The following is a 72089-nucleotide window of genomic DNA, read 5'->3' on the forward strand; positions in this document are numbered from 1 at the left end:
GGCTTCTCTCCGGTGTGAACACGTTGGTGAGTTTAAGACTACCGCTCTCAGAGAAAATGTCTCCCCACATATCCACAACAGTACGGCTTTCTCCAGTGTGAATGCGCTGGTGTGTTTAAACTAACTCTGAAGAGAACGTTCCCCACATTCACACGAGTACGGTTCTCTCTGGTGTGAGTGCGCTGGTGAGATTTAAGGTTACGGCTCTCAGAAATGTTTTCCCACAATGTTCACAGCTGTACAGCTCTCTCCGGTGTGAACGAGCTGGTGTCTTATAAAGTCATTATCAGTAAAGCGTTACCACATAGATCACAGCTGTACGGCTTCTCTCCAGCGTGACTGTGTTGATGTAATTTTAGGGTACTCTTCAGTGTGAAAGCTGCCCCGCATTGATCACAGCTGGTAGATTCTCTCCAGTGTGAACTCTCTGATGAATCTTAAAGTTCCAGATGTTGTGAAGGATTTGTCACAGTGTTGACAGTGGTGGACATTTTGGTCCCTTTCCTCTTCTCTGTTTCTATAGAAACAGACAAACGAGGAGAGAGAGTTAGTGAACAACCTTCTTAAACCCTGTTTTGCAGACGATATACAAATCTATTTGCCTGTAAAAATCAGTGATAAGGATACACTTCAGCCTTTGCTGAACTGCCTGAGGATCTGAAATATGGTTGGATCAGAATTATCTCCGTCTCAATGAAATAAGACTGACATTGTTGTTTGGTTGTAGTTGGTTGGTAATGCCTGTGTAGATGTTCTTTAGGCTCCAATATTCGTCCTTTTGCCAAGAATGTGCTTTTAAATTTGACAAACAGATTAGTTCTGTTGTTAAAACCACTTTCTTCCAGCTGAGACTTTGGGCTAAGGTCAAGCCTTACCTGTTGCACAATCACTTAGAAAGAGTCATATATGCATTATTACGTCTGGATTAGACTACTGTAACTCTTTGTTGTTGATTGATCAGTCATTCCTCCGTTGGTTGGTTAGTCCAGAACACAGCTGCTCAACTTTTAACCGGGACCAAAAAGCAGGACCACATCACACCTGTTTTGGCCACGCTCCATTAAAAGCGTATTTCTCAAGATTTTAAATGGGTTGTTGACTTCTTATTTATCGGAGCTCTACACATCACTCCTGCCAAGGCACCGAGGTCTTCCATCGAGGTCTTCCAATCAGATACTTAACGATGAGACCAGTCCAGGTTAGGCAATAATCTCTCTCTCTGGCTGGCTGTCTCTCTCTCTCTCTCTGGCTGGCTGTCTCTCTCTCTCTCTGGGGCTGGCTGTCTTCTCTCTCTCTGGCTGGCTGGTTGTCTCTCTCTCTGGCTGGCTGGTTGTCTCTCTATCTCTGGCTGGCTGGCTCTCTCTCTCTCTCTGGCTGGCTGGCGGTCTGTTTCTTTCTCTGGCTGGCTGGCTGGCGGCCCTCTCTCTCTGGCTGGCAGGCTGTCTCCTCTCTGGCTGGTGGCTGGCTGGCTGTCTCTCTCTCTGGCTGGCTGGCTGGCTGGCTGTCTCTCTCTCTCTGGCTGGCTGGCTGGCTCTCTCTCTGGCTGGCTGGCTTTCTTTCTCTTCTCTGCTGGCTGTCTTTTCTCTCTCTCGGTGGCTGCGCCTCTCTCTCTGGCTGGCTGGCTGTCTCTCTGGCTGGCTGGCTGGCTCTCTCTCTCTCTCTCTCTCTGGCTGGGCTGGCTGTCTCTCTCTCTCTGGCTGGCTGTCTTTCTCTCTCTCTGGCTGGCTGTCTTTCTCTCTCTCCTCTGGCTGGCTGTCTCTCTCTCTCTCTCTCTGTGTGTAACACGGGCTAACCCAGACCTGGGCATCTTACGGCCCGCGGGCCACATCCGGCCCTTTGTGCGTCCCTGTCCGGCCCGCGTGAGGCTAATCATAAATTACAAAATAAATGAAAAAAATGTCTATGTCGAGTGTGCAATACAACGGTGCTGCTTTTGTTTTGAAAAGCGTTATTTGTATTACTTCCGTGGGGACGTATGCGCGTTCGTGATTGTGAGTTAAGATAAACAGCGGCAATCACAAATTACAAAATAAATTTAAAAAAACATCTATGTCGTGCGTGCAATACAACTGTGCTGCTTTTATTTTGAAAAGTGTCATTTATGGACGTATGTCGTGCGTAACCTGTGAGTGAAGGTGCACAGCGACAAGTGATGCCCGGTTACCCCCCCCCCCCCCCCCGAGATGTCCGCTCACGCTAAAAAAAGAAATTAAAGGTAAAGCTGTGTGCATAATTTGTGGTGCACAGGTTGCTGTGTTTAAAGATTATAATTTGAATCGCCGCTACACGAAGCACGAGGATAAATAACGGAATCTGTCTGATGAAGAGCACGCAAGGGAGGAGAGTGAACAAGTTAAAATAAATTGCATTGATACAATGATTGTTTTTGTTTTCTTATTTAATTCACATAGCCTAATATAATTATTTAAGGATTAAGAGTTTAAATAAAACATCAAAAGCAATCTGCTTTTGTATAAAGTTAAGTTGGTTAAATTAAATTATTATTTTTATTAATATTTATCTTTGTTATATCAAAAATAATAGGGCCAAATTTAATGAAATATTGTCGATGTGGCCCTCCAGCAGTGCTCGGGTTGCTCATGCGGCCCCCTGTAAAATTAATTGCCCCCCCCCCTGGGCTAACCTTCCACATGGTAGCAGAACACATGTCTATTATGGCGTTTTTCCACTGCTGGTAACCGCTTGACTCATCTCGCCTCTACTCGACTCAACGCATTCTACGTCCGTTTTCCATCGCAGATTGAGTAAAGCCTCAGCGTGGCTAGTCACCATAGCTACGCATGATGATGTAATTTTCAACGCAACTCACAACAGCACGTCGGCTACTTGCCACAGCCAGAAGAAATTTTTAGTTTCAGGGTTAGCAGAAGGAAGCAACAAAAATCACCACTGAAAAAAAACAAACAGGAGTTTGGGAATTCTGACGGAGTTCAGACGTCGACATGACGACACAAAAGGGTAAGTTAAGTTTCCTGTAACGTTAGCTAACATTTGAATGTGTTCAGGGTTACAGTCAGTATTTACTATATGCTATATAAAGTATATGAACTTTAGCAACCATGATTACACACCATAATACTTATGCTGTGTACTGCTTGTGTTTCCGGGGGGACACTGTCACAGGGAGGGGGGCAGAGAAGAAGACCGGGAAATACGGGAGGGTTTGATGCTGTACTTGAAAAGCTAAATAAAAACTTTTCTTTGTTATATTGTCTTGTTTTTTTTTTTAAAGTAATGGTGTGCAACCTAACCCTAAGCCCCTAATAGACCTTAATATTATAAAGTTGAAAAGTGAGAATAGTGCAGAGAGTAGATAATCTGTCGGTGTCTGTTTTTTTTTTTGTTTTTTTTAAATGTCGTTTGTTTTTCTGACTCACACTCCACACTCTGGTCTGCTAACAACGCAGTGATCTGACCAACCAGCAGTCTGCAGGTTTCCACGTCACCTTTTGGTATCGCCTCAGCTCGCTTGGAACCTCGACTGAGGTAGTACTAAAAAAAGTACCTAGCAGGTCCCAGGGACCAAAAAACAAAAAAGGCGATTAGAGTAGATACCATGCAGTGGAAAAAAACGCCATTATTGAAGATAAACAGGCAGTAAGACCCATGACAGTTGACAGCGAGCTACAGAATAGTTTTGACTTTCGTTCTTCACTTCAAGAAGTCTGAAAACGGGAAAGGAATGATAAAGCAAAAAGTCTGTTGACATGACAACGTTTTGTGCTGGTCTGAAAAATGTATCTGATCTTTGACTCAAACCTGATCCAAACCGAGCCGTGAGGTTGGTGATCCATTGCAGCCCGACTACCAGACATGTGCATATCGCAATGTCCAGAGTCGTTTCTATAAAATCGTATAAGACATTTGTGAAGGCGTCTGTGCGTTCATTAATATTGAGATTAGATTCCTGGGTCTCTTAAGTCTGCAGTAACCTCTTCCTTTCACCTCCCCTCCTCCTCCTCCTCCTCCTACTCCTCCTCCTCCTCTCCTCCTCGTGTCTCTGCAGTATTCGGTGATCAGGTCCAGGTCCAGGTTGTCTTGCGGCTCCCATGTGTTCTCCTCACTGGAAAGGTGAGTGCAGACAGAAGAACATCTCCTCACACTTTGTTTTTTAGGAAATACATTCTCACTCTAGCTGCTAATTTGGATTATTCCTTTTATCTGTTGCCATGTTGTAAGGTTATTTGTGGGTCTGCACCTTAGTGTCAAAATACCAAACCTTCAACTTTGAGGATGCCGAAAATTATGTTGAAAGTATGTGTGAATGTGTGTGTATATGGAATAAGAACACCAAGCATTAATTACAGACTTACACTTACTCTGAGAACCCCTTCCATTTCAGCAGAAACTCTACTCTCCCTTCACCACTCTGCGGTCCAAAACCTTCTCCACCACATACTCCTCCTCTTCCTCCTTCACTGCTACTGCAGGCTCCTCCTCCTCTCCTCCTTCTTTCTGCTACGGTCGCCAGCTTGACGTCTGCCCCAAGGCGGTGGTTTCAAATTGAGTAACCGGGGGTAACAAATGAATTTCTTGATTGGGTCACTACTTAACTCATAGGAGAAACCCTGGAAAACAGAATCACGGAGTCAGTGAGTGAGAGAACGAACCGCCGTCCTCGTCTCCAAATCTCTGTTTATTACAAATTCTCCAAACACAAAAGCATAAAACAGTCCTCAACAACAAACATTCCCCTCGTGGAACACGTTCACTTCAATTTAAGAACCGGAACACCAATTTCTTTACTCGCCATTTTTCAGTGGGCAAATCTTCCACACTCAAATTCCCAGAAATAGTCTCGTCCTTACCAACATAAATATCACCCTTACTGTACAGTTTCAATAATAATATATATATCTCTTCTTTCTACCTCCAAAACTCCTCCATTATACTAATGTCATCATGGAAAACCTGAACCATCATACACCTGGGGATAATAATTCAACTGATAATACATTCCTTACTAATACTCTGTAGAACTTTTAGGAGGAACTCTCCTTTAAGTGTTAAACAACATTTAAACATTAACAATCCTGTCAGGATACGTTAAAAACCACGAAATAATTCATTACCAGGGACTGGAAGCACCAGCACCCAGAATCACACCACAAACCTATGTTAACTAGCATGTAGTTAGCAGTAAATAGCATGTGTCTATGTTAATGTTAACTAGACTGTTAGTTAGCAGTAATTAGCCTGTGTCTATGTTAATGTTAACTAGCATGTTAGTTAGCAGTATTTAGCCTGTGCCTATGTTAATGTTAACTAGCCTGTTGGTTAGCAGTAATTAGCCTGTGTCTATGTTATCTCCTAACATATACCTACCTCTCCGTCTCTGCTGATTGGGAATGATTGAGATTTCTCTGCACAGCTACCAGAAGACTTACAGCTTTCAGACAGGTTGCTCAAGTCACATCTACGTCTTCAAGCTCAGTTGGAGTCTGCGCAGTAACGCTCAGCATCACCGGGAAAGAGCTTCTAATAGACTTCACTGGTCTCCGTCCAGAGCAACGGGACCTGTTGGTCCATGTCTTTAACTGTCTATGATCCCACCCCGATACACACCTGTTAGCTAGCCGCTAGCTCTATTGTTTACGACACCCGTTTCCCGCGGTTACAAACGCGGCTCTGTAGCTCGCCTTTACACATCATAAACTCCATAACTAACCCACCACAGCTTCAGTACACCACACACACGTCAGAGGGAAACCGTCTTTTGTCATTTTACCGAGTACCAACCTGGAAAGCAGAATTACGGCATCAGAGAGTGAGAAAACAAACCGCCATCCTCGTCTCCAAAGAGGAGGAAAGTGTCCGTCACCTGGGCCCCGTGGTGTACCGAGACCCGCACATTGGTTCCGCTTTCTTTGTTTCCGCTACGTTATATTGCTTACCAATAAAATTTGAAATTCATACTAAACGCTACGCTGGTTATTATGTTATCCCTTAAGGTTGTATCTCACATCAAGCTGAAATAAATGTGGCAATATGCTGCTCTATACACGCTAAAAGTAGTGATTATTTACATAGAGTCTGGTGGAGATATGCTGCTCTATACACACTAAAAGTAGTGATTATTTACATAGAGTCTGGTGGAGATATGTTGCTCTATACACACTAAAAGTAGTGATTATTTACAGAGTCTGGTGGAGATATGCTGCTCTATACACACTAAAAGTAGTGATTATTTACATGGAGTCTGGTTGAGATTTGCTGCTCTATACATACTAAAAGTAGTGATTATTTACATGGAGTCTGGTGGAGATATGCTGCTCTATACACGCTAAAAGTAGTGATTATTTACATGGAGTCTGGTGGAGATATGCTGCTCTGTACACGCTAAAAGTAGTGATTATTTACATGGAGTCTGGTGGGGAGATATGCTGCTCTATACACGCTGAAAGTAGTGATTACTTACATGGAGTCTGGTGGCTTGGTGATGGTGATTTCGGGGCTGTTTCATGTTAACTAAAAGGATCTTACTCTTTAACTAAAGCTCTATCTCTGTAGGGATCCATCCCATAATATTATTAGAATAATAATCTGAGTCTGTCAGAGACAACAACTGAACCTTTAGTGGACGCAAACTTTACCTTTAATTAGGAGTTGAAAATATGACACAACCTGGGGTTCAACATGGGGGGGGGACACTTCATTTCTGCAACAATTTGTGTCTTTTCTGCATTATTTATGGTGCAAATGTCTTTATGTATGTAAATGAAATATAATAGTTATTTTGAGTAGGCTGCACTGAGGTACATAGGTTTTTATTATGGGGGGGTGTATCAATCCCAGTAAAGAAAGACAACTGATGAATGAAATCATGATATGATCAAATGAACAAATGGTGAAACATATAGATTTTATTAAAAGCATTTAGAAACATTGACTATATGATGATTGTTTATAGAAACATTTGTTTACCACATTTTAAATATTTTACAATATGATTGAAAGTATAAAGGACATAATAGTGACCAATACCAGTTGATTAATTTTTAGATGTGACATATCATGAAGTGTTTTAGTCAAACAGTTCAAATGTTGATAACCAGAGATAAAATCAGATGAATGTTGTTGTGTTTGAGTCTCAGATCTGCTTCACAGTGCAGAGTGTGTGTGATGGTGAACAGACTGAACTTTGATTTCAGCAGCTGGTCTTCAGTCAGTGTTTCTGTCCACAGGAGAGACTCTCAGTCCTGCAGAGGACACAGAGACACTGAGGAACCAGACCAGACCCCAAACCCAGGATAGAGAGGCTGAGTGAATGTGGTGATGAAGGTGTGGAGGTGGATCAGTGAGTCAGAGGAGACTGTGTAGAAGGACAGAGAGCCAGCAGGAACGTCCACATACACTGCTACTCTGTTAGAGACAGAGCAGGAAGTGAGGTCTGTTTTTCTGTTATTGTGACAGACAGAGTAACCACCATCAGACCAGTTCAGAGTCCAGGAATGATCATTAAATCCAAACACACAGTCTTCACTGTCCCCTTTCCTTCTGATTCCTCTGTAACTCACTGATATATCAACCTCTCCTCTCCTCTCGACCTCCCAGTAACAGCGACCAGTCAGACCATCTCTACACAGCAGCTGACACCAGTAGTCAAATCTGTCTGGATGATCAGGATAGGACTGATCCTCCTTCACATTTGTCACCTTCCTGTTGTTGTCAGACAGTTTGAGGTCTCTGTGTACTGAGTTTCATCAAATGATGGAGTTCTACTATCTGTCCACTAGATGGCGCTAACTGACCATCTAATGAGCTAAAGATCAGCAACTTGTACAGCAGCAGGTATCTCTCCAAGTGGCCTCCGTGTCACATATTACTTTTGTTACTTAAAGTACATTTAGCTGTTAATATTTACTACCTTAGTACTTTTTTTTTTCACTGCTTGACATTTACCTTTACATTCTCCGCTCCCTCCCTCTTGGGTGAGGAGAATATCTCCAAATTAAAACAATAAAAGCATCTTTCTCCTGACTGCAGCAGAAATAAATTTAATATCTACTCACATTTGTCGACGGGTCTCTGGAGCACAGATTGTGGATTGTGGGATACGCTTCATGCTGGAAGCTGCACTTTATATTCTAGCTGAAAGAAATAAAGGGATGCTTGGGATTACCCATAGACTGTATAGATATTGATTATATTATTAATATTAACGGTCTATGGGATTACCCCCTTACTGGTCTACATGTCCCTGACTCAGCTGAATTATTTTAGGCCCGGTGGGGACAAAACATACCCCCCCCTTAAAGTGATTAATGATGCTTTACCAGTAGACCATATATTACAATCCTCCAATAGAAGTGTTTTAACTCTGCAGGCCGGCTCCATTGCACGTGTAACGTAAGAGGAGCTGATGTTCAACACTACGGTTCACCAGAATCACCAAACTGGCGACAGCGGCCAGAGAGCAGCGTGGTGGTGCGTATTGGAGAGTTGTCGCTCCTATCCCATCCCGGGCTTCAGTGTTGCCGGGTAGACCTGACCGGACTCCAGACCAACCAAAGAGATCTAATATTGGGGTTTGCAGCTGAGTTAACCACACAGGCCTATTACAGCCAGAACTTAACTATCTGCTCTACAAGCGGACAAACACTATAGTCTGTATGTTTTTTACGAGGTGTGTGCGGCCCTTTCACACAGAAAAGGATCATGAAGTGTCTGTATTTCTTTTACATTAAACTACCGATATACAGGAAACGACTTCATGACTGTGAGTGAGCGGATCTGCAGTTTTGGTTTTGAGTGTTTGTGTTTTTATTTCTTGTTTCCCTCCCCTGCGTCCTCTGACAACAGCTGACAGTAGATCAACGTTTTCACGATGCTGTGCCAGCTCCAAAAAACTGAAGAAACAAAAACATTACAGGGAACAGATGCTAAGGGGCCCCATGAGAAACAGGGGAGGAAGTTATGGAGGACGTATCAAGGTAGTAAGTATTAAAAGCTAAAAGTACAACGTATACGTCGATGTATGTGTCACACAGCTAGCTTCTTCCCTCTATTGCATGAATTATTTTCTAAACATGGTAAAAATGTCTGATGTGTTTTTATTACTCCAGGATGCTTAAATTATGTAATTGTAGGAAAAAATAAAAATAAAAATTGAAGGGGGGTAGTTGGTAATTTGTTGCCATATGGCAACAACGCGCATTCGTGGAAAGTGCCAAAAACATGCTTTTATTGAAATAATTACTAAACAAATTCACCTATATGTATCAACATGTATAGCCCAATGTGTTTACAGTCAAATTAGTTTAGTTTTAATTGTAGTTTTGATAATTATTAATAATAACACTGTAATAAGTGTGTCATATACACCTGAAACAAGACACACGGATACCATGTACTTGATTAGGGGCAAAATAAGCACAACACCCTGACTAAACTTACAATTACTGAACTATATGGCCACTGAAAACATATTTCTGATCCATAATCTTCCTTTAGGAACTCCCTTTTTAAATCAGAAGGTATATTGACTATAAATGTCAGGGACCAACACATAATTTGAGTGTGCCAACATGATTTTCCTTTGGAATAACTCATTTTAATTGTTGAGCAATTCATTTACATTAGTGTGTAATTAATAACTTAGATAATATATTATTACAAAATGGCTGGAATAACATAATATAAATACATTTCATGTTTTTCTTTCAAAACATTATAAATATTTGCAAACATAGTGTTAGAGTAGCCTAAAGTTATAGTAATTCAATTGAGCCCATTAGGCAAAATGTACACAGTTCACGTTGCCATATGGCAACAAATTAATTTGAGCCTTTTACAGAAAAAATACAAAATTTTAACTGGTTTAAATGATGACAAATTAAAGGTTACTTATTCCAGATAACAGTTGAATTTTTATTTTTCAAAGAAATGCTTCTAAAATTGAGAAAAACAACGACATTTTGGCTGATCCTGGAGCGTGAGCCTTAGTGTGGCACATGTCTGGAAAAGGGGGGGGGGGGGGGGGGGACAGGACTCTGTGGGTATGTGAAGTCATCAAATGAGTACAACTTCAAAACAAAAGACCTATTTACACAATTAAACAAAAACAATGCATTTTACATGGTTTATGTGAAAAACACTAAGAAAAAGAATTTGTTGCCATATGGCAACAACATGCAATAGAGGGTTAAACAGCCTGTAGGAGCAGACGTATGTGAATAATTTAGCCAGTCTTCTACAACGTTGTCCTAGAAAAGGGGGGGCAATTCATTTTCCCAAGGGGCCACATGAGAAACAGGGGCTGTTGTGGAGGAAGTATCAAGGTAGTATTAAAAGCTAAATGTACAACGTATACGTCGATGTATATGTCACACGGAGGCCACTTGGAGAGAAACCTGCTGCTGTACAAGTTGCTGATCTTTAGCTCATTAGATGGTCAGTTAGCTCCATCTAGTGGACAGATAGTAGAACTCCATCATCTGATGGGGGACTTCTCTCACACTGAGTGGTCCAAGAGTGTATGGCTGCAGCCTGGAGCGTCCCATGTCATGCCGTCCCACCTGGTGCCGTCCCGGAGATCTAAATTTCAAAATAAAAGCTTGCATCTGGAATAAAATACTTTAAACATAGGCTCTCTCTCTTACTTTTCAAGTAAAAGCTCACGTCAAATAACATGCTAATGAATAAAATACTTGAATTTTTTTTTTATATTTAAAATATATGTCCATCTCTAAAATAATGATTAGAAATAAGAGATTAGAGAGATTATAGGCAAACTATAAGATTCCTTGGAACAGGTTGGACAGGTTCTGACGTCTCTCTGACTCTGAAGTTATGAAGACGTCACAGCGTCATCGGATCAAATGCACATCGACACCAAAATTCATACGTTGTAGAATTATTCTATTAATGTCAAGAAGTAACACAGATGTAGAAGAAAGACATCCCTTTATACGTATATCTGGTGAGGGGAAATTCACATTGTTCACTCATTTGGTTCATTTAATACACACTGGACAGTGAGGTATTGGCAGAGGTGGAAAATAATAAATACATTACTTACGTTACTGTATTGAGCAGTTTTGTTGTGTACTTTTCAAGTAGTTTTCAAATGTACTTGATTTTAAATGAAGGATTGTATTTTGCTACATTACAATCCTATCGTTACTGAGTAAAAAGAAATTAATGAAAACTGAAAAGAAGAAAAATAAAAATAAATCACACCGGCTATAACCACTACACCAGACCTGGGCTTTCTTTTTTGTGCCAACGTATTCAGCTTCTTCTTCTCTGGTGGCAAGGCGCTATTAAAAAGCAGTAGAAGAAGTGTAAGGTGTGGGAGCGGTCGGACCCATGGATGTATTAAGAGAACGGTCGGACCACTGTGGCGGCGAGCTAAGAACTGAATCAGCTGTTATCCTCAAAAACATCAGCTCATGGGAAAAAAAGAGAGGTCGATGCAGAGCGCCGAGGTTTTACCAACATGGACGCACAACATCGCCACAACACTACGCCATTTTCTGAAGGGGAGCTTCTAGTTACTTTTCAGGTTTTTCCCCTTCTTGTCCAATGAAACCACGTATCTCCAGATGTGTGTTGATGTTGAATGTTTGTGATAAACTGAAGTATTGTCAGGTTCATAACACTTTAACTTACTAAATAAACACGGTCAAGCAAGAAAAGAGACTCAGACGGCAAATTAGCAGTTTGATAGACAATTGCAAGAGGGAAGAACCCTGCGAAGAGAGCAACCTATCTCCAGCATCACTCTCGGGGAACTTCAGCGATTTCTCTGCAGCTCTGTTCCTTTATTCACAGTTGTTGATACATTCGTTATCTGGTTTATGCCTACGCTAAGAGAACGACTTGTACTTTAAATGACCTTGAATCTAAGACATTTGCTATCTCTGTGATATACAACAGTGAGACATTTATGACCTCTTGTAAGAAACAGCAGCAACACAGAAAAAGAGGGAGAGCAAAGAGAAACACAGTTTTGTTAAATGTGCATATAATAAGCATTAAAGATATATATAATAAGCATGTAAGAATATATGACAAGCAAGATATGAATATATATATAATAAGCATGAAAGTTATAATATTTTAAGACACTACTACAGAGAAATATGAGATAAAAGACTTATAAAAGTGAATTTCTCTGTCATTTCCCTCCTGTTGTACATTTAACAAACATCAGCAATTATCTCTCCAGTTTATGGTTTTCAATAATCACGTCATCACAATGTACTCACAGAAAGGTTGTATACTTATCAAGGAGAAGGCGAAAACCTTTTCTTCTGAAAGGGAAAATTCCTTCTCGACCCTCCCTTAGGAGCGGCCACCCTTTTGGCCAAGATAAGGTCAAAAGTATCATTTACAGGTGGTTTAATACATCATTGTTTTGCATTGGGCCACATTCATTATATTGGTCAGATTTAGCTCTATCATATCTGGTTAAAAAATGCACCCCCACAACCACAGACAGAAAACAGAAAACAAGAATACATTTGTGTCATACACCATGTCTTTCTCTTCCTGTGTTCTTCCATCGTCACAGCGAGTGCTGTGCCCTTCAGGAATGTGCTGTGTGTGTGTGTGTGTGGGTGGCTGGGCGGTGCAGTACCGCTGTGGTGCTGGTATTGTGGACTTCTTCTGGTGTCAGAGGTTCGTCCACCAGCACGTGACACACCGTCGGAGTCAGTCTTTACCACTGCCTCATTTCTGGTGTGTGTCGTGTTGCAACGTTGGTGACACAGAACGCCATCTATCAGGTCACGGATTTCCGTCCGGGCGTCTGGCGGGACTGGCTTGTCCTCCGGTATTGGAACCCTCTTGCAGTGTGATGCGTGGACCCGCGTTGTCCTCTTCAGCAACCTTCACTGCTGTGGGTGACCAGAAGAACCTGGGAGAGACCTTGCCAGTGTTTGGACTGCCAGTTCTTCCTCCTGAAGTTTCTCACGACCACGAAATCTCCTGGCTGCAGCATGTGGAGCGGTCCTCCAGCTGGGTAGGGCAAGGCAGCAGAAACCTGGATTCTTATGTCAGAGAGAGCAGAAGACAGTTGTACACCCTACTCTAACATCTCATGCTCACACAGAGCCCAGAAGCTCTAGAAGCTTCTAACCCTCACACAGGGTGTTCTGCCAAAAAGGATCTCAAACGGAGATTACTGCGCGTTCTTACCCTCATTCCTAGTACGTAGTTTTGTTCTTAACGTGTGGCTATCTCTTGACAACCGTCTTTTTCCCCTCTGTCGGTGTGAGATGAACAAATTTCATCATGATATGCTCAAATGCCCGCTTTACAAAATTTACCCTTTATGCAAATGTTGGGAAGACCATGTTGTCATTAACAATAATAGCCCTTGCCCCTTTGGCACATGGCCCTGCCCATGCTATTGCTATATGTGGATTATCATTATTATTATAAAAAAAATTTTTTAAGTAAGAATTGAAACCTTTGAAGGTGTGAAACACCTTCTGCTCCTCCCATTTGAGACATGGCCCCCGCCATGGCTCATCTTAGCTACCAATTCTTAGGTAAGCAGGGCCCGTCATCTCTCTGATATAGGCCACTAACACAAGTTGCAACCATCTAACAGCCATACATCCTTATCAGTCTGGGAAGTTTTCTTGCAACGTGTGAATGTGTATGCCTTACCATCCACAGAATGCAAACCAGAATTGGCTGTCTTTGTTCACTGGAACACTGAAAAAAAAAAAAAACGTTAGACAAACAAACTACAGAAAAATATTGTGCCCCCCTGGAATTCCTTGAAGAATAGCCTACTGTACGGTGTAGTACGTTAGGTGCACGTGCGTGGACCGCTGCATTTACTGCTTTGAGGTCCTGAACAAAACGCCATTTGAGCGGTTTCCCCTTATCACGAATTTTCTTGACGGGGAAAATAGGCGTGCGACATGGCACAATAACTCCTGCTTTCAATAGAGAGTTAAAGACCGGTCGGATTCCATCTTGTTTCAGAGGCTACTGATAATTTTTGGGCCTGAAGTCTGTGCGCGGTTTGATGACGTCAGGCTGACAATTTTTATGAGATTTTTCACATTTAAGTCAGTCAGCTGGTCACAGTCTAGGACAAAGTGTCCCAAGTTTCTCCACTGATCTGTGGAAGGTTAGACAAAAGAGAGATATGAGCGTATGAGTGCTGGATTCTGAAAAACATTCTCTTCTTATCAAGGTTACTTCTACTGCACATCTATATTCAAGCCAGTACATGTAAGCACACTCAAGCTCATCTGTATCTTCTTCGAAAAAAATCTTCAACAAACGTCCTCTGTTTCTGATGAGACAAAATAAGTGGAATGTAAGTTTAGTTCTGACATGAAGTCAGCAAGGGGTTAAATCACATCTCTGGCCTCAGGAAGCAGGCCTGCAGCCTGACCCAGAGAGAGATACACCACTGAAAAAATCAGCTAAGATGTGTGTGTGTGTGTGTATGTGAAAACATAGTCAGACTGGCTGTGACTTCTAATCTCACAACCTTGAGACCTGTAGGAGTTTGAGATAACTCCTCTTCCGAACAATAGATCCCTACCTAACAAATTCACTGGACACAGGAGAGAGCAAAAACCATTTTTCCCTTCTCTCCTGCTCTGAATCATTTAGATCCCTATGTACACACATCCATGGGAGATAAAAATTTCTGGGACAATCGCTCCACTTGCACCTCTTAAAGAACTACTCTACTAGGAAGCTTTTGATATGCAAAATAAAGATTTTTGGACATAATTTGCACATAATTTGTAACCGAAATAAACCAAACTCTACATCCCTTCCCTACACCTTTAAGATCGTAGTAGCCAATTCATACACCTCAGATAAAAACATTGCATAAGTAGGAATACCTTCTACAAGTTTTTTCTTTCCCTAGTTGACAATATGCGTCTAGAATTCTCCCTATCGTGTGTGGAAGAGTGTGATGTTTATGGGCTGTAGCGTGTGAAAGCATTTACTTCATTGCAAGCAGGTTAGTTAGTGTTTTTTTGCATTTTCACTTCCCTTATCCGGTGCAGACTGGCTCAGACTCTCCACCACTCCCGTTCCCCTCCTCCCTTTCGTCCGCCCGTTGCTGCTGTAGGTGTGATACCCAGCTGGGGGCCCCTCGGTTGTCGTTCCCCTTCTTGTTTTGGGATGGGCATTCGTCTGCCCAGTGACCTCTTCCTCCACAGTTGAGACATGTGTCTCGGTCCACTGCTGGCCTTTGCCCTCCACCTCGCCCTCTGCCTTTCCTCTCGCTTCGCCTTTGCTTTTGCCCCCCCCCCTCTCCAGCCAATGTTGACACTGTCAAAGTTAGTTTTCTTCTTTTCAGCTTGTCCAGCTGAGTTGTAGCATTTGGATGACCGTACCCGATGCTGCTGTTATTGTCAGATGTAGGTGGGGGAGAGGGCGTGGCTGCTTGTAGAGAGAGAGCTTGCAGCGAGGTGGGGGCTGTGTGGGATCTGGTCCGCTCCTGGTGCTTGCTTCTGGGGGAGACACGGACGGTGTTTCTCCCTTCGGCCTGGATGTTGGAAAATGAGGGAGGGTAGGGTGGTGGTGGGTTGAGCAGCTGATCGCCATCTTTAAGACTCGGATAGAGGGAAAATGCATTAGTGACAGTGTTTATATCTCCTTTCTGTGTTTCAACAGCATTACCTGTTCCCTCCTTAGTAACTAGTTTTTTTATCTGTTTCCTTTCCCTACGAGTGGCTTCTTTCATCCACTGACTAAAACCTTCTTTGTTTTTTTCTATTTGAATCAGATCTTGGGTGCTTATCGTCTTTCCCCCTCTCAATAATTTTTCTTTTTCTTCTAAATCCTGTTTTAGCAGGATTTAGAAGTTTACCTGTAACTTAAAGAACCATGTTCAGGAAACCTGTGTTTTGTTGTCCTAATAAACCAAGCATTCTAAAGCCTGCGGACCATGGTTCGTCATCATTCCATCCACTACCGGCCCTGAAGAAACGTGTGATTTTGTGCTCTTGTTATACATTTCCAAAAATAGTTAAACAAGCAGCCGAAGTACTTCTTTTACGTATAATCGTCACTATACGGCCTAGTTTAGTTCTCGGTAAACTTTGCGGGAAAACCTGCAAACAGCTGTAACTCCATTTAAAGCTACAATGACTGTTTATCTGTGATAGATTTCTTTTCGATGAAATTCCTGATAAGCAGCTATGATGACTGTTTATCTGTATGATTTTGAAATCTATTCGTCACCCCGTTCTAGTCCGTATTGGATGAAATGATGTCAATTGGCTCTTTTTCTCTGTCATACCAAACAATCTGGGTGACAACAAAAACCTTTTTCTCCTGTTTTGTACACAACCCAAAATTCCCCAAAACAAAGATATACTTTCACCGACTACCCTCAGTGGAACCACGGTCAATATCTGTCCCACAAAGTGTCTCAATATCCAATTCAAATTGTTTATAGCAAAACTTCAACTTAAATGAAACTTCAACTTACCCCCGCTGTTTGAAATTGCTTCCTTTTCGTTTGGACTTCAGAGTGGGATCAGCGAGCCCTCCGTGGTTCCTAACCCTTTTTTAATTATTTTTTTATATTATATAAAAATATTAATATAAAAATAATATTTTTATATTATTTTTTATTCTATACCTGGACCTTTGTCTTTTACAGTACATTCTGTACCTGGAATTTTGTCTTTTATAGCACATTTTGTAGCTGGTCCCTTTTTTAATTCTTTCTCTTTTTACTTTCTCTCAATCTCTGTCTCTGCCTGCTCTAGTAAACCATTCACAGACGCTAATCTGTGCTTTCCATCAAAACCATACTCATCTACCCATTCTTTCACAAATTCTATGCTTCCCGGGAAGATTTTTTCCATAAATTTCACATCTTTAGGGACTTTTACACTCTGTTTCTGACCCATATCTCCTCCCAAATTTACTTCACAACTCACAAATCCCACAATAAAAGCTGCGCTGCACCAACCTGTTGCCTTGGTCCAGGCAAAGTCCCACAACGAACCACAAGTTTATCACAATAAACCGCTGTGCAGCACCAACCTTATAATTATTTCTTTCAAACAACACAAACAACACAACAACTCGCTATGAATCAACACACATAGCGTAACAGTAAACACACAAAAACAGTAACCCGCTATGAATCAACACACATAGCGTATAACAGCAAAAAACACAAACAGTAACCCGCTATGAATCAACACACATAGCGTAACATAAACACACAAAACAGTAACCCGCTATGAATCAACACACATAGCGTATAACAGCAAAAAACACAAAACAGTAAAAACACAAACAAATTCACAAAACAACACTCACAAGATAGCGCTATCAATAAGCATGTGATCACCCTGCCGAACTTCTGAAATTAATCAGAAGGGCCTCTTGACATTCCCGTTTCCCCGCCCGGGGAAAATGTCTCATTGAAAATATCAACTGATATTTCCCTGTTATCGCCTCAGCTGTGTCCCAGACCGAAAATAACACCAACTTTACACTTACTTCAAGCTTTATATCTGGCCCCAAGCAACAGAATATATTACTCAATATAGTCCCAGACAGTAAGAATAAACATCAATGATACTTTCACTTAGCTTTGCAATAACGGGACCCCAGGCCCCCTGTGCACCTTTCCTGCAGTAGAACGTGTGTCCACTCAGAAGCATAAAAACTGCATCACTCACCCGTGTCTGTTCGCTCCTTGACCGTGGAAGTCGTCACCGAGAGGTGCCAGGGCAGCGCCGGATCAACCTATGGCCCCGTCCCACAAAGGGTGGACGGCTGTTAACAGATTCTCCGGCCTTGATCGAGCGCGGTCCTGGACTCCTCAGCTGTTGACTCCCGGGTTTCGGCACCAGAAAATGTCAGGTTCATAACACTTTAACTTACTAAATAAACACGGTCAAGCAAGAAAAGAGACTCAGACGGCAAATTAGCAGTTTGATAGACAATTGCAAGAGGGAAGAACCCTGCGAAGAGAGCAACCTATCTCCAGCATCACTCTCGGGGAACTTCAGCGATTTCTCTGCAGCTCTGTTCCTTTATTCACAGTTGTTGATACATCGTTATCTGGTTTATGCCTACGCTAAGAGAACGACTTGTACTTTAAATGACCTTGAATCTAAGACATTTGCTATCTCTGTGATATACAACAGTGAGACATTTATGACCTCTTGTAAGAAACAGCAGCAACACAGAAAAAGAGAGAGAGCAAAGAGAAACACAGTTTTGTTAAATGTGCATATATAAGCATTAAAGATATATATAATAAGCATGTAAGATATATGACAGCAAGATATGATATATATAATAAGCATGAAAGTTATAATATTGTAAGACACTACTACAGAGAATATGAGATAAAAGACTTATAAAGTGAATTTCTCTGTCAAGTATGATGTCACAAGAGTGTTGTAAAAAGAATAAATCTGTAAAATAAGAAGAACTAATGTCAAAGTTCAACTCAGTTCAGTTTATTTAAGAAGAGAAGACAGATCAAATTATAAAACAAATGATTATACATGGGTTAAAAATGCCAGAATTAGCCAAAAGCTCGCAACCCCCCCCCCTGAACACAATCAGCTGTTCTCATGGCACAGGGAACATTTTACGAGTAGAAGGAAAAATAGATTCAATACAATTTCAGCAAATTTTGGACGCTAACTTGATGCCATCTGTGAAAAAGCTCAAGTTAAAGAGAGGATGGCTTCTACAAACGGATAATGATCCTAAACACACCTCAAAATCCACGGGGATTACATCGAGGCGTAAACTGAAGGTTTTGCCATGGCCTTCACATCTCCTGATCTCAACATAATGTAATAATAATATGTCATTTCTATGTTTTCTGTTATTTTGATAGTCCAAATGATGAAATAAAACTTTTTGTGACAAATTTTTTACGAATGTCTAATCTGTCATTTGATGCCTTTTGGACATTTTTCCATCTTTTCTTGGCTTCTTTATGCACATTAATAAGAAAGTTTTAACTGGGGGCCCAAACTTTCGAACCCCACTGTACTAGCTCACAGGGCTCTAGGTGCTAGTTAGCGTCTGTTAGCTTACAGGGCTCTAGGGTGCTAGTTAGTGTCTGTTAGCTCCAGGGCTCTAGGGTGCTAGTTAGTGTCTGTTAGCTCACAGGGCTCTAGGTTGCTAGTTAATGTCTGTTAGCTCCCAGGGCTCTAGGGTGCTAGTCGGTGTCTGTTAGCTCACAGGGCTCTAGGGTGCTAGTTGTTGTCTGTTAACTCACAGGGCTCTAGGGTGCTAGTTGTTGTCTATTAGCTCACAGGGCTCTAGGGTGCTAGTTAGCTCACAGGGCTCTAGGGTGCTAGTCGGTGTCTGTTAGCTCACAGGCTCTACGGCGAAAAACACAGAAGCAGTTATTAAACGCAACTAACTTCAGTTGGTAGAGTAACGGAGCCTAATGAGTCAGGCGTCTCGCTGTGAGTACGTCCATCGCACCCCCCCCTCTCCCTAGCTATTTGAATCAGTTATTGTAGAAAACAGTGACAGAGCTTTCACAGAGATACATTAAAAAAATATATATCCTAAGCTATTTCAGATAATGTTCCATGTGTTGCAGCTGTAGGTTTGTACAACATACAACGTCAACATAAGAGGAATGTAACACAATATGGATGCAGTTATAAATAGCCTTGGTGACTATGCTGTTGGTTAAAATCAAATAATCGTAATCATCACCTTGGCCATAATTGTGCAGCCCTAATTTATAGACAGGATACTTGATTAATTAACATATACACACATATCTCTCTAAATACATAGATAGATGATAGTTTTCTCTTGAAGCTGCACTTTCATGTGTCCCGTTGTAGTTTTGCTTATTTAAAGCTAATGTACCTGTTCAGACTATTTCGGATTCTCTCCAGTGTGAAGGCACTGGTGTCGTTTAAGGTTACAGCTGTGAGAAAACATTTTCCCACATTGTTCACACCAGTACGGCTTCTCTCCAGTGTGAACACGTTGGTGAGATTTAAGGTGAGTACTGCCAGAAAACGTTTTTTCCACAGTGTTCACACGGGTACGGCTTCTCTCCACTATGAACACGTTGGTGAGATTTAAGGCGACTACTCACAGAAAACGTTTTCCCACATTGTTCACAAGAGTATGGCTTCTCTCCGGTGTGTCTGCGCTGGTGAGCTTTAAGGCTACCACTCTGAGAAAATGTTTCCCCACAGTGTTCACAGCTGTACGGCTTCTCTCCAGTGTGAATGCGCTGGTGATATTTAAAGCCATTACTAGTAGTAAAGGTTTTCCCACATTGATCACACCGGTATGGTTTCTCCACAGTGTGACACGTTGGTGATATTTAAGGCTGCTACTCACAACATACGTTTTCCCACATTGTTTACACGAGTACGGCTTTTCTCCAGTGTGAACACGTCGGTGAGATTTAAGGCCACTGCTCTCAGAAAAGGTTTTACCACATATATCACAGCTGTACGGCTTCTCTCCAGTGTGAATGCGTTGATGTATTTTAAGGGCATTACTTCGAGAAAACATTTTCCCACAGTATTCACACCAGTATGGCTTCTCTCCGGTGTGAACAAGCTGGTGAGATTTAAGGCCACTACTATCAGTAAAGGTTTTACCACATTGATCACAGCTGTAGGGCTTCTCTCCAGTGTGACTGCGTTGATGTATTAATAGGGTTCTCTTCAGTGTGAAAGCTGCTCCACATTGATCACAGCTGTGTAGATTCTCTCCAGTGTGAACTCTCTGATGAATCTTTAAAGTTCCAGATGTTGTGAAGGATTTGTCACAGTGTTGACAGTGGTGACGTTTGGGTCCCTCTCCTCTTCTCTGTTTCTATAGCAACAGACAAACAGAGAGAGAGAGAGAGAGAGACGAGGAGAGAGAGAGAGAGAGAGAGAGAGAGAGAGAGAGAGAGAGAGTATTAATTAGTTAGGGCTGGCTCAGAAGAGTCCTGAACCATCCCTTAGTTTTGCTGCTATAGTCCTAGACTGCTGGGGGACTTCCCATGATGCACCCATGATGGAGGTTAGAGCGCCATCCCAGAGACAGAGGACGGGGACGGAGGTTAGAACGCCGACACAGAGACAGAGGACGGGAACGGAGGTTAGAGCCCCAACACAGAGACAGAGGACAAGGTCAAAACAACTTATAAAAACTGTTTCTTTCAATTAAGGAACATTTCAAAGATAAGAGCCTTGGTGTCAAAAGCCGAGTTGGAGATGATCATTCATGCTTTTATCTCGTCTCGCTTAGACTATTGTAACAGTCTTTTTATTTGCCTTAATAAGAAGGATCTTTGTCGTCTCCAGACTGTCCAAAATTCTGCTGCTAGGCTTTTAACCCACACGAGTAAAAGGGCACATATTACTCCAGTTTTAGCTTCACTTCATTGGTTACCAGTGATATTTAGAATGCACTTTAAAATTTTGGTCCTAACTTTTAGAGCCCTACAAGGACAGGCACCCCCATACATCTCTGACCTGATACAGCTGCGTACATCCTCACGTAGTCTGAGATCAACAGGCCAGAGACTATTAGTTGTCCCCCTTACACATTTTAAAACTAGGGGGGACCTCTCTTTTCAAGTTGTTGCACCTAGGCTGTGGAACGCTTTGCCTCCTTCCATGCGCTGCTTAGATTGTGTGGTAAACTTTAAAACTCAGTTGAAATCTCTGCTTTTTAAAAGAGGCTTTTAACTAGAGTGTAGGGTGGTTAGGCTGGTCTTATGTGTACGTGTTGTTCTTTTGTTTTTTGTGATGCACTGTATTTATGAGAGTTGTTAAATGTTTCCTTTTGTTGTGAAGCACTTTGTGATCTTCATCTGAGAAAAGTGCTTTACGAATACATTTTACTTACTTACTTACTTACTAGAGCGCCGACACAGAGAGAGGACGGAAGTGGAACATCGTGGGTAAAGACCAGGCCGACACACACTGACAGCTAACAAGCCCCCCCCCCTCTGGATGCATACCTGACAGATTATAATACACGGGTGGTTTCTTTTAACTCTGATACTTCCACTGTGAAAACGACCCAGAGGCTGATTCAGGGTCACTTTAAACACATTGTGGAAAAAGATTGAGCTGAATATAAGATATATAATACATATAATCCATATATTATAGATATATAATACATATAGCCCATATATTATAGATACAGCTACAGTAGGTACTAGTACTGAGTATTACAACTGCTACTGCTACAGTAGGTACTAGTACTGAGCATTAGAACTGCTACTGCTACAGTAGGTACTAGTATTGAGCATTAGAACTGCTACTGCTACAGTAGGTACTAGTACTGAGCATTAGAACTGCTACAGTAGGTACTAGTACTGAGTATTACAACTGCTACTGCTACAGTAGGTACTAGTACTGAGCATTAGTACTGATACTGCTACAGTAGGTACTAGTATTGAGCATTAGAACTGCTACTGCTACAGTAGGTACTAGTACTGAGCATTAGAACTGCTACAGTAGGTACTAGTACTGAGTATTACAACTGCTACTGCTACAGTAGGTACTAGTACTGAGCATTAGTACTGATACTGCTACAGTAGGTACTAGTATTGAGCATTAGAACTGCTACAGTAGGTACTAGTATTGAGCATTTGAACAACTAAATGACAATATAGCTTCACTCCAGATGGAGTGTGGAAAAGAAGTGACCAGTATTACAGAGTGTAGCCCTATGGTTGGTTCATGGCTTCCCTAAAAAATATTGAATTCTATTGTTATTTGGACGTGTGTAATTTGACATATGATCGTTTTATTTGAGACAAATTGCAGAATTTTAAAATGTATCCATCAAAAGACGTTGTTTAGGACACACACACACACACCACACACACACACACACACACACACACACACACACACACACACACACACACACACACACACACACACACACACACACACACACACACACACACACACACACACACACACACACACACACCCACACACACACACCACACACACACACACAGGGCTGCCAACTTTCCAAAAACCTTGGAGTGAGATTTGGGGGGGCCAACCCATATTTTTCCGTGTACAAAGCAATTTCTTTTGGTCTTTATCCTTTAGGGTTTAAATTGGGATTTGGTATATGTGGGGGGATGGGGGACTCCCTAGGGGGGTCTGGGGGTATGCCCCCCCAGGAAAAAAATTGAAAAATAACCATTAATGGCACTTTCTGGAGAGTTTTTTTGCAAAAAAAATGGAGAAATCAAGTCTTACATGATATGTGCAAAACTGTAGGTTAAGAACCTTTGCATTGTTGTAGTATCAACAGGTTTTAGGGCATTCAGCATTTACATTATTAACTTCTTCTTATATAAGAACAGACCCAGACAATGTGCCAAACATATTGAACCACATGAAGAGACAGTAGCATATGTCAGCAACAGCTGAGAAGATTTGGGTCTGTGGAGAACAGGTCCAGGGGTCCCTGGTGTAGGGACCAGGGACCCAAAGTTAAATTAATGTTGAGGGATCAACTTAGACCACTGAAATTCTAAAGAATGAGAACCACTGAGTTACATAAGTTCTATTCCTTTAACCTTTGTGCCAATGTTCAGTAATGTTTGGCCCTCATCCTCTGTACCCCACTTACTGTTTTTACTTTTTTGTGAAAATAAAGACTATTTGTTCATTTTAAAAAACATCAAATTAATTATTTACAGTTACATTTAGAGATGCACAATAGTGGCCCAACGTTGCAGTATCGTGTATATATATATATATATATATATATTATAGTATATATAGTATAGCTCAGGTGTGTTTCACCAGATTTCTGCTCATATTTACAACTTTGTGCACATAACTCCTCCCATCTCTGTTGTCCGAGATGTGGAGAGTTGTAATATAGTCTGCTGTACATGTCATTCCTCCGCTGATATGGTGGATCTCATTCAGACCGTCTGACAGACACAGAGGCCCATTTTAGAGGTGTACGTACGCTGCTCTTTATCGGAGGTGTACGCATGGATGCAACGCGTCACTGCCCCCCCCAGAGCGGGTCCACTACAATGAACTGAAGTTGCTACACTACCAGCCGCGCTGCTCACCTCCATCTTTACAGAGAGAGTGGACACGAAGCGACGGACGGTCTGTGATACTCAGAGCTCATACCTGAAGCCGGGGAAATGCACCTGGGATGGCTCGTGAAAAAAATGTTCTCATTTTGCGACAATTTGAAAATTCCACATACAGGGAGCGCTCTTGAACCCCTCACAGTCTCTGAAAGCAAAACTAGTCTATCACAAGTGGCTCAACAGTAAAACATAGATAAACTCATCTTTCATAAATTTGACCGACCGGGCTGACACTTCAGCGTGAGAAATCGGGGGTGTGGCGTGTGCGCGTGTGAAACCAGTCAAATGCGTGTGTCTCACGGCCAATGCGTGAGAGTTGGCAGCCCTGCACACACACACACACACACACACACACACACACACACACACACACACACACACACACACACACACACACACACCACACACCACACACACACACACACACACACACACACACACAACACACACACCACACACACACGTTAGTTAATGTCCGCTAGCATACAAACGGGCTAACTATAGCCAGTTAGCTTTTTTTATAACGTGACAAAAACCCACCCGTCGTAACAGCAAAGCTTATTTCATATAATAAGATGACGGCTCAAAAGGACTAACGCCCCAGGTCTTATATTGACAACGTGGACGCAGGTAGCCCACATGTTTCAGTCCATTTGTCTTTTAATTGTTTAACCCTGTACTTGTTGTTGTGTGTCTGCTGTAACTCTTGCAGCAAAGTTACTCAGTGTCCCAACTAATGTCTCCTCAGGGAGACTAATAAAGACATTTTGACTTTGAGGACGTTTGGTCCGTGCGCTCCGCGTGCCGGTTGCTAAATGACACGCAAGTGCTCCAGATTACTTTAAACTGATGTCAAATAATACAGAATAAAATGTAATTTCCCACCAAACAGCAGCTGGTGGAGATGCTGAGTGGCTGGTGGGTAAAAAACTGAAAATGTTCCCTCGGTCCAAGAATCCGTGTGACATCATTTCCTGATGAAAGAACGTTGATGTGAGAATTAGAATCAGAACCAGAACCAGAACCAGAATCATTGTGACATTATTATTGTGACATCATTGGTGCCTCTGAGCAGTCTTTAAATACAGGATGTCCGTGCACATTCAGTCATTTCACAACGTTGAACTGTTGGTCGAAAAAGCACAGAGACATCTGTCTGCAACGTGGAGTTATTTTACCGACTGAGCTGAAGAACATGGAGATCCAAGAAGATAACGGAGATCCAGAAGCCCCCCCCCCACGCAGGCCCAGGTCTGCTCTGGAGAAGCCCTCCCCAAAAAAGCACTCGCTTCGGAAGAGAATTAAGAGTTTCTCCAGAAAGAAATTCAAACGCACAAAAAGCAAAGGTGAGTCTCCGAGGAAAGAGGATCTGATGAGTTTTCGTCCACAAGAGAAAGGAACCCAAACTGGACCGCTCTGATATGAATGATGAGTTAAAGGACACATTCAGCTTGCAGGAACCAGAAATGACTCAAAAAGCAAACGCAATAACATCAAGAAAGACCTCGACTGGAAGCAGGGGGGTCTGACAAAGACTCTGAGAGCGAAGGCGAATCCGACAGTGAAGACGGGGACTGGAGTAGGGGGGAGTCAGATGACGAGTTAAACAGTCGAGTCATTGCAATGTTGGGATGACCCTCTCGACTGGGAGTGGTGGGGGCTTGGTGATGAGTTCAGGGGTCTATGTGGGTTCCTGGAAGGCGAGTCCCTCTATGATGTGAACAAGAAGCAGGGGGAGTCGGAGGAGAAGATGGAGACTACCGGTGACACCAAACCCCAGCCGGATAGCGCTGATGGGGATGTGGATGGGTGGATGGGGAAGCGTCTCAGGTCTTCAGTTCATTCAGACATCAGAGGCCAGACTATGTGTGTTGTATTAGATGGTATGTCATATACCATTAAAAATAATAGTATGCAAATAAAGGCCAAAAAAATGAAATCCATCTGCCTGTGTCCTCCATTTAACAGGAAATCATGTTTAAATGCACTGGTTAATTCATTTGTGACACACACAAACACACAGGCACACACACACATGCACACGCACAAATACATCCAATCACACTCCAGGGAGAGACTCCTCTGCAAATTCCAGGACAGTTTTTATGGGAAGTTTTGCTCCTTAAAAGGAAAATTCCGGTCATTTTCAACATGTAGCTGTGTTTTATTTTTTATTTTTAAAGGTGTAGTGCTGTTGGTAGCGAGACAAATGAAACCAACTGGTGCTGCTACTCCGAGTTCTCCTCCTGCTAGCGTTAGAAGCCAACAGGCTTCAACAGGCAAAGTTATTAACGTGTTTTTAGCCTCTTAACGTGCTCAAAGAAACCACAGACTATGGAGACCTTTAAAAATTATGTAATAATAATAATATTGTTGCACTATCTACATATATTTTACACTGATGTTTTTACCTTGCTTCTATGATCTTACCTGCAGCACTTTGAGGTTTGTCTTAAATGTAAAGTGCATTACAAATAAAATGTATTATTATTATTATTATTAAAATGGCATTTCCAGTGCCTACCCACGTGCAGAAATTCCTTCCAAGTGAACACAGTGAATCTGACTGCAGTAGATACAGAAAATAAAAGCTGTGATAATCAGCTATTGTGGACTTCACCGGAAAACAGGACATAACCAGAGATGTGTGCACCGGCTGAATTAATTCAGCTTTTACAACTTTCTGTGTTCACTTGGAAAGAATAACTGAACATACCTCCTCCTCTCCATCTGTATGCAACCTCATCCCATTAAAACTCTCTTTTCTGGGTGGGATACTCGTCAATTGATCTGCAAGTTCATGTGAATGTTTTTGCAAAATTTGAAGAAATTCCCTCCACCAATGTCCTGCTTTACTCAGCAATTTAGGATGATTTAGAAGCACCTCTCTCCTCAACCTTTTCTCTATCTGTATGCTTCTTCCCTTTCCCTCCTATCACTTCCCATAGGTGCTTCTGGTTCTGGAGCTGTGGAGTCTGGATCTGTAGTTGGAGTCACCTGCTGACTCCATGTTCCTGCTCGACACCCTCTGCTACAATTCTCTCTCTCTCTTTGTCTCTGTCTTTCTCTCTCTCTAACCCCCAACCGGTCGAGGCAGATGCCCCCCCACCATGAGCCATGGTTCTGCTCCAGGTTTCTGCCTCTTAAAAGAAGTTTTTCCTTGCCTCTGTGGCCTAGAGCTTGCACTTGGTGAATTTTTGGGTTTCTGTAAATAACATCCCAGAGTCCGGTCTAGACCTGGTCTTTATGGAAAGCGCAGTGAGATAACTGTTGTTGTGATTTGGCGATATATAAATAAAATTTAATTGAATAAACATCTGACATCTGAAATCATCTAACTTGAATTTGGTATCTGCGTTTCAAAGCCGTCTCCGGGCGGTGACGGTTTTGGTGGAGATGTTCGTTTCATCGTCCATCAACACAACAGCATGATGAGTTCAACAATTGTATTGTGAGCGGCAGCCAACGTGCGTCAGCCCCATTTCTGATAGCGTGGCAGAAGAACTGTTACCATGACGATGCACAACAATAAAACCAACAGAGGAAACACTGGAACATGTTGCTCAGTAAAACAAACTGAGAATAAGCCTCATCTATTACAACACACACATCCATAACGGAGCAAACAGTGTAATACACCTTTAACAGAGAAGCACGTGGCTCCAAAGGCTGGTCTGTTTACTGGTGATTACCCGTTGCTAGGAAACAACCTAAACATCAACAACCTGAATATGGAGGCTGCACAAGTCATATTAAACAATCTGAAATCTATCAGCTACGCAATAAGAAACACAGCAACAGTAATATTATCAAGACTATCTCTCTCTCTCTCTCTGTGTGCACGTGTGTCTCTCTCTGTGTGTGTGTGTGTGTGTGTGTGTGTGTGTGTGTGTGTGTGTGTGTGTGTGTGTGTGTGTGTGTGTGTGTGTGTGTTGTGGTGTGTGTGTGTGTGTGTGAGTGAGTCTCTCTCTTACCTCCTTCATCCTCTTGCTCTCTCGCTCCTCTGAGTCTCCCGAGGCCTCCCTGACACTTTCCTCTTGCCCTCCTTCTTCTTCTTCTTCTCCTCCTCCTCGTGTTTCTGCAGGTACTCGGTGATCAGGTCCAGGTCCAGGTGGTCTTGCGGCTCCCATGTGTTCTCCTCACTGGAAAGGTGAGTGCAGACAGAAGAACATCTCCTCACACTTTGTTTTTTAGGAAATACATTCTCACTCTAGCTGCTAATTTGGATCATTCCTTTTATCTGTTGCCATGGTGTACGGTTATTTGCGGGTCTGCACCTTAGTGTCAAAATACCAAACCTTCAACTTTGAGAATGCCGAAAATGATGCTGTTGTGTGATGCTGTGTGTGTGTGTGTGTGTGTGTGTGTGTGTGTGTGTGTGTGTGTGTGTGTATATATATATATATATATATATATATATATATATATATATATATATATATATATATATATATATATATATCAGGACCAAAATCACCAATTATTAATATTCTAGACTCATACTTACTCTGAGAACCCCTTCCATTTCAGCAGAAACTCTACTCTTCCCTTCACCACTCTGCGGTCCAGAACCTTCTCCACCACATACTCCTCCTCTTCCTCCTTCACTGCTGCAGGCTGCTCCTCCTCTTCCTCCTTCACTGCTGCAGGCTGCTCCTCCTCTTCCTCCTTCACTGGTGCAGGCGCCTCCTCCTCTTCCTCCTTCACTGCTGCAGGCTCCTCCTCTTCCTCCTTCACTGCTGCAGGCTCCTCCTCCTCTTCCTCCTTCACTGCTGCAGGCTCCTCCTCCTCTTCCTCCTTCTTTCTTCCTCCAGTCGCCAGCTTGACGTCTGCCCCAGGGGGGAGGGGGGGTTCAAATTGAGTAACCGTGGTAACAAATGTTTTTCTTGATTGGGGTTCACTACTTAACTCTCAAGGAGAAACCCTGGAAAGCAGAATCAAGGAGTCAGTGAGTGAGAGAACGAACCGCCGTCCTCGTCTCCAAATCTCTGTTTATTACAAATTCTCCCAAACACAAAAGCATAAAACAGTCGTCAACAACAACGTTCCCCTCGTGGAAACATGTTTCACTTCAATTTAAGAACCCGAACACCATTTTCTTTAATCTTCCGCACTCAAATTCCCAGAAATAGTCTTGTCCTTCCCAAAATAAATATCACCCTTACTGCACCGTTTCAATAATAATATATATCTCTTCTTTCTACCTCCAAAACTCCTCCATTATACTAATGTCATCATGGAAATCATAAACCCTCTTTGGCTGAAAATAAATATTCACACGACTTCAGAGTCAAAACATGAACCATCATACACTTGGGGATAATAGTTCAACTTATAATACATTTTTTTACTAATACTCTGTACAACTTTTAGGAGGAACTCCCCTTTAAGAGTTAAACAACATTTTAACATTAACAATCCTGTCAGGATACGTTGAAAACCACAAAATAACTCATTACCAGGGAATGGAAGCACCAGCACCCAGAATCACACACACAACCCTATGTTAGTAGCAGTAATTAGCCTGTGCCTATGTTAATGTTAACTAGCATGTTAGTTAGCAGTAATTAGCCTGTGTCTATGTTAATGTTAACTAGCATGTTAGTTAGCAGTAATTAGCCTGTGTCTACGTTATCTCCTAACATATACCTACCTCTCCATCTCTGCTGATTGGGAATGATTGAGATTTGTCTTGCACAGCTACCAGAAGACTTACAGCTTTCAGACTCACGTCACATCTACGTCTTCAAGCTCAGTTGGAGTCTGCGCAGTAACGCTCAGCATCACCGGGAAAGAGCTTCTAATAGACTTCACTGGTCTCCATGGCAACAACGGGACCTGTTGGTCCATTTCTTTAGCTGTCTATGATCCCACCACGATACACACCTGTTAGCTAGCCGCTAGCTCTATTGTTTACGAAACCCGTTTCCGGTTACAAACGCGGCTCTGTAGCTCGCCTTTACACATCATAAACTCCATAACTAACCCACCACAGCTTCAGTACACCATACACACGTCAGAGGGAAACCGTCGTTTGTCATTTTACCGAGTACCAACCTGGAAAGCAGAATTACGGCATCAGTGAGTGAGAAAACAAACCGCCATCCTCGTCTCCAAAGAGTGTCCGTCACCTGGGCACCGTGGTGTACCGATCCCCGCACATTGGTTCCGCTTTCTTTGTTTCCCCGCTACGTTAATATTGCTTACCAATAAAATTTGAAATTCGTACTAAACGCTACGCTGGTTATTATGTTATCCCTTAAGGGTGTATCACACATTCAAGCTGAAATAAATGTGGCGATATTCTGCTCTATACACGCTAAAAGTGGTGATTATTTACATGGAGTCTGGTGGAGATATGCTGCTCTATACACACTAAAGTAGTGATTATTTACATGAAGTCTGGTGGAGATATGCTGCTCTATACACGCTAAAAGTAGTGATTATTTACATGGAGTCTGGTGTAGATATGCTGCTCTATACACTCTAAAAGTAGTGATTATTTACATGGAGTCTGGTGTAGATATGCTGCTCTATACACGCTGAAAGTAGTGATTATTTACATGGAGTCTGGTGGAGATATGCTGCTCTATACACGCTAAAAGTAGTGATTATTTACATGGAGTCTGGTGGGTTTGGTGATGATGATTTCGGGGCTGATTCATGTTAAACTAAAAGCTTCTTACTCTTTAACTAAAAGGTCTATCTCTGTAGGGATCCATCCCATAATGTTGTCAGACTTTTAGAATAGTAGTTATACCTTTGACTTTCTGACTTTAATTATGACTTCGTGAGGCAACATAACATGAGGAGATCCACGTCAGGCGGGGGGGACCTTGGGTTCAACATGGGGGGGGGGGGACACTTCATTTTCTGCATTCTAGTTTATTTTTCTGCAACAATTTGTGTCTTTTCTGCATTAATTTATGGTGCAAATGTCTCCATGTACAGTATGTAAAGGAAATATAATAGTTATTTTGAGTAGGTTGCACTGAGGTACATAGTTTTTTTATCATGGGGGGATGTATCAATCCCAGTAAAGAGAGACAACTGATGAATGAAATCATGATATTATCAAATGAACAAATGGTGAAACATATAGATTTTATTAAAAGCATTTAGAAACATTAGACTATACGATGATTGTTGAAAACATTTGTTTACCACATTTTAATATTTTACAATATGATTGAAAGTATAAAGGACATAATAGTGACCAATAACAGTTGACTATTTTTTAGATGTGACATATCATGAAGTGTTTTAGTCAAACAGTTCAAATGTTGATAACCAGAGATGAAATCAGATGAATGTTTTTGTGTTTGAGTCTCAGATCTGCTTCACAGTGCAGAGTGTGTGTGATGGTGAACAGACTGAACTTTGATTTCAGCAGCTGGGGCCTGTTGCACGAAACTAGGATAAGGGATTGATCTGGGATATTCAAGTTATCCTGGATGAATTTAGCTTGATCTCGGTTGCACAAAACCAGATTGAATTAAACCCAGCCAAGTAACCATGGAGATTTATTCTTTGAGGCTAGCCTGGTCCAGAGCAGGCTAACAGCCAGGCTAAGATTAATCCTGGAGTCTCATGTGTCAAATCAGCTGCAGCTCTGCTCTGAAATAAAAGTGTGTTTAACAGTTATTCCGTTGTCTTCTGCATGTGCTCTGCTTTATTTTTATTAACCCTCTGAGCCCGAGACACTCGCCCACGAGTAAAAAAGTAGGGAGAGTGAGGTAAAGTGAGACACTGGGTAATGTGAGACAACCCCTGTATCTAGGCAACAGAACACATTTGTGCCCATGTGACCATTTTGTTTCCAAGCTCCTCCATTTCCCCTTGGCCATAAAGGAGAGAAGCTCATTTAGCTGAGGTAAGCATGCTTTTTCCAACAAAATGTTTTTTTTGCATGTAAAAGTAAATTTTCTTGCTGTCAACTTAATCAACTGTTGTGCCAAAGCAAATTGATTCAGGTAGAAAAACTTATATCATACCTGTTGATGAACTACCAACATATAAAACCATGTGATGATGCTAGCTGAAGGTTAGCCTGAATTGCTAAGAAAGGTCATTTTTTCAAAAATGGTGGAGGTGGGGTAAATTGAGACAAATGCTGTGGGGTAAAGTGATACAGTGTCTCACTTTACCCCACCATGAGGCACAAGTTAAGTTTAGTTTTAAACATATTTTAATGTAATATTACATTGCATATGTAATGTAATATTAATATTAATTACATATTAATTAATATGTAATGTTACATTTTTATTTTAAATGTCATAAACATTGTAGAAAAGCCATCATGCCAAGGCAATACACCAGGAAGACAACCTGGGGCAAAACACCCCTCGAGGAGATGGAGAGTGCAGCCGCTGAGGTCAAGGAAGGAAAGAAGTCTATCAGAGCAGCTGCAAGGGACAGAAATATTGACAAGTCAAGCCTTTTAAGATTCATAAAGAAAAAAGAGAAAGGGGAAGTAAAAACAGTAGCCTGGGGTGCAGTAGCTAAGGCAAAGAGAATTATTACAGATGAGATGGAGGAGGAGCTTGCCAAACACTTGAAACAACTAGCTGAACAGTTCCATGGCCTTCCTCCAGTTAAGTCCCGTCAACTGGCCTTTGAATATGCAGAAAGAAACAATATCCCTGTCCCTGACAATTGGACAAAGACACAATGTGCAGGTAGGCTAGGGTGTGCAAGAGATCACATGATTCTGTAGGTTAATTAAGGCCAACTGATCTTGGCACACAGCTAAATCTTATAATAATGAATTGTCTACTCTAGGTGAAGATTGGTTTCGCAGCTTCCTAGCACGTCGCCATCTCTCTATCCGAACTCCAGAGGCAACATCCCTGGGAAGGGCTACAGCCTTCAATAAAACTACAGTCAGGGAGTTCTTTGACAATCTGGCTGTAGTGATGGACAGGTGACAGAATTAATTATTTAGTCGCAAATGCTTTACGGAGGCATTACCTGTAAGATTTGGCTTTGATTCTGAGAAGGTTCTTACTTTGCCTCTCATCTTTAACAGGCATGCCTTCCCTCCACACATGATTTACAATGTGGATGAAACAGGTGTCTTTACAGTACAAAAGCCACAGCAGGTAAACTACACATACACTAGAGAGCATATTAAAGAGCTAGCACATATTAAAAATGCTGGTACAGATTAGGTTAAGAGTATGGTTCTAGTACACATTAAAGTGCTGGTGCATATTAAAGTGCAGTGGACAGTAAAGTGCTGGTGCATATAAAAGTGCAGTGGACAGTTAAGTGCTGGTACTTGTATAATGCTGTGGTAATGTTGTGAATCTGTGAACTGGACATGAAAAGAAATTCATTGTACCTTTAGACCAGTAGTAGAATACTGGTTGCACATGCCATTGATTCTAAACTTTCTATTTGATCAGGTTGTGACAGAGACAGGAAAAAAGCAAGTTGGTTCTGTCACATCGGCTGAAAGAGGAGAACTGGTGACTGTGGTGTGTGCAGTGAATGCTGCTGGAAATGCCATACCTCCCATGTTTGTCTTCCCCAGAGTCAAGTTTAAGGATTGCTTCATGACAGGAGCACCTCCAGGAGCCAAAGGTACCGCCACCAGAACGGGATGGATGAATGAAGACATCTGGCCTGAGTTCCTTGATTACCTGATACAGCACACTAACTGCACCCTTGATCGTCCCATGCTGCTAATCCTGGATAATCTAAAAGCTCACATCTCACTCAAGGCAATAGAAATGTCCAAGAGCAACGGAATTGTTCTGCTCACCCTCCCACCCCACACATCCCATCGCATGCAGCCTCTCGATGTGACCGTGTATGGCCCGTTCAAGACCCAATACAGCCGTGCTCTTGATGAGGTCTAACCCCGGCAAAACAGTCTCCATCTACCAGACTGCAGGACTTGTGAATGAGGCTTTCATGTCAGCAGTGACACCACGCAACATCACTTCTGGATTTAGGTCCACTGGGATTTTCCCATATAACCAAGACATTTTCCCTGATGAAGCGTTTGCACCATCCATGGTGTCAGACCGGCCAAACCTTGAGCTGCAGCCTGCCACTGCAGATGATCTGGATGGTCCACCCCCTGCAGATGATCCACCTGCAGACGAACCACCCGCTGCAGACAATTCACCCGCTGATGCTTATCCATCCACTGTGCATGGTCCACATGGATGTGCCTCGCCAGCTGACTCAGATGTGCCACGTGTTCCCAGCCGACCTGGATATGTGTCTCCTCGTGAAATACTACCACTTCCCAAATGTCCCCCCAGAACACAAACCAAACGAAAGCGTGTGAAGACAGCCATCATAACTGATACTCCCGAGAAGCAGGCAATTGAAGAGGCTTATAAAGAAAGACAAAAGAAACTGGCGGGGAAAAAGCAAAATAGCAAAGAAAAGGGAAAACCGAAAAAGAAAGCAACCAAAAGGAAAATTGTAGTTAGCAGCTCTGAGGAGAGTGATGTCCCTGTCCCACTTGATAATGACGAAGAGAGCTCTGAGGATGAGAGAAGTGATCCAGGAAACAAAGATCTGTCTGTGGGTGACTTTGTCATGATTAACTTTACAACCAAACACAGGAGCGTCCGGTATATTGGCATGGTTGAAAAAGTTGAAGATGATGAAATTCTTACCCAATTCCTTAGAAAAATTCAGGGAAACACAAAAGTGTGGGAGAGACCCACATTTGCTATTAAAGAAAAAGATGTGGCACATGTTCCCAAAGCAGATGTGGTGAAGAAGCTGCCTCAACCTAAGAGGCGTGGAGGGACCACACGTAGAGAGCAACTCTTCATCTTTCCCTGCAATCTTCAGGGCTGGAATGTGGAGTAGTTGTATAGGCCTACTGTATTTGTAGAGAATGACTGATGCTCTGATTGTGGATCTAGTCCTGTTGAGTCCCAGGCTGTTCTAGCTGGCTCTAAAGGTCCTGTGTTCTGACCCCGAGACTGTGTCTGTGTGTTCAACTGTACATAGGCTCCTGGCATTTTTATATTAAGACTTTTATATACATATAAAAAAGGGATATTTTGTAGTGTAGGAGTTGAGTTGCAGCAAGGTGATTCATACCTCTCATTTGAATGTTAATAAAACATTTTGAATTACATTATGTTGTATTTGATTTTGTTTAGAATTACTTTCAAGTGTTGTAGGAAAAAATGTGCTTAATAGACCAATTCCAATGATTATTTTACTAGTCTGGCATTTGTTCTGGGATGTGAGGTTGTCAGGCTAGCTGTCAGGATTCTAACCTGTTACAACATATGTTGTTATGGTAGTTTCAGAGTGGAAAAGGTAAGTGGATCAGTTTACCCCTAGTTGGTTCACTTTACCCCGTTGACTTCTCTGGTCTGCCTCACTTTACCCCTAAGCTGGGGTAAAGTGAGACACAAGACCACTTTTTTAAAAAACATCATATTTTCACTGCCCTTCATCCTGAATACATTCTGATAATTACAATAACAAGGAAACATCCTGAATTAATGGGAAATGTGTAAATTTAACTGATATATCATTTTAGCTCACTTGGAGGGGAGCAAATGTAAAAAATGTCTCACTTTTCCCCACTCTCCCTACAAACCCCAGGTTCACCAGAAATCTACTGGTTACTATGTAAGGACTACAAACCCCAGGTTCACCAGAAATCTACTGGTTACTATGTAAGGAGGGTTACTATGTAAGGACTACAAACCCCACGTTCACCAGAAATCTACTGGTTACTATGTAAGGACTACAAACCGACCAGTTACTATGTAAGGACTACAACCGAAGTGAAGCTGAAGAAACCCTAAACGTTAACGGAACAGATTATGCGTATACACATCAATTTCTTTTTGATTAATGCATAAACACATCAACTTTCTTTTTAATAACCGCATATACACATCAAATTTCTTTTTAATTAATGCATAGACACATTCATTATGTCATCATCACAATTTATTATGACATCAACTTTCTTTTTAATGAATGCCTAACAAATCAAATTTCTTTTTGATTAATGCATGTACACATCAACTTTTGTTTTGATAAATGCATATACAGATCAAATTTCTTTTTGATTAATGCTTAAAAAACATCAACTTTCTTTTTAGTGAGTGCATATACACATTCAATTTATTTTTTATTAATGCATATACACATCAACTTTCTTTTAGATTAATGCATATACACATCAACTTTCTTTTTCATTAAGATAAGATGGTGCTTGAACATGAAGAGCTTTGTAGGTGAGAAGAAGGATTTTAAATTCTATTCTGGATTTTACAGGAAGCCAATGCAGAGAAGCTAAACCAGGAGAGATGTGATCTCTTTTCCTGGTTCCTATCAGAACACGTGCTGCAGCATTCTGGATCAGCTGAAGAATCTTTATGGACTCTTTTAAGCAACCTGATAATAAAGAACTGGAGTAATCCAGTTTAGAAGTAACAAATGCATGGACTAGTTTGTCTTTATCATTTTTAGACAGGATATTCCTGAATTCCTGAATGTAATGTATTTACTACTTCACTATGGAAATTGATTTTTGCAATATTACATCGTTGAAAAAAAGCAGCACTAATAATCTAATAACACCATTACAGAGATAAGTCCTTTGTCTGAGGCAATTAGACAACTGAACTCTAAATCCTGACTGAAAATCCTCAAATAAGCTGTTGCTATGCAGAAAGTCACACAGCTGTTTGGCGACTGCTTTCTCAAGAATCTTAGAGAGAAATGGAAGGTTGGATATTGGTCTATAGTTGGCTAAAACATCTGGATCAAGGTTTGGCTTTTTTAGAAGAGGTTTAATTACAGATACTTTAAAGTGCTATGGTACATAGCCTGTAAGTAAAGACAGATTGGTTATAGCTAGTAGAGAACTGTTGACTAAGGGTAAAACTTGTTTAAGTAGCCTAGTCGGGATGGGGTCTTATAGGCAGGGTGATGGTTTAGATGAAGAAATAACTGAATTAAATTGATAAAGATCAAGTGAAGCAAAGCAGTCTAAACATGTATCTGGTTTTACAGCTGTTTCTAAGGTTCCTGTGTTCAGAGATAAGTCAGTGCCAGTTAAAGGCAGGTCTTGGGGAATTTTCCTTCTAATTGTTATAATTTTATCATTGAAGAATCTCATAAAGTCGTTACTACTAAGAGCTATGGGAATACTTTGCTCAGTAGAGCTGAGGCCTTCCATCAGCCTGGCTCCAGTGCTGAAAAGAAACCTGGGGTTGTTCCTATTTTCCTCTATTAATGACGAGTAGTACGCTGCTCTGGCATTACGGAGGGCCTTCCTATACGTTTTAAGACTATCTTGCCAAATTATACAAGAATCTTCCAGTTTGGTGGAACGCCAACTCTTCTCAAGTTTCCGCGTTATTTGCTTTAATTTTCGTGTTTCAGTGTTATACCATGGAGCTAAACGTCTTGGTTTTATCATCTTTTTTTTTAGAGGGGCAACAAAGTCGAGTGTCATTCTCAGCGAGCCTGCTGCACTATCAACAAAATGATCGATATGGGAGGGACCAAAATTAGCATAGGAGTCCTCCGTTACTTTGTGACTTGGGAATGACTTAAAAGCTGATGGAATCACATCCTTAAATTTTGCTACAGCACTATCTGATAGACATCTTGTATAGAAGTTTTTGCCTACTGGCGTGTAGTTCAGCAGTCAGGATTTAGAGTTCAGTTGTCTAATTGCCTCAGACAAAGGACTTCTCTCTGTAATGGTGTTATTAGATATTAGTGCTGCTTTTTTTCACCGATGTAATATTGCAAAAATCAATTTTCACAGTGAAGTAGTAATAACATCACATTCAGAGATTCAGGAATATCCTGTCTAAAATTGATGCAGAAAAACTAGTCCACGCATTTGTTACTTCTAAGCTGGATTACTCCAATTCTTTATTATCAGGTTGCTTAAAAGAGTCCATACATATTCTTCAGCTGATCCAGAATGCTGCAGCACGTGTTCTGATAGGAATCAGGAAAGGAGATCACATCTCACCTGGTTTAGCTTCTCTGCATTGGCTTCCTGTAAAATCCAGTATAGAATTTAAAATCCTTCTTCTCACCTACAAAGCTCTTCATGTTCAAGCACCATCTTATCTTAAAGAGCTCATTGTACCTTATTACCCAACCAGAGCACTGCGCTCCCAGAATGAAGGGTTCCTTGTGGTTCCTAAAGTCTCCAAAAATAGAATGGGAGCCAGAGTGTTCAGCTATCAAGCTCCTCACCAGGTTCCCGTTTGGGTTCAGGAGGCAGACACCATCTCCACATTTAAGAGTAGGCTTGAGACTTTCCTCTTTGATGAAGCTTATAGTTAGTGCTGGCTCAGTTTTTCCTTGCCTCTTTCGCCTAGTGCTTGCTCTTGGTGGGAATTTTCGGGTTTCTGTAAATAACATCACAGAAAATGGTCTGGACCTGCTCTTTTATGAAAAGCGCAATGAGATAAGTGTTGTTGTGATTTGGCGCTATATAAATAAAATTGAATTGAATTAATCTACCTGAACCTCAACTTCCTAGCCTCATAGTTGATGTTTGACATTCTTGGATCCGTCTTAGGTTCCTGCTGTCTGCCTACGTTCCTGGATCCTGAGGTAGGTGATCATATCGTCACTGAAAACATATCTTTGATAGCAGGATCATTCTCAATCCTTTTGTAAAACCTTTGTCTTTCTTGGAGTATATCCACTATAATACATTCTTAAAAATTGCATATCTTTTGCTATGGTTAGGCCTCGTATCCAAACTACTCTGGCAGATGTAGTAGTGTCAATGTAGCCTTGGGAAATAATTAGCAGCTGGTAGATAGATCTCCCCATCGGGAAATAAAACCCCAGTCTTCCGTGTGAGAGGCGGAGGCGTACCATCCAAAGTTTCAGTAGTAATGTGGTTTTTGTGTTGGAACAAGTTGCACTGTTTGAAATAAGCTTTTGAGATACAAGAACGTCTTCACTTGGGACAGCAATTGACTTCCAACGCGATGGGAGAAATCCTGAGCTTTGAGATTTGGAGGGGCTGACTTTGATTCCGAATGCTTGACACTGGACTTCAATCTGCCCCAGTGGGCACTGTAGATCACTGTTTGATGAAGCCAACAGAACAACATAATCTGGAAAGAGCAGAAAAGGAATTACAAAGTGCCCAGACTTGACACTCTCCCACCGTCTGCTGCGCCTTGTGAGGTGCTGTTCATGTCCAGTAGATATGCTTTTTCCATCGCTTGACAATATTCCCATTTAGAGTCAGGAGTTCTCCTCCCATGCTGAACACAGCTTGAGCCGCGGCCCACTTTCCCGAGTAGTCCCACGCGTTCGCCGGGACTTCCTCGAAGCCTTGTAGCATTGGTTAGCAGGTAGAAAAATCTCCCCATCAGGGAATCAAACCCCGATCTTCCGCATGACAGGCGGAGATACTGTCCATTATACTAACGAGGAATGCCCAAGCTTAATATTTCGCACATCGGGACTTCCGGTTGGAACATCAGCCATAACGGTCGCACAGCTCCCGATAAACCCGCGAAATTTGATCAAAAGCCCCTTTTATATCAAACATATAGCAAGAATTTATTTTAAAGATTAGGGCGATTCTCCACCGTAAACATTTAAATTGTTTCTGATGCGTCTTGAGTAGTGAAATACAGTTTTATCCTTGACGGTCAAGGCTAACTAGAAGATGACGGACTCAGAGATTCTGCAAGAATTGAGGCAATTCCGCCAGGAGAATAGACAGCAATTTGAGGAACTAAGAAGTGACATATCGGGTCTTAACAACAGACTGGTTGAGGCGGAAAACCGGATCGAAAAGGCCGAAGAACGGATACAAACCTCAGAAGATGCAGCGTTGGAGATGCTAAAGCTACACATGAGGTTAGAGGAGAAGCTAACAGAAATGGAGAGCCACAGCAGGCGCGATAATCTAAGGATCTATGGGGTAGCTGAAAATACCGAAAAGGACTCCATTGACATGCTGTCTTTTGTGGACAAACTTCTTCACGAGGGCCTTCAACTGTCTGACGAAATGCCTGATCTGCAAATTCAGAGGGCGCATCACTCTCTAGGCCCACAGCCGGCAGCTGGTGCACCGCCTCGTTCTATTGTGATCAAGTTTTTGAGCTTCAAGGTGAAGGAGATGCTACTGCTTAAAGCATGGGGGACGAGAGAATTCAAATGGAAAGACAATCAGGTAAACCTCGATCATGATTATCCGCCATCGATCATCGCGAAAAGGAAGGAGTATGTCGACGTCCGGAGGGTCCTGAAAGCTAACAATGTGAAGTTTCAAACGCTATTCCCCGCTAGGCTACGAGCGATGCACGAGGATGGAACCAGAATATATGACTCGCCAACTGAAGCAGCCAAAGACCTTGTGAAATGAGGATACGTGGTCGCGACAATGCCAGCACCGCCACCGGCATCTTTGACCGAACGAATAAAACAGCTGTCCTGGACCCGAGTGAATTGGCGCCCCAAGAAAGCTACACGCGACCCCACTCGAGACATCAGCTACAAGGATAAGCTTCGCCCATTCCGGAGGAACACCCTGGGCACGACAACGAACTGAATTGAGAACGACGCGGTGACCCTCCAAGCGATTTCAGTTACTTTTAAGTCACGGTGGTGAAAGAATTGCGTTATCTGAATAAATGGGTTACAGAGGTAGAGCTTTCAAGATGCTGTGAGCCAATAAGGACCCCCTTCGCTGAATCTCAGCTGAAGGGTTTTGCCTTAGAGCACCCCCCCGGTGGATCTTAGGGTCTAAAGGGAAGACCCCCACATAGGAAGTCACCCTTTTGTTATTTTGGTAAGCTTTATGCAGTTCTGTTTGTTCATCTTTGGAATTTGTTTATTATTTCGTTATACTCTATATCTATTGATCTGGTCACATGTTTAATAGATCTACAAAGCTAGTATCACTTAACATAAATGGCATACTTAACCCAGTTAAGAGGTCAAAAATGTTAACTCTACTGAAAAGGGACAAGGTCCAGATAGGATATACACAAGAATCCCACCTTAGTGATAGTGAACATGCTAAATTAAATAAAATGGGTTTCACAAAGGTATATTTCTCTTCACACAAATCAGGTAGGCGTAGAGGAGAGGCGATTTTGGTGTGCAATGCACTAAATTTCGAATTCATATTTGAACATAAAGATATAGAAGGGAGGTATATTATGGTAATTGGCAAAATTGAAGGAACCTTGGTGAGTCTGTTCAATGTTTATATTCCACCAGGAAGTGATTGGTCATTCTACAAACATGTACTTGAAACAATGACAACAAAAAGTCAGGGAGTGTTACTATGTGGGGGAGATTTTAACATTCGATTGAATCCGAAAAAAGACAGTTCAAGTGGCAAACCTGATACAAAAAAACTATATAAGAAAGTGAAAAATTTCATGAAAGAAGTAGGAATAGTAGACGTATGGAGGGAACTGAACCCGACAGGGCAGGACTATACTCACTATTCTGGGGCACATAATGTTTACTCCAGAATAAACTTAATTCTGATGTTCAAAAATGATATGTTTCGAGCGATAAACTGTGACATAGGAGTAAGTGCACTCTCAGATCACAATCCGATATATTTGTCACTTAATCTTAAAGGCAAAATAAAGTCTACCCTATGGAAATTGAATAATAATATTCTGAATGACACGGAAATTAGGAATAAATTGAAGCTCGAAATTGAATCCTATCTGGAGTATAATGACAATGATGCAGTCTCACCAGTTATTTTATGGGATGCTTTAAAAGCAGTGCTACGTGGGAAAATTATAGCAATTTCTTCTAATGTAAAGAAAATGAAAAAACGAAAATTACAAGACCTTGAGAATAAACTTAAAAAATTACAGAAAGAGCATTCGTCTTCTCCACAGGATTCGGTAAAGGCAAAAATATTCGAAATAAAGAAGGAGATAAATGAAATAACCACACAGGACATCCAGAAAAAACTTATTTTTACAAAACAGCAATATTACGATACTGGAGGGAAAGCGCTTAAACTTCTGTCATATAGATTAAGGAAACAACAAGGAAACAAGGACAATTTTCAAAATTAAACACCCTGAAACAGGCCAAATCGAAATTAACCTGGAAAAAATACAACACTGTTTTGAGGAGTATTATCGGTCACTATATTCTCAACCACAATTAGGAAGTGCAGCGGATATTGACTTCTTTTTGTCTTCACTAAATCTACCTAAAGTCACAAATGATCAGAACGAGAAGCTAATCTCAAAAATTTCGGAGGAAGAAATTACATCCGCAATTAAGAGATTAAGAAATGGAAAAGCCCCCGGAGCAGATGGATTCAATTCAGAGTGGTATAAACTCATGCAATATCATTTGGCTCCGACGTTAATGAAAGCATTTAACGGGGTGCTCGAAACGAAGACTATTCCTCCTTCATGGAGAGAAGATATTATTTCCATTATCCCCAAAGAAAATAAAGACAAACTTGTATGTGGTAATTATCGCCCTGTAAGCGTACTTAATATTGACTACAAATTATTTACTTCCATATTATGTAAACGTCTCGAGATAGTGTTACCTGAACTTATACACAAGGACCAGACAGGCTTTATTCGACAGAGGCAGACGCATGACAATATTAGGAAAGCACTTCTGATAATGAATCATGCCAGGCAATGCAAATTAGAAACTCTTATAATAAGTTTGGATGTCGAAAAAGCGTTTGATTCAGTATGATGGACTTTTTAATATAAAGTAATGGAGGCATTTCACTCTGACTTGATTGGGACTTTTTCCGCACTGTATAACAAACCTACTGCCAGAATAAAAATAAACGGAGACGTGTCTAAATCTGTTAAATTAGAAAGAGGAACCCGCCAGGGCTGTGGTGCATCACCTCTTCTTTTTTCTCTATTTATTGAGCCCTTAGCGCAGTGGATTAGACAGACCACAGAAATTCAAGGGGTTTCTTTAAAATCGGGCGAACAAGATTTTTTTTCTTTTAATATCAAAAAGGCACATTTATCAGACAATAAACACAAATATTATATACAACATACATCCGAGATCAGACGAGAGCGGGCGCTTTCAGGGTGTTGTGGCCGTAAGCAAGTGAAAGGGGTGAAATCCAGCTATTTAAATGGAAGATTGCCGGTGATGCGTTCTTGATGTTGATGTGTTGCCATATACTTATCATTTCGAGATGAGGAAAAAAGGTGCTCCAATGTACAAGGACAGCCGGTTGTGAAACAATCATTTGTATAAACAAAAGGTACCAATGTTTCGTGTGCATGTCCGTGACATTTGAGCTTGATTGACCAATAGTGACCTGTAAGCCAAAAGGAACCTCTGATGTAATGTCAAGACCTGCGGACAAAAGTGCCATCCACTCAGGTTTCAAACATCTAAAAATCTTCTCACTCAATTCCCTCATTTGCTTGGGCCTACACGTCACGCCCCTGAGCCGAAGCCGGCGACACAACATATAAAAATCAAACACACCATTATCATCACACATATGTCCAACAGTTACACACTCATTCACATACAAAAGACGGCTTGTGATTCGCCGGCCATTATACAGAAAAAAAGGGCTGTTCAAGAAAGGGACATACAACACTTGTTCTTTGGTCACACATTGCAAAGACGTGAAAGGCTCAGCCTTGTTCCATGCCTCCATCAATTCCCTATAAAAAGCGGGCAAATGATGGAGGCTCGTCAACGCATGTATCGTCAAAAGGTTATAAATACTACAGTGTCCTACCGTCAACAAAACGCTTTCAAAATTTGATTTCCACGCTGCTTTACATTCTGGATACAAAAACCTACCAACAAGTTTGACCCGTAATGCATCCCTCTTGATTCCCACATCCATTAAGTTTAGGCCCCCCATCTTGACATCATTAATTAAAACCGTATGTCGAACGCGGGCGGCTTTGGACTTCCGCTGAAAATGTTAACCATATCAGTTAATTTTTTCAACACTGCAGACGGCAAATCGCACGTCTCCAGTAGGCTACATGAGTGACCAGAGACTAAAATAGAGAAATCAATACCACAACCTTCCCTTTCAATAATAAACCCCTCATCCTCCATAAATTTACCACCTTCATCATTCTGTCCAATTTATAATCCCATGTACGCATAGTCGCATTATTCTCATCCGTGGAGAGGAACACCTATGAGTTGAAATTATTTTTGGTGGGCTTTGCTGTTTGGCTAAGCCTTTTATACTTGTGAAAAACAAATGTGCTCTCCAAAAGGAAACTCAGATTCTTAAACGTAGCCAAAATGTGACAGCATGGGAATATTGCAGGTTGGCAAAAGCTTGACTCCATTCAATCTTTTATTGCAGCGTCACCGGGAACGGTGCACCCATCTTCTGTCTTCTGGAAAAACAATTAACGATGCACGTGAAGCTGCCCGTTGCCAAAACTGTCAACGGACCTGAAGAGACATGGCTGGCAGATTTTACCGCCAGAAGTTGTCGCAAAAACTGAATGATCTGGGTTCCTGGTATCAAAACGTTGTTATAATACTTGACAAGATGAAGCCATACAAAAGTGTAGCAAGATTTGCACTTTTGATTGGTAGAAAAACAGCAAGGACAAAATATTGGCCCTGTGACAATGTGGGAATAGGTGAGGCCTTGGATTTGGAAAGCGGCACACCAAGTGAGAATTACCGCGAGGGTTGGGACTGGGAAGACTGGCGTTTTCGGCTGCTCTCGAGAGTGGGCTGTACTTACTCTGGTTTCTCTTCATAACGCACAAGTCTTTCGCCTTTTACTAAAGACTTCCGTGGAGAGGAACGCCTATGAGTTGAAATTATTTTTGGTGGGCTTTGCTGTTTGGCTAAGCCTTTTGTACTTGTGAAAAACAAATATGCTCTCCAAAAGGAAACTCAGATTCTTAAACGTAGCCAAAATGTGACAGCATGGGAATATTGCACGTTGGCAGGAGCTTGACCAATTGGGAAAACAAAAATTGCCGTCTTTAACTAAAACTTTTTGTGCTTCCCCACGAAGCGCTTGGACGGGGGTGCTAAGCAGCAGCTGTTATGTCCATTTAAAATTACTGGACCGTGACAACTGAGAACCGTCCGGGGAGGTCGCATCTGACAGCATAGAGGTGGTGGTCATCGCTTCTCGGCCTTTTGGCTAAGATCAAGTGTAGTATCTGTTCTTATCAGTTTAATATCTGATATGTCCTCTATCAGGGGACAACATATTAAATGGATTTTTAGCAATGGGAGTTGAAAAAGGGGCTTGCTCAGTTCACTCCACGCATCGACCCGGTATTGCAGCATCGCTGGGAACGGTGCACCCATCTTCTGTCTTGTGGAAAAACAATTAACGATGCACGTGGAGCTGCCCGTTGCCCAAACTGTCAACGGACCTGAAGAGACATGGCTGGCAGATTTTACCGTCAGAAATTGTCCTAAAAACTGAATGATCTGTGAAACCTCGTTGGGTTCCTGGTATCAAAACGTTGTTATAATACTTGACAAGATAAAGCCATACAAAAGTGTAGCAAGATTTGCACTATTGATTGGCAAAAAAACAGTAAGGACAAAATATTGGCCCTGTGACAATGGGGGAATAGGTGAGGCCTTGGATTTGGAAAGCGGCACACCAAGTGAGAATTACCGCGAGGGTTGGGACTGGGAAGTAGTAATATACTGGGAACTGCTAAGTAGCAGCTGTTATGTCATTTTAATGAAAAAGAAAGTTGATGTGTTTATGCATAAATAAAAAAGAAAGTTGATGTGTTTATGCATTTATTAAAAAAAAAGTTGATGTCATAATGAATTGTGATGATGACATAATGAATAGTGATGATGACATAATGAATGGTGATGATGAATCAAAAAGAAAGTTGATGTGTATATGCATTAATCAAAAAGAAAGTTGATGTGTATCTGCATTAATCAAAAAGAAAGTTGATGTGTATATGCATTAATCTATAAAAAAGGGTGATGTCATAATGAATAGTGATGATGACATAATGAATGTGTATATGCATTAATCAAAAAAAATTTGATGTGTATCTGCATTTATTAAAAAGAAAGTTGATGTATATATATAAATCAAAAAGAAATTTGATGTTTATATTAATATAATAGAAAGTCGATGTGTATGTGCATTAATCTAAAACAAAGTTGATGTCATAATGAACTGTGACGATATAATGAAAAGAAAGATGATTTGTATATGTATTAATGAAAAAGAAAGTTGATGTGTATATGCATAAATCTAAAAGAAAATTGATGTCATAATGAATAGTGATGATGACATAATGAATGTGTATATGCATTAATCAAAAAGAAAGTTGATGTGTATATGCAGAAATCTAAAAAAAACCTTGATGCGTGTATGCATTAATCTAAAAGAAAGTTGATGTGTATGTGCATTAATATAAAAGAAAGTTGATGTGTATACAGTGGTATGAAAAAGTGTTTGCCCCCTTCCTCATTTCCTGTTCCTTTGCATGTTTGTCACACTTAAGTGTTTCGGAACATCAAACCAATTTAAACAATAGTCAAGGACAACACAAGTAAACACAAAATGCAATTTTTAAATGAAGGTGTTTATTATTAAAGGTGAAAAAAAATCCAAACCATCATGGCCCTGTGTGAAAAAGTGATTGCCCCCTAAACCTAATAACTGGTTGGGCCACCCTTAGCAGCAACAACTGCAACCAAGCGTTTGCGATAACGTGCAATGAGGCTTTTCCAGCGTCCTGGAGGAATTTTGGCCCACTCATCTTTGCAGAATTGTCCTAATTCAGTTACATTAGAGGGTTTTCGAGCATGAACGGCCTTTTTAAGGTCATACCACAACATCTCAATAGGATTCAGGTCAGGACTTTGGCTAGGCCACTCCAAAGTCTTCATTTTGTTTTTCTTCAGCCATTCGGTGGTGGACTTGCTGGTGTGTTTAGGATCATTGTCCTGCTGCAGAACCCAAGTTCGTTTCAGCTTGAGTACACGAACAGATGGTCGGACATTCTCCTTCAGGATCTCTTGGTAGACAGCAGAATTCATAGTTCCTTTTATCACGGCAAGTCTTCCAGGTCCTGAAGCAGCAAAACAGCCCCAGACCATCACACTACCACCACCATATTTTACTGTTGGTATAATGTTCTTTTTATGAAATGCAGTGTTCCTTCTACGCCAGATATACTTGGACACACACCTTCCAAAGAGTTCCACTTTTGTCTCATCGGTCCACAGAATGTTGTCCCAAAAGTCTTGGGGATCATCAAGATGTGTTGTGGAGAAATTGAGACGAGCTTTGATGTTCTTTTTGCTCAGCAGTGGTTTTCTCCTTGGAACTCTGCCATGCAGGCCATTTTTGCCCAGTCTTTTCCTGATGGTGGAGGCTTGACGCTGACCTTAACTGAGGCAAGTGAGGCCTGCAGTTCTTTGGACGTTGTTGTGGGGTCTTTTGTGACCTCTTGGATGAGTCGTTGCTGCGCTCTTGGGGTAATTTTGGGCGGCCGGCCACTCCTTGGAAGGTTCACCACTGTTCCATGTCTTCGCCATTTGTGGATAATGGCTCTCACTGTGGTTCGCTGGATTCCCAAAGCTTTGGAAATGGCTTTATAACCCTTTCCAGACTGATAGATCTCAATTACTTTCTTTCTCAATTGTTCCTGAATTTCTTTGGGTCTCGGCATGATGTGTAGCTTTTAAGGATCTTCTGGTGGACCTTACTGTGTCAAGCAGCTCCTATTTAAGTAATGCCTTGATTGTGAACAGGTGTGGCAATAATCAGGCCTGGGTGTGGCTAGAGAAATTGAACTCAGGTGTGGACAACCACAGTTCTATTTCGTATAGGCTTCGCCCTCTAAGGGCTACGCTATTGGGTTTATCCCTTCGCGCATGCGCAGTCGTGAAGATTTTCTTTCCCGCCCTAGCGTCCAGCTCGGGCCTCAACTACGTCCGCATTTACTGCATATATACAGAGCGGACCCGTTGTTCGACTCCCACTTTTTCTTCAAAGCTCACGCAGTATGAAGACAAGAAGTTCCAGTGGTGCTCGCGTCTGACCCTCCTGCCAGACCGGCTACATCCTGCCGCCGGCCCTTCACCCCCGCTGCGGGACCTGCCTCGGCGCCGTTCTCGCCGGCCAGGCTCTCACCCGGCACGCCTCCTGCCAGTTTTGCGCCCGCCTGTCATCTAAAGAGCTAACTGACAGGCGGAAGCTCTTCTGGTCTTGCCAGGCTTGCGGGGGCAGGAACGGGAGCAAGGCAGACAGACGGAAACAACCGGCGACACCCTGGATCCGCGGGCGGACGGCGTCTTTCGACGAGCATGAGTCCGCTGGCTCTGTTCTCTCGGACAGCGCCGCCGTTACCGGTCTTTTTTTCCCTCCTTACCCTTAGGAGGAATTGGGCCTGGAGACGGCGATCAACGCTCTCCCATGGAGCTCTCTCCGTCTCCCGAACGGCCAGGGGCACCACCGAGCGGCCTTCCCCTTTGCCTCAGACGGCCCCAGCCTCCACCGCCAAAGCTCCCCTCGCTGATCTGCCGGGGAGGCAGAGGACGGCGGCAGAGCGGAGAGGCGTAGCACTCCCGATGGAGCTGCCAGCCCCCGCTCGCGGCCTTTTTGAGCGGGGATGTTAAGCTCCGGAGCCGCCCCCTTCACGGGCCCCACTCTGGCTGCGCTTCACAGAGCTTCGGCCGGGTGGCTTTTCTCCCAGCCTGGGAAACTGAAGGCTCCCGTCTCTCGCTACGCCCCGTTTACTCGGGCTCAAGGCGACACGGCTGCGGGGTTTCCCAGGGGCTGGCAGCACAAACAACGTAGCCCACCGCCATCCTCACCCGGATTACGGTGCCCACGGTGGCGCTGTCCAGGGTCATGGCTTGGCAGACTGGCCCAGTGAAACACCTGGTTCCACATGCCTCAGCTGACCGCGGCAGTTAGACGCTAGTTTGGCGTCTGTACGGCCCCTTAGCTTCAGAAGGGCTTTTTCGGCACGGTCACCCTCCGCAGCAACAGCCGGCACCACTCGGCCGGCGGGCTGCACGAGGTCGGAGACCCATGAGAGCGGCCCCACCGGGTCCAATCCGGCTCCCGAGCCCCCCAGCAAGCAGCAACGACGGTGGCTATGACGGGACGCGGGGATCATCTGTCTTCGGCTGAGAGTTGGAAACACAACGGCATGTTAGAGGGCCACTACCTCCCATCTTAACAGTCGTTTTTTCCCCTCAACCAAACAGCCCTTGTTTGCTCTGAACAACGCGCTGATATGACAGTCGTTCCCCACACAAGCACACAGGTAACCGCTGCCGCATGCGGAGCGCCACAGCTCCCTTGTTATGCCGGCAGCGGGAATCGCGCCCACCCATTGTGGATGACGCCGCTCAATCAACCCCCTCCCCACGGCGATGCCGGCGGGACGAGGGACACGTTAAGAGAAAAGAAAGAAAAAGGAGAAGGCCGAACAGCCCCTGTTTGCTCTAAACAAGACGCTGTTATGACAGTCGCTCCCCACACAAGCACACACCAAGCCGTCGCCGCGAGCGGGGCGCCATTGCGTCCCCGCTGCGCAGACAGCGGAAATGAGCGTCCACCCACGGTGGACGACGACGCTTGTCCACCCACCTCCCCACGGCGATGCCGGCGGGGCGGGGGTCGGGTTAACCCAGTGACCGCTCCCGCCCCACACGGCGGCGACCGGCCACTGCCCTTTCGAAAAAGCCCTACCATGGGCTGGGCGACGCGACGCGATCACTCGTCTCGCCCAGCGGCGGGATGGTCTCTGCGCTCCCTGCCTGCCATGTCGGTGAACAACACTCAGACATGTGCTCGCCCGCTGTCAGAGTGCAGCGCGGCATGGATTGGCTTGACTCACATGGACTCGTGGATGTCAAAGCTGATAACACGGGGTTACACACTCCAGTTCGCCTCCCCCCCCCACCCCCTTTCGCGGGTGTGTTGGAGACGACGGTCTCATCCCTGGCAGAGTCAGACGCAATGACGTCAGAGCTAGAAGGGTTGCTGACGAGCGGAGCTACTTCCCGCGTCACTCCAGGGGAGGAAAACGAGGGTTTTTACTCTCGCTATTTTCTCACCCCAAAGAAGTCAGGAGGACTGCGTCCCATGCTCGACCTGTCAAAATTCAACCGGTATGTCATGGAGCGCCCCTTCCACATGCTCACCATCAGGCACGTGTTGGAATGTGTGCGCCACGACAAATGGTTTACACCCGTGGATCTGAAAGACGCTTACTTTCACATCCAAATCATTCCCAGGCACAGGAAATTCCTGCGCTTCTCCTTCCAAGGGGACTCACTAGCCCCCCGCACCTTTTCCAAGTGCATGGAAACGGCGCTCCAGCCTCTACGGGAGAGGGGCATCAGAGTCCTCTTTTATTTGGACGATCTGCTCATTCTAGCCCCCTCTCGGGAGCAAGCGGCGCTGCACACTATGGAGGTTCTGCAGCACCTGCAAACGCTGGGTTTTGCCATAAATTGGAAGAAGAGAATCCCACTATCGTTCAAACGTTATGGAGCAGGTTCGGGGAAGCGGAGGTGGATCTGTTCGCTTCACGAGAGAACACACAGTGCACACTGTGGTTTTTCCTTGAGCGCGCGGGACAACCCTCCCCTCGGCGTAGACGCCTTCTCCCACAAACCCTGGCCCAAAACCCTCCTATATGCTTTTCCCCGGTCCCTCTGATCCCTCGCCTCCTGGAGCGCGTCCAGGAGGAGGATCTGTTAACTGTTCTGGTGGCACCGGAGCGCACGAGCGCGTCCTGGTTCCCAACCCTCGTTCGGCTGCTGGTGGCTCCCCCCTGGCAGATTCCGTGGCGGGGAGACGCACTATCGCAGCTGAACGGTGCGATCTGTCATCCCCCAGTGATAAATCAGAGACTGTGGGGCTGGTTGCTGAGCGGGAGCGCTTACAGAGATTAGGCTTGCCCCCCGCCGTGGTACGCGCCATCCAGGGCTCCAGAGCCCCCTCTACCATAGCAGGCTACGCAGGGCGCTGGTCTGCCTTCCAGCGCTGGTGCACAGAGAGGGACGCAGATCCCACATCGTGTCCCCTACCTCTCGTGCTGACGTACCTACAAACTCTGGTGGATAATGATTTGGCTCCGTCTACAGTCAAAGCATACGCAGCAGCCATCTCATCCTGTCACGAAGGTTTCGGTGAGAGGACAGTTTTTGCGTATCCCCTGGTGAAGCGTTTCCTGAAGGGGTTAGGCGTCAAAAACCGGCTGTTCGCCCCCTCGCCCCCAATGGGACCTAGCTCTGGTGCTGCGGGCTCTGGGGAAGCCCCCCTTTGAGCCTTTGGCACAGGCTTCGCTCAGAATGCTGTCGCTTAAGACAGCACTTCTCCTTGCCCTAACGTCGGCCAAAAGAGTGAGTGATTTATGCGCACTGTCAGTTTCTCCGTCCTGCCTCTCCATTAGAGGGGATGGGAGCGCAGCCACCTTACAGCCAAATCCCTCCTTCACACCGAAGACTTTATCTAGTTCTTTTCGGTCGAGGGTGTTTTCCCTCGAGGGTTTTTTTTTCCCCCACCTCACGCTAACGATGCGGAGGAGGCTTCCCACCGGTTGTGTCCGGTGCGCGCTCTGTCACAATACTTTTTACGCACGGCAAATATCAGGAAAACTCAGCAGCTGTTTGTGCATTATAGAGAACACTCCCAAGGTTCAGCCCTCTCAAAACAGCGTCTGTCTCGCTGGCTGTGCAAGGCTATTACCCAGGCTTATAGCTCGGAAGGGAAAGAGCCCCCCCAAGACATTCGGGGTCACTCTACGAGGGCTTTGTCGGCGTCTGCGGCTCTATTTAAAGGCATGGCAGTAGCCGACATTTGCGCGGCAGCTTCTTGGGCTTCTCCGTGCCCCTTCATCCGCTTTTATCTGCGAGATATGTCTGAATCTTCCATATCTCATGCGGTTCTGTCCACAGTCAGTGACGCGTAATGCCGCGCTGAATGTGCTTAAAAAAAAAAAAAAAAAAAAAAAGCGGATGCCTTGTTCGCCAATCTCCTTCACGCCTAGTGCTGCAATGACCCTGCTCTGCTGTCTCACCCCTCCTGTATCTGGGGTATTTCTGTGAGACACAGCTCTTATCTAATACGTTGTCATAATCATGTTGCATGCATGGAGGTAATCATGTCTCTCCGTTGCATGCGCGACAGGATCAATCACGCTTAACCCCCCCTTAATCATTGTACTACTGCATCATATTGCGGGCCTCATGAACCTTTCCGGCCACGCCATTGGCAGGGCAGGCTTTGTCAGAAGAATGACTCTGACTAGCCTCTGTACATTGTTGCTGGGGCAATGTGGTGCATGTTTGGCTTGTGGACCTTGTGCCGCAGGTGGCATTGACTACATCAGCTTCGCCCTAACCCAATAGCGTAGCCCTTAGAGGGCGAAGCCTATACGAAATAGAACGTTAGTTACTTTGGTAACTCCAGATTCTATTAGTATAGGCGTAGCCCTCTAAGGTCCGGGCCACCTGCTCCTAGAACATTAGTTGAAGAAAAAGCTGATGTTTTGGGAGTCGAACAACGGGTCCGCTCTGTATATATGCAGTAAATGCGGACGCAGTTGATCTTATTATATGCGCGTAGCCCTTAGAGGGCTACGCCTATACTAATAGAATCTGGAGTTACCAAAGTAACTAACGTTATAGTATGTTTTAACAAGGGGGGCAATCACTTTTTCACACAGGGCCATGATGGTTTGGATTTTTTTTCACCTTTAATAATAAATACCTTCATTTACAAATTGCATTTTGTGTTTACTTGTGTTGTCCTTGACTATTGTTTAAATTGGTTTGATGTTCCGAAACACTTAAGTGTGACAAACATGCAAAGGAACAGGAAATGAGGAAGGGGCAAACACTTTTTCACACCACTGTATATATTAATATAATAGAAAGTTGATGTGTATGTGCATTAATCTAAAACGAAGTTGATGTCATAATGAGCTGTGACGATGACATAATGAACGGTGATGATATAATGAAAAGAAAGTTGATTTGTATATGCATAAATCAAAAAAGAAATTTGATGTGTATATGAAAATGAAAGTTGAGGTATATATGCATACATCAAAAAGAAAGTTGATGTGTATATGTATTACTCAAAACAAAAGTTGATGTGTATATGCATTAATATCAAAGAAAATTGATGTCATAATGAATTGTGATGGTGACATAATGAATTGTGATGATCACATAATGAATGGTATTGATATATTGAAAAAGAAAATTGATGTGTATATGAATAAATATAAAAGAAAGTTGATATGTATATGCAGAAATCTAAAATGAAGTTTATGTGTATATGCATTAATAAAAAAGAAAGTTGATGTGTATAAGCATTAATAAAAAAGAAATTAGATGTGTATATGCATTAACATAAAAGAAAGTTGATGTGTATATGCATTAATGAAAAAGAAAGTTGATGTGTATCAGCATTAATCTATCAAAAAAGTTGATGTCATAATGAATAGTGATGATGACATAATGAATGGTGATGATAAATCAAAAAGAAAGTTGATGTGTATTACATTAATATAAAAGAAAGCTGATGTGTATATGCATTAATCAAAACGAAAGTTGATGTGTACATTTATTAATTAAAAAGAATTTTGATCTGTATATGCATTAATATAAAATAAAGTTGATGTGTATATGCATTATTCTAAAAGAAAGTTGATGTGTTTATGCATTAATCAAAAAGAAATTTGATGTGTATATGCATTAATCTAAAAGAAAGTTGATGTCATAATGAATAGTGATGATGACATAATGAATGTGTATATGCATAAATCAAAAAGAAAGTTGATGTGTATATGATTAATCTATCAAAAAAGTGATGTCATATGAATAGTGATGATGACATAATGAATGGTGATGATAAATCTAAAAGAAAGTTGATGTGTATATGCATTCATAAAAAAGAAAGTTGATGTGTATATGCATTAATCTAAAAGAAAGTTGATGTCATAATGAATAGTGATGATGATATAATGAATGTGTAGATGCATCAATCACAAAGAAATTTGATGTGTATATGCATTTATCAAAACGAAAGTTGATGTGTATATTTATTAATTAAAAAGAATGTTGATCTGTATATGCATTAATATCAAAGAATGTCGATGTGTATGTGGATTAATATCAATGAAAGTTGATGTGTATGTGCATTAATCTAAAAGAAAGTTGATGTGCATTTGCATTAATCAAAATAAAGTTGATGTGAATATGCATTTATCAAAAAGAAAGTTGATGTCATAATGAATTGTGATGATGATATAATGAATAGTGATGATGACATAATGAATGGTGATGATAAATCAAAAAGAAAGTTGATGTGTATATGCATTAATATAAAAGAAAGTTGATGTGTATATGCATTAATATAAAAGAAAGTTGATGTGTATATGCATTAATATAAAAGAAAGTTGATGTGTATATGCATTAATATAAAAGAAAGTTGACGTGTATATGCTGTTGTGAAATGTTTAGTTTAAAACGGAAAGGAAATGTTAAATATAGTTTATAGCTGATACTTGAAAAGGTACACAACTTTATTTGTTTTATACTGAAGAACGTCACAGAAAATGCATTTATTTTGAAGTAGCCTTCACAGAAGTTGTGTGTATTCTTGCTAGTTTTTGCAGATGAACGTGAGATGCTAGACGTAATCCGTGTCCGCCAGGCCTAAACTGTTCTTTCTTGTATAAACTGCAGCATAGAGAACAATAAATGTTCTTAGTAAAAGACAAGCGTTTTCGGTCGTCATTCGAAGCCATTCCACTACATTCTGTTAGACGTGCTAATCAAGTTCAGGCTCCACCAGATAGCCTTTACTGCAGACATTACTAAGGCATTCTTGCAGATAGCTCTAACAGAAAGGGACAAAGATGCTGTGAGGTTTTTGTGGCTGCATGGACCTCCAACCAGTGACTGTAAAAATGAGCTGCGCATCATGAGGATGAATAGAGTGGTATTTGGTGTGTCACCCAGCCCATTCCTGCTAGCGGCAACCATAAGACAACATATCAAGCAATATGAAACTGAGCAACCTACAGCTGTGAAGGCACTTAATGAGTATCTCTATGTAGATGATTTCATCTCCAGCTCAGACAGTGTGGAAAAGGCCTTTTCAGTCACCACAACAGCAAAGGAGATTCTGTCCCATGCCAGCATGAATTTGTGCAAATGGGTAACAAACTCACCAGAACTGAGGGCTAAGTGGACAGAAAGTGGACTAGAGCCCACACCAGAAACCGGCACTTGTGGAAATGTACTGAAGGTGTTAGGATTAGTCTGGAGATCTGAAAATTATAACTTTGGGTTGATCTGAAAGGACTGCTGGACATCTTAAAGGGAAAGGAAAACACAAAGAGAAGTGTATTAAAGACATCAGCTCGCATCTTTGACCCCATCGGGTTTCTCACCCCATTTACCATACGGGTAAAATGCCTTTTTCAAGGACTATGGGAAAGGGGAATTGATTGGGATGAACAGTTGCCCCCAGACCTGGCTGAAAAATGGGATCAGTGGTGTGCAGAGCTGCCGCAGCTCCACTTGGTTACAATTCCAAGATGGTACCAAGTTAAAATACAGCCAAACTCACCGACATCCAAGTTGCATGTCTACTGTGAAGGCATACAGTGCAGTTGCCTATCTGCAAGGAGAGAACGAGGAAGGACAAGTTATCACCAGTTTAACTGCATGGGTGAAAAGGTTTTTAGCTAATGCACGTTCTGGTCAAAGGATTCAGGGTGAACTCACTTCTGAGGAGCTTACTGCAGCAGAAGTGTATTGGGTGAAGGTGACACAAGGGCATAGTTTTAGCCAGGAAATCTGTCAACTTAAAGAGGGACAAAACCTGAGAAGAGATTCAAAAATCAAAGACCTGAAACCTTTTTTGGATGAAAATGGTCTCATTTGTGTGGGAGGCAGGTTGCAGCATTCTAATATTAGTTACAGGGAACAACACCCATGGGTACTGCCTACAAAGCACAGATACTCTGAGTTAACAGTTCAGTCCTGTCATGAGAGAGTGATGCATTCTGGTGTCAGAGATACTCTAGTGAAAATGAGGGAGAGATTCTGGGTTTTAAGGGGTAGACAGCTAGTCAAGCGGGTGGTGTTACATTGTAACATGTAACACCACCTAACTAAAACTAAAAGTGAGACCAGCCCAGCAAGTTACAGCTCCGTTACCCAGAGATAGAGTCACAGAGTCCCCACCATTTGAAGTTACTGGGGTAGATTTTGCAGGACCCTTGTATGTCAGATCAAGTGGTCAGCCTAAGAAGGCATACATCACACTTTTCACTTGTGCTGTGACTAGAGCAGTACATCTAGAGTTAGTTTCAGATCAGACTACTGAAAGTTTTCTTTAGCTTTAAAGAGATTTATTGCAAGACGAGGACTATGTAAAGTTATTTACACAGACAATGCTAAGACATTCAAGAGAGCAGAACAAGACCTAAAACAACTATGGAGGTCATTTAAGGAATCAGAGCTTACAGAGTTGTTTACTGAGAAAGGGATCACCTGGAAGTATATTGCCGAGCGAGCTGCTTGGTGGGGCGGCTTCTGGGAGAGGCTTGTAAGATCTGTAAACACATGTCTAAAGAGAGTCCTGGGGAGGGCTTCACTAAACTTTGACGAGCTGACAACCATGCTTGCAGAGGTGGAGGCTGTGCTGAATTCCATGCCTCTTTCTTATGTGGACAGTGATGCATCAGAACCCCAGCCACTCACACCTTCTCATTTTCTAGTTGGGAAAGGCTGACTTCCTTACCACCAAAGACTATGCTTCCTCCATCTCAAGCAATCAATGTGAGTCGAGAAGACATGTGTAAGAGATGGAGATACAGACAGAGACTAATAACCAGCTTTTGGAACAGCTGGAGAAAGGACTACTTGCTGAAATTGAAATCAGCTCACAAGTGTGACATACCCACACCCACTTTGCTAAAGGTGGGAGACGTCATATTGATCGAAGAGGATAATGCCCCCAGGCAGACCTGGAAAATGGGCAGGATAACAGAGCTATTTTCAGGAAGAGATGGACTTGTTCGATCCTGCACTGTTCGTACTACTACAGGAAGTTTGTTAAAGAGACCTGTTCTGTTGATTTACCCTTTAGAGATTAATTAGGTGATAGGCTGAATAGTAATGAACAACAGTTCATTGTTGTGAAATGTTTGTTTAAAGCAAAGGAATGTGTGGTGTTTAGTTTAAAACGGAAAAGGAAATGTTAAATTATAGTTAATAGCTGATACTTGAAAAGGTACACAACTTTATTTGTTTTATACTGAAGACTGTCACAGGAAATGCTTTTATTTTGAAGTAGCCTTCATGGAAGTTGTGTGTCAATTCTTGCTAGTATTTGCAGATGAACGTGAGCTGCTAGATGTGATCCGTGTCCGCCAGGCCTAAACTGTTCTTTTCTTGTGCAAACTGCAGCATAGAGAACAATAAATGTTATTAGTAAAAGACAAGCGTTTTCGGTCTTCATTCGAAGCCATTCCACTACAACATATACAGTTCTGGAGACGTAACAAAAAAGTAACCTTGACCTTTGACCTCCAAAATCAAAATCAGTTCATCCGTGACTCCAAGTGGTTGTGTATGCCAAATTTAACATTGAACATTTAAACCTCCAAAATCTCATCAATTGATCTGCAAGTTCATGTAAAAAAGTTTGCCCAATTTAAAGAAAGTCCCTCCCTGGGGTCCTGTGTTATCACATTCACAAGAATGTGAAGTGCGTAAGTATGTAGAGATGGACAGACGACCCAAAAGCATAATACTAGGATACTAGTAATAGTATACTAGGAACTAGGAACAACTGGTGCTGAGACATAACAAGAGACAAAAAAAGAGGTGGGGGAGACGGAGTTAAGCCCTGACAGAGTAGAGAACTACAGACAAAAGACGTGAAATAGTGCCAAGTGTGACCAGAAGAATTGGAAAAAAAACTAGAACTATGAAGGACAAACCTTTCTTAAGCAACATGTCACCCAAAAGCTTTCCCCCTCGGAAACACCAAGGCTAACACAAGTGGCCAATAGTTTACTTCAACATTTTTCCCGGGTAGGGGTCCCCACAGAAATCTTAACCAATCAGAAAACTAAATGAACATTGAAGGAGGTATACTCCCTGTTAGGGATCCGGGCATTACCCTACATAGTTTGTGGCTTCATGAACAATATTGTATAATCTCATAGGTACTGGAAGCCACACGTTTCCAACAATGCATCTCTCAATGCCCAGATGTGTGACAAGATTTACATTGAGCGTTGTATTGTCCAGCAGAAAGGCAACAGATGTGTTACTTTTTGACTAGATTTGTACCATAGCAGTGCAAGCATTTTGCCAAGGCTCAATTTCCAGCCACCGCCATGTTTTGAAACCATATACAACATAAATATTACACATTTCACCCAGGTTTCTTCTCTTATTTGATGATTTCAGAAAAAGTAAAAAAAACTCCGGAAATGATCAGGGGATGTAGCTCAGTGGTAGAGCGCATGCTTCGCATGTATGAGGCCCCGGGTTCAATCCCCGGCATCTCCAACAAGTGTTATTGTTTGGTCTGAAGAAGAGTTACAAAAGCTCTTATTCTGAAAGAGAAAAGTATTAAAAGGCAATTTCCTTGTGTTCATGGTAACTAATGCAAAAATCAGTCTAAATGACCACATGTTTTGCAAGATTTGCAGTGAACAGTCCATTGCCCAGTGATGGTGGTATAGTTGTCAGCATAGCTACCTTCCAAGCAGTTGATCGGTGTTGGATTCCCAGCCATTGCAGTAGCTTTCTTTTAGTGATGTTAGTTTTTAACTATGATTTATACAATAGCAGTGCAAGCATTTTGCCATGGTTTGATTTCCAGCCACCACCAGGTTTTAGAATAGAATAGAATGCCTTTATTGTCATTATACACAAGTACACGGTACTTGTGCAACGAGATTAAAGCAATCCCTTTGCAGCGTTGACACAAAAAAATATATGAATATAACAGTACAAAATATCAAAAATATAAAGTCAAAGATATAAAGTGTAGTGACTGTCGAGTATACATATAAATCAGCTTGAATAAACATAGATAAGTGTTAACACTCAATAAATAATATTGCACAGTGATGGAATGAAATGATTAAGTACTAATATTAAGTAAATAAGTATTGCACAGTAATGGAAAGGTTAATGTATTAAATATTGCATTGTATGAAATGAAATTGCACAGATTCCAGTGTCCTATGAGGTATTATATAACAGTAACAGTATAACAATAATATTGCACAGTCGGACGGAATGTAGAAGACAGTCCGGGGGCCGGGGGGGGCTGTGGAGTGGAGTCAGTGCATATGTGAGTTCAGGGTGGTTATGGCCTTCGGGAAGAAACTGTTCTTGAGTCTGTTGGTCCGTGCTCTGATGCACCTGTAGCGCCTTCCTGAGGGCAACAGGTCAAACAGATCAGAGCTGGGGTGGGAGCTGTCCTTTATGATGTTCTCTGCTCTGCTGAGGCAGCGGGAAGTGTAGATGTCCGTCAGGGAGGGAAGAGGGCAGCCGGTGATCTTCTGTGCTGACCTTACAACCCTCTGCAGCCTCTCCCTGTCAGCTACGGTGCAGCTGCCGTACCATACTGTGATGCAGTAGGTCAGCAGGCTCTCGATGGATGAGCGGTAGAAGGTCAACAGCAAGTTGGAGTCCAGGTCGTACTTCCTGAGGACCCTCAGGAAGTGTAGTCGCTGCTGGGCCTTCTTGATGACCGCTGTGATGTTGGCTGACCAGGAGATGTCAGCTGAGATGAGGACACCAAGAAACCGGAAGGTGTGGACCCACTCCACACACTCGCCGTTGATGTACAGGGGGCTAGGTCGATGCTGTTCTTCCAGAAGTCGACGATGATCTCCTTGGTTTTCTTGGTGTTCAGAGCCAGGTTGTTCTCCGAACACCAAGCTGCCAAGTTCAGGACTTCCTGTCTGTAGGCTGCCTCGTCTCCCTTTGAGATGAGTCCGACCACTGTGGTGTCGTCAGCAAACTTGACGATGAGGTTGTTGTTGTGGGTCGGACTGCAGTTGTGGGTGTAGAGGCAGTACAGGAGGGGGCTCAGCACGCAGCCCTGTGGGGAACAGTACTCAACATACGAGTGGAGGAGAGGTGGGGGCCCAGTCTCACCGTCTGCGGCCGATTGGTGATAAAGTCCTTTATCCAGGCACAAGTGAGAGGGGGGAGGCCTAGAATAACAACAACAAAATATTAATTCTTAAGCTTTCTCAGATTGTTCCTCCTACACATGAAGCAAGATTGTCGTTTAGCTTCTCAAAAGCACAGTGCTTAGACAAAGCGGGATGCATTTTATTTCAACAAAAAAATAAAATATTTGAAACATTCATTTTATAGCTTGAGCAATGTATCCTTTTTATCTGTACTTTATTTAGGAAAGGGAATCCCGAGTTACTTGGCCAGAGAGGGATGTCCAAAACATGTATCCACAGACCTTTTGCCAGAGTCATCAGTGGTTGCAGACTGGTATGAGCAAGAGGTGGGATCATTGACAAGAGTGTCACACTTTGGCACCAACCCCTTTCAGAGTGCACAGGACCAGGAAGCTGCAGAGAGGGAATTTGCTCTGCAATGGCCAGATGTGAGTGTAATGTTGGACAATGCTGTCAACAATCAGCCAGAACATTTTAAGTCTGGACTCCAAGGTCTGATTGATTTGACCAGACGACATTGTCAGCGTTGACAGTGCTTTAGCGACATCAGTGACAAGCTTTAGCCTCAGTGTTCCCAGGACATAATCCTGCAGTGGCTTCCAAAAACCAGCACTAGGCTACTAGTCTTTATGCTTTCTGTTGCAACTACTGTTGCTATTGTTATTCTGTTCTTTATTATTGTGGGATTGCAGTTGCAACAGCATTACAACAATTGTTATTCTGTATTGCTTGTATTGAAAGATTATTCACTTTACATAGGTAACTGTTGTATGTAAGTATATGATTATTTTTTGTAATTAATAAGTTATAGTTGTGTTGTTTAAAAGGCCTTTGCTGCTTATGTAATTATGCCTTAGTTCTTATGTTCAGTTGTACATGCTGTAAATGTGATGTGTCTTGTATTTTATGCAAAAAAATAAAGTCATGGAAAAAACCACAGTGTAGGCCTATGTGTATATTCCCATTCATGATAATGTATAAAGTTGTATTGTCGTATAGCCTACATAGAAAGATTGGTGCAACTTATTAAAAGAACTCTGCACATAACATGTAGACCTCTCTGCTACCATGCACTTTACATGTACATGGTTTGTAAGGTTTGTGATGTTTAGTAAAATGAAAATCATTAGTAGGCTACGCTTTAATGTTGAAAAGTCACCGCTTTATTTTGAAAGGTCATTTCCTGGCGCTCTAAAAACGGCGCGAATAATTCAGATTACTGCTCATTTACGCATAGTGGAGACCAACGCCGATTTGACACTTACTGCATCTCCGTGAATGTAAGATGAATTACCAGCAGGATAAAGCCACCCTCTGGCGTGGACCCAGAACCATACAAATCCGGGAAGTGGACATCACTCTGGAAAATATTTCAAGAATATTTAAGGTTAGGAAAAAAATATCAAATTCAAAGTGTAGGCATATCCAAGAAGAGGTAATTTCGACATATTTAATTGTAAATAACATCAGTCCATCAAAATTAATATAGGTGCCTGTTTATGTAAATGCGTAGTTTTACAAACTTTGGCTTTACACAATAGCCTAAAGGTCAGACATAATATTGGTTTAGCCGAAATTTTGTCTTGAAAGAAATAATGTAACGTTATGTTATGGACGCTGGAATGCCCAGACACGGCAACAAAGTAAGGCTATGTTTACAATTGGCTCCTGTTTTACATAGTTTTTATAGGTAAAAGTTCCTGGTATGAAGGCTAATTTATGTTTATATGATCCACCTCAAGTGCCTTATGATGATGTAATTTGAGTGACACTGATATGTTGAGCACATCTTATCTGTGAGCTTTTAGCGCGAAATTGTGTGTAATTGGCGGGCAGGAGCAGAATTGCGCGCGTTTCCATTCGCTAGCCTATACCACAGCTGCAAACTTATCTTTTGGATAAGATTGTATTCTGTGTTTCCCAATAATTTCAACACTGTTAAATCTTAATCTTCACCGACCAAACGGCGACTTTATTGTTTTTACTGTTTGTCATTTTCATTACTGGAAATGTAGGCTACAGTAAAATAATTTTAAAGGGTTGACATGGTCCTTGTTTCTCCTGCTGAAAGCAGTTTGTTAATTACAAGGATTTTAAATAATGAGAGACATGGTATAAATACGTACTGATGTAGTGAGAATAAAGTCTGGAAGAGTCTTTTTACTCTGCCTGTGTGAGGAAGAGAGCGAGAGAGAGAAATAAAACCAACTTACATTGTCATATTTGTATTTGCAGCTGATGCCGTCCAGTATCTATTTAATATCAGAGACTGGCGTTGTGCTGCTACCCAGCTCAACAGGGTACATTGGGGAGATTGAAATATCGGGGAGATATGAGGTTTGTGGAGAGGAAGGCCCTACTGCACCAGTGCCACTGCCAACCCACCCTACCCCAGCACAGCCTAGTCTGTTCCGATTCGGGACCAGGCCGGTGGCTTCTGCTGTCCGTTCAGGACCAGCGCCTGCACCAGCCCCAAGAAGCTTTACGAGGTTTGTTGTAACGTAAACCAAATACATTTTTGCAAAGCCGTGAGGGAAAACATAAAAGCATTGTATGGTAAAAGGCTAAATGATAAAACAACTCTCCAAATGTATCTCTATCTATCTCTGTTTGTAACTTTCAAAAGGAGCATTTCAATCGGAAGGGTGGAGAGTGGAGTCCTTCGGCTGGACGGAGGCACGCTGTATGTTACGTTTACGGAGCGTGAGGCAAATGTGTCCACGATTGCTCAAAAGGTGAAACATGACCTGGTCTCAGAGGAGGAGATTGTCCTCTGTGATGGTCAAGGACACCGCCTCATCGAAGGCACTGGCACAACAGGTATGTTATTGTAAAAAAAATTAATTACTACTTAATAGGGACGGTGAAGCAGCACGGGGAAGAGCGCTCTTCACAATGCCTGGCAGATCGTAAATGGTCATTGTGGCTCCTGGATGCGCTTTCATCCAGCTGTCACAGCAGTTGTAAACCAGCCTCTTCAGTGGCCCATATACACTGCGATCCAAGGGCTGCAGCTTATGGGAACAGTGTGGGGGGAATGAGAGGAGGACAATGCCATGGCTCCTGCAAAAATTAATCCCCTCCACAGAAAGGTGGGAGGTGTGGTTGTCCAGAATTAGCAGCACTTTTGACTCCAGTGTGGACTTGGTGTGAGTCTGGAAGTGCTTGAGGAAGACCAAAAAGTCTTCCCCTTGCATCCACCCAGATCCATTTGCTGTCCCGATACAGCCAGGAGGGCCATTACTGGTAAAGGAGGGATGGATTTTCTTCCGGGGGAAGATGAACATTGGTGGGATGGAATTCCCCAATGCATTCACTGCACAGGCAAGCGTAACTAGTGTCCCCCGTTCTGCAGAGGTGACTGCACCTACTTGCTTGACTCCCTTTCTGGCCACAATTTTTTCAGGATTCTGTACTGTGGTGATTCCTGTATAGAAAAACTTTGTTTTATTTAGTGCTTTTATTCTGTAATGCTTGTATTGTGTAAGGCTGTGAGCCTCTGGAAGGTGTGTCTGAGGGAGATATAGATAATTTCCACCACACCTGTTTCATCCATGTTCCAGATGTCCTGTGCAGCAAATCTGTGTTTTTCCAGCACAGAAAACAAGTTGTCAAAAAACTTATTGACATTTGTCTCATTGAAACTTGTAGCCCGTGAGAGGCTTGTAGCCTGAGGGCTTCTTATGGAGAGAGTGGGGTGCCTCTTCAAGAACGCTGTGAACCAGTCGGCTCCAGCCATCCCTTTCTCTGCCCAGGTTTCTGGGTACCTACAACTGTAGGTCTTTGCCAATTCATAAGCAAACTTCCGGACCTAAATTATATTAATTGTTAATTAGTTGTAAAATTAGTTAATATACAGAACAAATGCTTAGCATAGCCTACTCTAACTTACTACATATCTAGCCTACCTCCTTTGGGCTCAGTCCATAGTATAAATCAGCTGCCTGCATCAGGTAGTCTCTTAAGAGGAGCTCCTGCTCCAGTGAGAAAACCTTTTTCGGAGTCCAATATCCAACTCTGGGAAGTGTCTTTGATCCCTGGCTTCACTTCTTGTGGAATCGGTGCAGGGTCACATGGCAAATGCCATATGATTTGGCCACTCCCCTGACTGACTTTCCCTGTCTGATTTCATCAGAAGCCCTTTCCAGCACAGGAAATGGGACTCCCCTGTCTGTCTTCCTCTTTCTGATATTTGGCATGCTGTAAGCAATCACATGTTTCCACTGACTATCTTTATATAATAGTATAAATAATAATTACATTACATAAGTTGATGCTTTTGTATGCTCTGGAACACAGTGGTTGATGTACCACAGTGGGAATTGAACCCAGATCTCCCACACCAAAGACATTTCATAAAATGGCTGGTGATACTGGGACAGTTGTAACGGGGCGTTACAACTGTCCCAGTATCACCAGCCATGTTTTCATCTCATGTCAGCTAGCTTAAATGCTAGTTTGACACTTGTTAGCCATTTCTATTTTAGCTTACAAAACAGTGATTCTAATAATACTTGTTTGAATTCATAGACATTTGATCTTATAACAGCATCCAAAAAAGTTAATCACAAAGAAAAGTAACTTTTTTACCTCAAAAACAATCTTTTGTTGATAACTCCTTCAGGAAGTTTCAAATGTAGCACCCTTGTTGGGAGAATGGAGGGAAACGAGCTGAGCACGAGCACAGTGAGTGTCATCACTCTAGTGCTTCTGATTGGAGGAATTCAAGGTGTTACAACCGTCCCCTGTTACAACTGTCCCTGGTCTCCCCTAGTTAATAATTATTAATTTACATTACATATCTTGGATATCACTTCTTTTTTTCAGTATTGTCTGATTAGATTGTTTATTGGATGTATTTCCCTTTTAGTTTTGTAACCTTTGGAATATGTTTTGATATAATCTGATCATTGTCCCACTCTTACAACTTGTTTCACTCCTGGTTGCCAACATTGGGCTCTCTATGTGTTGTTGACCAAGATTTCTTACTTCCTTCATTCGGCAAGGTCAACAGGGAGTTAGTTGTGCCTTTCATCTGAACCACATTAAACTTGCCAAGGAATGTTCAAAATGAAAAAAGTACTGGAATTATCCCCATCATCTTCTCTTTAGGAATGTCGTTCTGGAAGCAGAACGCTCGAAAGATTGTTGCCCTCTGTGACAGTGCCTACCAGGAGCTGATGAGGAAAAAGAGAAGGAGGACAAGGTAAGAAGCACCAAGTTTACACCTATTGCACAATGCAAGACTAACTTCTTTCAACACAAAAGGACCTGCAGTGTCCACATGTACATTAACATTTTGAATTTCAAGTCATTGAGCCCTTTTCAACACAAGCAAATTCCCATAGAACAATAAATTAAGTCAAAAACCATCCAGCATTTGAGATGACTTTAAGTTGATAAGTCATTATCAAATTAACTTATTTTAATTATTTTCTGTTAATCTTTGTATCATCCCCCTTCTTTATTGCGTCCTGAGAGCTGAGGTGGTAGTAAAAAATTGGGGGTTTGTCTGGTTTGAAATTCTGGTATGTTTAATTTGGATAACCTTATTTAGTAAGTTGGTTGCGTTCTTTGGAGGATGAGCTTGTTAAGGTTTTGGATCACATTTAAAACACGTTTTTTGCGACTATTGTTAAGGAGCTGGTTTTATAACCATTTCTGCGGAAAAGGGATGGGTGTGAAACCAAAATGTGTTGGGTTGTTTAAATATCTATACTGGAGTCCTTATGTAAAGTTTGGTTAAGTCATGAAACCCAAAAATATAGACATGAAACCCAACAGCAAATAATCAATGTGGCTGTTCAGCATGACTTGGTTGAATTGTGTAAAATAACTTTTTTGTACCCCACAGTGGCAGTGATGACCAAAATGTGTGACGGGTCGAGGAGCTGGTGCTGGCAGCCGAAGCGCTGCGGGACCTGGGGCAATACGCTCGGGCAAACAGGGTCAGCATGGTGGCTCTGACTGATGACCAGGTGGCAGCAGTGAGGTCAACTTTTCAGTGCCCTATATGCAGAGGTTAGTCAGTTGTAAATGATCCATAAACAAGTTATATTCTGCAGTAAAATCAAGTCATTGCATTACCCTCTTCACAGTCGCCTGTCACATTAAAGGGTTCAACATCATAAACGGACACTGCGCTAAGAAACTTTGTTCAAAGATTTATTTTAGATTCTACTACAGAACCCAAGGTTTCAGAAGAAACAAACATGTACTGCTTAATTACAGCAAAATTGGCCAAAACCTTTTATGTTTAATGTAATCCTGCAGCCATAAAACAATGGCATATTGGATTTTAGTAATTTAATCAATATAAGCATGATGTAGCTTCAGTGACGATGTAACCAGCAGATATAAAATATAGATGTTACTGTCATACAATATAGAACAAGAAGCTAATGACACCAGAGATATATAGGGGGATATAGGGGAATGTTTAGACAGGTAACATTACTATGACTACAATTTTTATTAAAAGTTTATTATTGCAGTCAATGGAAATACGTAACTATTAACACACTGTAACATTAACAAGTGAAGTGACACAGATGAAAATTGCTTGAGACAACCGTTGCAATAGTTGTTAAGCCCATTATGAATATTAAAATACACCTAACCATGTTTCCTGTATCATAGCTACATGTATGACCTTTGCAGCAAAAGAACTTGTGAAAATCAGTTTGGTATTCAGTGAGGTTGATTGGTTGTTTAGAGGCTAAAAACAAGTTTAAACTAACTGTCCCTGTTTGAGCCTGTTGGGTGCTAACTCTAGCAGGAGGATAACACGGTGTAGACACCACCGATTGGTTTCATTTCTCTCTCCACTGACAGACCTCCTAATGTACAAACTACAGAGCTACGTGTTGAAATTGACTGGAATTCTCTTTAACCCTGGGGGCCCTGAGGCCATTTTTACAGTTTAATTTCCGTCTGGATTTATTTTATATAAAAGCTTGTAAAACATCAACCCTGTTGTCTACAGTCAAGATATGAACATCATTTTTTTTAGGACAAACTGGGTTATTAGAATATTTGGGTTGCAGTGAGGTCACTTGCATGTTAAAATGGTTGTAGGGCCTTAAAAATAAATAAATAAATGAATCTTCCAGATATGTATTGATATCACAGACAGAGCAGTAAAACCTAAGCCATTTTCCGTTCTAAAACACTTCTCATATGTCTTGGGAGTCACACTGTGAAGAAATAATCATTATAACTTATACAGTTGACAAAACACATGCATTTTTTCCAAAAAAGTCAAGACGTTTTGCTCTCATGACATTTACTTATGCCAATAATAACATAATAATGTCATATTTATTGATATTACACCCACAGCAATGTTATACAAGCAAACATGTGTCTAAATAGGGCATTATTTGGCCTTCCATAGAGTCTATAGGCATTTTTGTCCCCTCTGGCCTTCCATACAAGAGGGGTGCCTTTATCTCCCATATATGGGCATGTACTTCCTGAAAAATAGACAGGACAGACACAGAGCGGGAGACCAGAGATTAGACGAACGATTCATCGGCAGAAATGAGCCAAAACGCGATGAATTATGGACATAAAGTGGATCAATCTTGGATATAATAGTATGGATTTAAAGCCCAAAGAGGCTGAAGTTCCTGGCTGGATAGAAAATCCCCTGTAGAGGCTAGAAAGACAAGGAAAAGACCGCCGTAAACCTGAAAACGTCAAGATTTAAACAAAACCGAAAGTGAGTAAATTGCTCATATGGTTCAAAAGTTATTAAACTATGAATCAGAGGTACTTTTTTACTCGTGGGCGAGTGTCTCGGGCTCAGAGGGTTAAGAGTGAGAGCAAACCACATCACAGTAAACCTAATTTCCTTGTGGGAGTCATCCAAAAAGGATTAATAAAGATAAGTCTATTTCTATCTATGAAAAAATCTGAAATCTTCAGGGGATGTAGCTCAGTGGTAGAGCTCATGCTTTACATGTATGAGGACCTGGCATCTCCAGCAGGTATTGTGGTAGAGTCTTTAAAAGAGCTGCAACAGATATTACCTCCTGTGGTAATCTGACTGGTAGGGTTGTAGAACGTAGTGGTAGATTAAGACCTCCTGTGACACAAACTAAGTGGTATGCGGAAGCGTGCTGGGCCTCTTTTATACCTCAGACTATCAGACAGCACAACAAGCACTTTAAATGTACATGTTTTAAAGTCTCTATTTTACTGTTTTCATGTACTTGTACTGTAATATATTTATTGTTTTACACTCCAGTTTTTATGGGTGTCATGGCGGTTATGAGCACTGTAGCTTCCATTTTTATATGTATTGAAACTTGACATGCCATTAAGTTTACTCTTCTGCAAGTGGAGACATTCACATCAGACACTTGCAGCAACAGATGATTTGTTAACAGACTGGAAATAGACTTAATGCTGATAGCATAACAAATAATAGAGAATGGTTTTGATCCATAAACCTCTGGGTTATGGGCCCAGCACGCTCCCGCTCTGCTCTCAGGGGTTAGAAAATCTGTGATTGACATTTTGAGGGAAGGTGGCAACCAAGGTTCCAACAGCTTACGGGTTGTAAAGTTAAACATTTGGTAGACCTTGAGCTTCCTGATTACTCACACATTGATTATTCACATGTAACACTTGTGATTGGCTGGTGTTTAATGCAAAGAAAGGACTGGAGCATTTATTGTAGAGAATAAGTAGGCTGACACTGAAGTATTGAGACAACAGTGACTGAAAATCTAATTCAATCTACATATCGGTCTCCTTAAAGATCTAAATAGATTTTCTCACCTCAGAGTCATCTGGAGCACGTAACGATTAGCTTCTGTCCCTCTGAACCCTGAGTGACAATCACTCTGCAGTGAATGAGATGCAGTTTCCCCCCTCTGTCCTGCCAAGACTATATTTTCAGGGATCATTTCTAGACTTTCTGACTTGAGGAATGTATTTCTAAAGTGTTTGGTCTCGCTGACCACGATGATGAGTTGTGATATTCTTTTCTGAGCGTGAAGCTGACAGAGAGTAATGATTCACTTCATATGCTCTCTGTCATTGATGATCGTTGTTTGCTTCTTTTGAGGAAGGAGTATTGAGGAAGGGAAAATAATCAGAGTGGTATGTGTCGTTGCTGCTGACAGACTCAGATCATTATTCTAAGTGTGTGACAACATTATGGGTTTCACCAATTGTTGAGCCTCAGGTTAACAAGGAACAATCTAAGCAAGGTGATTGATGGATGATTCTAGTTACTTCACCAAGTTCAGGCCCAGATTCCAGGCCCAGATTCCTCTCGGGCGTGCCGCTCACGGACTTGCCCGTGTAGAGCTGCATGTGTCACGCGTAGCTGGAGCCGGCATCGCAGGCCACCCAAGACTTGAGGGTTTACCTGGCGGGCTTGCTGGGCATGTACTGACAGAAGACGCATCGACCTTGTGGAAGTAGCGTGTCCAAACAAGAAGAAGGAACATGATGGAACGAGATGGAAGAATAAATTTAAAATTTTAGATAACACAAACACAAACACACCCACACACACACAAAGAAAGACAATTGTACGGCAATGGTACAAAAAACTAAACGAAAACAACAACAAAGCAACAAATACAACACCTCAAAAGGGCACCAGCTGCTCGTCCACCTTCACGTCGGCGCCCGGGTTGTAGAAGCGAGGCAGCTGCCGCGTCCACGCATCACACACCTCTCGTACGGCCGCCAGTTTGTCCGAGGCTCGGCGGGCAGCTCTCGACTCGCGGTCGTCGAATCGCAACAGTCTAGAGTACGCGTGGAACTGCTTGATTGGCATCGTGGCGCGGAAAAAGGCCCTGCCGCTCTCCTTGTGCCACAGGCTCTCCAAGGCCTCGTTGCGGGACCGGTACGTAGGCTTGCAGGTCCGTGACGTCCATCACTTTCCACTTGCCGGCTGTGGCACATCTCCTTTGACCCTCGAGGTTCGTGACGGCCACAAACATGTCTTCGATTTGCCGCGTGACAACAGGCCAAACGCAGACACTATGTCGTGGACGTGTTCCGCGGCGTACTCTGTGGGTTCCGGGCGCTGTAGCAGCGCGGTAGCCGCGTCTGTCGTGTCCTCTTCTTGGTCGGGTTTGTCCTTTTCGGTGGTGTGGCAATGAGGTCTAGGGACACTGGGATGACACGTTTTTGAGGACCATTTGACTTTGCCATCTTTTGACACAAAGGTTTCCTCATCCTTCTCTTGCCCTCGTCTTCAATACCCTCTTCTTCTTCTTCTTGTTCTTCTTCTTCTTTTTCTTCTTCTTCATTGTCTTCTCCTACTTGTACTTCTCATCTCTGTCTTCGTCTTCTTCTTCTTCTTCTATTCTTCTCTTCTTCTTTGTCCCTTGCATGTCCACCCTCTTCTTCTTCTTCTTCTTCACTTGTTCTCCTTCTTTGTCTATACTTCAACGTCCACTTGCCTTGTCATCATCTTTGTCATCGTCGCGTAGCAGCAGTAGTCTTTTTCTCTGCTGTGGTGTGTGTGTGTTGGTCTTCTTGTGACGCACACCCGTTGCCATCACAGTCACGGTGGTGGTTGTCGTCGTCGTGTGTTTTCGCGGGCCTCTTGTGGGTTTTCTCCTTTTGTACCTTGGCTTCAGCGGGAACATTGCGAGCGGCACCGCCGCTCACGAGAATCCGATGCAGCTTCAACTCCAGAGTCAAACGACGGGCCATGCTGCAGCTGCTCCCCCGGCTGTGCCGAGCCACGTGCAACAAGTGCACAGGTCCAAAACAAGATGACGTGAAAAAAAATGACGACAACAAGAAGACAAATGTGTCTAAAGTGTATATTGTGTGTATGTGTGTGTGTAATAAAAATAATTAGAAGACTAATGTCAAGCCTTTAGTTTTTTTTTTTTAACCTCCCTTCCACTCGCCTTTGCCTTTCCTGTTTTTACTACAACTACAAGCCACTGGCCAGAATCTCAGGGACTCAAGGCAGGACGATGCGAGGGTAGCAGAACTAATACGACCGATTGAGTGTACCACGGGTCCCTGGGACCGAAGGACAATGTCAAGGGTCCCCGTGTCCTGAAGGACAATGCCACGGGTCCTGGGACCCGAAGGACAATGTTGCGGGTCCTAGGGACCCGAAGGACAACGCCACGTGTCCCCGTGACCCGAAAAGGACAATGCCACGGGTCCCTAGGACCCAAAGGACAACGTCAAGGGTCCCGGGACCCAAAGGACAATGCCACGGATCCCAAGGACCATAAGGCCCATGCCAAGGGTCCCTGGAACCCGAAGGACAATGTCATGGGACCCCTGGACCCGAAGGACAATGCCACGGGTCCTGGGACCCGCAAGGCCAATGCCACGGGTCCTATGGACCCGAAGGACACCGTCAAGGGTCCCCGGGACCCGAAGGACAACGTCAAGGGTCCTATGGACCCGAAGGACAACGTCAAGGGTCCTATGGACCCGAAGGACAATGTAAAGGGTCCTATGGACCCGAGGGACAATGTCAAGGGTCCTATGGACCCGAAGGACAATGCCACAGGTCCTTGGGACCCGCAAGGCCAGTGCCACGGGTCTTATGGACCTGAAGGACAATGTCAAGGGTCCCTGGGACCCGAAAAGGAACGTCAAGGGTCCCCAGGACCCAAACGACAATGTCATGCGTCCCGGGGACACACAAAGGACCACGTCAAGGGTCCTCGGGACCCAAAGGACAATGCTACGGCTCCCTGGAACCCAAAGTACAACGCCACGGGTCCCGGGGACTCGAAGGACAACACTATGGGTAAAACTGCACGGGTCCCCAGGACCCGAAGGAACACAAAAGGGTTAAGAAGTGCCTGGCTAGCTCAGTCGGTAGA

General features: G+C 42.6%; 1 protein-coding gene and 4 non-coding genes across 5 annotated transcripts; 4 read left to right on the forward strand and 1 right to left on the reverse strand.

Moving 5' to 3' along the window:
* Nucleotides 1-12847: 12847 nt before the first annotated feature.
* On the reverse strand, nucleotides 12848-28146 carry LOC116675682 (zinc finger protein 239-like). Its single transcript, XM_032507300.1, has 4 exons — nucleotides 28045-28146; nucleotides 20265-20802; nucleotides 19834-19894; nucleotides 12848-13016 (listed from the first exon to the last, which is right to left on the reverse strand). Exons 1-4 carry the CDS (start codon nucleotides 28051-28053, stop codon nucleotides 12848-12850), a joined length of 777 nt encoding a protein of 258 aa, XP_032363191.1. The 5' UTR covers nucleotides 28054-28146.
* Nucleotides 28147-44779: 16633 nt separating this feature from the next.
* On the forward strand, nucleotides 44780-44896 carry LOC116675686 (U5 spliceosomal RNA). The gene has a single exon (XR_004328507.1). It is a non-coding gene; the product is annotated as a U5 spliceosomal RNA (small nuclear RNA).
* A 278-nt stretch (nucleotides 44897-45174) lies between these two features.
* LOC116675684 (U2 spliceosomal RNA) lies at nucleotides 45175-45365 on the forward strand. The gene has a single exon (XR_004328505.1). It is a non-coding gene; the product is annotated as a U2 spliceosomal RNA (small nuclear RNA).
* Nucleotides 45366-58540: 13175 nt separating this feature from the next.
* trnaa-cgc (transfer RNA alanine (anticodon CGC)) lies at nucleotides 58541-58612 on the forward strand. The gene has a single exon. It is a non-coding gene; the product is annotated as a tRNA-Ala (tRNA).
* Nucleotides 58613-69150: 10538 nt separating this feature from the next.
* On the forward strand, nucleotides 69151-69371 carry LOC116675685 (small nucleolar RNA U3). The gene has a single exon (XR_004328506.1). It is a non-coding gene; the product is annotated as a small nucleolar RNA U3 (small nucleolar RNA).
* The last annotated feature ends 2718 nt before the right edge of the window (nucleotides 69372-72089 follow it).

The sequence above is a fragment of the Etheostoma spectabile genome, unplaced genomic scaffold (assembly GCF_008692095.1).
Source record: "Etheostoma spectabile isolate EspeVRDwgs_2016 unplaced genomic scaffold, UIUC_Espe_1.0 scaffold00002135, whole genome shotgun sequence".
Taxonomy (NCBI): domain Eukaryota; kingdom Metazoa; phylum Chordata; class Actinopteri; order Perciformes; family Percidae; genus Etheostoma; species Etheostoma spectabile.

Bases quoted from the DNA above. Each gene is read 5' to 3' on its own strand.
- LOC116675682 (XM_032507300.1), bottom strand. The intron at 19,895-20,264 runs GTGTGATCAATG...GTTTTCTCACAG, and splicing joins ACTGTGGAGAAACCATACCG to CTGTAACCTTAAACGACACC. The intron at 13,017-19,833 runs GTACATTAGCTT...CTCTGACATAAG, and splicing joins ATCCGAAATAGTCTGAACAG to AATCCAGGTTTCTGCTGCCT.